Source organism: Sciurus carolinensis, chromosome 16 (assembly GCF_902686445.1).
Source record: "Sciurus carolinensis chromosome 16, mSciCar1.2, whole genome shotgun sequence".
Taxonomy (NCBI): domain Eukaryota; kingdom Metazoa; phylum Chordata; class Mammalia; order Rodentia; family Sciuridae; genus Sciurus; species Sciurus carolinensis.
The window spans coordinates 66,527,670-66,595,915 of record NC_062228.1 but is presented as its reverse complement, the minus strand read 5'-3'; the positions used below and the strand labels follow the sequence as shown (position 1 = coordinate 66,595,915).

The 68,246-nt window shown below is 53.4% G+C and overlaps 4 protein-coding genes and 1 pseudogene across 9 annotated transcripts; 3 read left to right on the top strand and 2 right to left on the bottom strand.

The window, feature by feature from the left end:
• Window positions 1-9,651: 9,651 nt before the first annotated feature.
• On the bottom strand, window positions 9,652-13,082 carry A1bg (alpha-1-B glycoprotein). Its single transcript, XM_047528368.1, has 8 exons — window positions 12,929-13,082; window positions 12,777-12,812; window positions 12,404-12,685; window positions 11,792-12,064; window positions 11,390-11,680; window positions 10,685-10,981; window positions 9,908-10,195; window positions 9,652-9,787 (listed from the first exon to the last, which is right to left on the bottom strand). The coding sequence occupies exons 1-8, from the start codon at window positions 12,960-12,962 to the stop codon at window positions 9,780-9,782; spliced, it is 1,509 nt and encodes a 502-aa protein (XP_047384324.1). The 5' UTR covers window positions 12,963-13,082; the 3' UTR covers window positions 9,652-9,779.
• Window positions 13,083-30,653: 17,571 nt separating this feature from the next.
• Rps5 (ribosomal protein S5) lies at window positions 30,654-35,732 on the top strand. The gene is made up of 6 exons (XM_047528402.1): window positions 30,654-30,789; window positions 31,580-31,688; window positions 34,300-34,509; window positions 34,669-34,797; window positions 35,437-35,535; window positions 35,612-35,732. The coding sequence occupies exons 2-6, from the start codon at window positions 31,581-31,583 to the stop codon at window positions 35,678-35,680; spliced, it is 615 nt and encodes a 204-aa protein (XP_047384358.1). The 5' UTR covers window positions 30,654-30,789; window position 31,580; the 3' UTR covers window positions 35,681-35,732.
• A 24-nt stretch (window positions 35,733-35,756) lies between these two features.
• Window positions 35,757-39,157, top strand: Rnf225 (ring finger protein 225). Of its 3 annotated transcripts, none has more exons than XM_047528397.1 (2): window positions 35,757-35,849; window positions 36,860-39,157. In XM_047528397.1, exon 2 carries the CDS (start codon window positions 36,986-36,988, stop codon window positions 37,967-37,969), a length of 984 nt encoding a protein of 327 aa, XP_047384353.1. In that variant the 5' UTR covers window positions 35,757-35,849; window positions 36,860-36,985; the 3' UTR covers window positions 37,970-39,157. The 3 variants fall into 3 exon arrangements, with proteins under 3 accessions (XP_047384353.1, XP_047384354.1, XP_047384351.1); XM_047528398.1 differs by lacking the exon at window positions 35,757-35,849 and adding an exon at window positions 35,891-36,516 and having other exon boundaries at window positions 36,975-39,157; XM_047528395.1 differs by lacking the exon at window positions 35,757-35,849 and adding an exon at window positions 35,891-36,516.
• A 3,750-nt stretch (window positions 39,158-42,907) lies between these two features.
• On the top strand, window positions 42,908-64,074 carry LOC124966740 (zinc finger protein 584-like). Of its 4 annotated transcripts, none has more exons than XM_047528380.1 (3): window positions 42,908-43,297; window positions 57,010-57,136; window positions 62,789-64,074. In XM_047528380.1, exons 2-3 carry the CDS (start codon window positions 57,103-57,105, stop codon window positions 63,823-63,825), a joined length of 1,071 nt encoding a protein of 356 aa, XP_047384336.1. In that variant the 5' UTR covers window positions 42,908-43,297; window positions 57,010-57,102; the 3' UTR covers window positions 63,826-64,074. The 4 variants fall into 4 exon arrangements, with proteins under 4 accessions (XP_047384336.1, XP_047384335.1, XP_047384333.1 ...); XM_047528379.1 differs by lacking the exon at window positions 42,908-43,297 and adding an exon at window positions 56,417-56,531 and having other exon boundaries at window positions 56,992-57,136; XM_047528377.1 differs by lacking the exon at window positions 42,908-43,297 and adding an exon at window positions 56,423-56,531.
• A 309-nt stretch (window positions 64,075-64,383) lies between these two features.
• Window positions 64,384-65,254, bottom strand: LOC124966753 (60S ribosomal protein L36-like; annotated as a pseudogene).
• Window positions 65,255-68,246: the final 2,992 nt, after the last annotated feature.

The following is a 68,246-nucleotide window of genomic DNA, read 5'->3' as shown; positions in this document are numbered from 1 at the left end:
TCCCTAGGAGGAGCAGCCTGGGCAATGTGCAGGTGGTCCCTAGGAGGAGCAGCCTGGGCAATGTGCAGGTGGTCCCTAGGAGGAGCATCCTGGGCAATGTGCAGGTGGTCCCTAGGAGGAGCAGCCTGGGCAATGTGCAGGTGGGCTCTGGGAGGAGCCTCCTTGGCAGTGTGCAGGTGGACTCTGGGAGGAGCATCCTGGGCAGTGTGCAGATGGACTCTGGAAGGTGCAGTCTGGGCACTGAGGAGGTGGGCTCTGTGAGGAGCATCCTGGGCAGTGTGGAGGTGAGCTCTGGGAGGAGCAGCCTGGGCAGAGTGGAGGTGGACTCTGGGAGGAGCATCCTTGGCATTGTGGAGGTGGACTCTGGGAGGAGCATCCTGGGCAGTGTGGAGGTGGTCCCTAGGAGGAGCAGCCTGGGCAATGTGCAGGTGGTCCCTAGGAGGAGCAGCCTGGGCAATGTGCAGGTGGGCTCTGGGAGGAGCCTCCTTGGCAGTGTGGAGGTGGGCTCTGGGAGGAGTATCCTGGGCAGTGTGCAGGTGGGCTCTGGGAGGAGCATCCTGGGCATTGTGCAGGTGGTCCCTAGGAGGAGCAGCCTGGGCAATGTGGAGGTGGTCCCTAGGAGGAGCAGCCTGGGCAATGTGCAGGTGGTCCCTAGGAGGAGCATCCTGGGCAATGTGCAGGTGGTCCCTAGGAGGAGTATCCTGGGCAATGTGCAGGTGGTCCCTAGGAGGAGCAGCCTGGGCAATGTGCAGGTGGGCTCTGGGAGGAGTATCCTGGGCAGTGTGGAGGTGGGCTCTGGGAGGAGTATCCTGGGCAGTGTGCAGGTGGTCCCTAGGAGGAGCAGCCTGGGCAATGTGCAGGTGGTCCCTAGGAGGAGCAGCCTGGGCAACGTGCAGGTGGGCTCTGGGAGGAGCCTCCTTGGCAGTGTGGAGGTGGGCTCTGGGAGGAGTATCCTGGGCAGTGTGCAGGTGGTCCCTAGGAGGAGCAGCCTGGGCAATGTGCAGGTGGTCCCTAGGAGGAGCAGCCTGGGCAATGTGCAGGTGGGCTCTGGGAGGAGCCTCCTTGGCAGTGTGGAGGTGGACTCTGGGAGGAGCATCCTGGGCATTGTGCAGGTGGTCCCTAGGAGGAGCAGCCTGGGCAATGTGCAGGTGGTCCCTAGGAGGAGCAGCCTGGGCAATGTGCAGGTGGGCTCTGGGAGGAGTATCCTGGGCAGTGTGGAGGTGGGCTCTGGGAGGAGTATCCTGGGCAGTGTGCAGGTGGTCCCTAGGAGGAGCAGCCTGGGCAATGTGCAGGTGGGCTCTGGGAGGAGTATCCTGGGCAGTGTGGAGGTGGGCTCTGGGAGGAGTATCCTGGGCAGTGTGCAGGTGGTCCCTAGGAGGAGCAGCCTGGGCAATGTGCAGGTGGGCTCTGGGAGGAGCCTCCTTGGCAGTGTGGAGGTGGGCTCTGGGAGGAGTATCCTGGGCAGTGTGGAGGTGGGCTCTGGGAGGAGCATCCTGGGCAGTGTGCAGGTGGTCCCTAGGAGGAGCAGCCTGGGCAATGTGCAGGTGGTCCCTAGGAGGAGCAGCCTGGGCAATGTGCAGGTGGTCCCTAGGAGGAGCATCCTGGGCAATGTGCAGGTGGTCCCTAGGAGGAGCAGCCTGGGCAATGTGCAGGTGGGCTCTGGGAGGAGCCTCCTTGGCAGTGTGGAGGTGGGCTCTGGGAGGAGTATCCTGGGCAATGTGCAGGTGGTCCCTAGGAGGAGCAGCCTGGGCAATGTGCAGGTGGGCTCTGGGAGGAGCCTCCTTGGCAGTGTGCAGGTGGACTCTGGGAGGAGCATCCTGGGCAGTGTGCAGATGGACTCTGGAAGGTGCAGTCTGGGCACTGAGGAGGTGGGCTCTGTGAGGAGCATCCTGGGCAGTGTGGAGGTGAGCTCTGGGAGGAGCAGCCTGGGCAGAGTGGAGGTGGACTCTGGGAGGAGCATCCTTGGCATTGTGGAGGTGAACTCTCAAAGGAGTAGTCTGGGCAGTGTACAAGTGAGCTCTAGGTTGAGCATCCTGGGCAGTGTGGAGGTGGGCTCTGGGAGGAGCCTCCTTGGCAGTGTGGAGGTGGGCTCTGGGAGGAGTATCCTGGGCAGTGTGGAGGTGGGCTCTGGGAGGAGCATCCTGGGCAGTGTGCAGGTGGTCCCTAGGAGGAGCAGCCTGGGCAATGTGCAGGTGGTCCCTAGGAGGAGCAGCCTGGGCAATGTGCAGGTGGTCCCTAGGAGGAGCATCCTGGGCAATGTGCAGGTGGTCCCTAGGAGGAGCAGCCTGGGCAATGTGCAGGTGGTCCCTAGGAGGAGCAGCCTGGGCAATGTGCAGGTGGTCCCTAGGAGGAGCATCCTGGGCAATGTGCAGGTGGTCCCTAGGAGGAGCAGCCTGGGCAATGTGCAGGTGGGCTCTGGGAGGAGCCTCCTTGGCAGTGTGCAGGTGGACTCTGGGAGGAGCATCCTGGGCAGTGTGCAGATGGACTCTGGAAGGTGCAGTCTGGGCACTGAGGAGGTGGGCTCTGTGAGGAGCATCCTGGGCAGTGTGGAGGTGAGCTCTGGGAGGAGCAGCCTGGGCAGAGTGGAGGTGGACTCTGGGAGGAGCATCCTTGGCATTGTGGAGGTGGACTCTGGGAGGAGCATCCTGGGCAGTGTGGAGGTGAACTCTCAAAGGAGTAGTCTGGGCAGTGTACAAGTGAGCTCTAGGTTGAGCATCCTGGGCAGTGTGGAGGTGGGCTCTGGGAGGAGCATACTGTGCAGTGTGCAGGTGACCTCTGGGAGGAGCATCCTGGGCAGAGTGGAGGTGGGCTCTCCCTTGAGCATGCTGGGGAGTATGGAGGTAGGCTCTGGGAGGCACATCCTGGGCAGTGTGGAGGTGAGCTCTCAGATGAGCAGCCTGGACAATGTGCAGGTGGGCTCTGGGAGGAGCAGCCTGGTCAGTGTGGAGGTGGACTCTGGGAGGAGCATCCTGGGCATTGTGCAGGTGGTCCCTAGGAGGAGCAGCCTGGGCAATGTGCAGGTGGTCCCTAGGAGGAGCAGCCTGGGCAATGTGCAGGTGGTCCCTAGGAGGAGCAGCCTGGGCAATGTGCAGGTGGTCCCTAGGAGGAGCAGCCTGGGCAATGTGCAGGTGGTCCCTAGGAGGAGCAGCCTGGGCAATGTGCAGGTGGGCTCTGGGAGGAGCCTCCTTGGCAGTGTGGAGGTGGACTCTGGGAGCAGCAGCCTGGGCAGTGTTGAGGTGGGCTCCGGGAGGAGCATCCTGGTCAGTGTGGAGGTGGACTCTGAGAGGAGCTTCCTGGGCAGTGTGGATGTGGACTCTGGGAGGAGCATCCTGGGCAGTGTGGAATTGGGTTCTGAGAGGAGCATCCTGGGCAGTGTGGAAGTGGGCTCTGGGAGGATCATCCTGGGCAGTGTGGAGGTGGACTCTGGGAGGAGCATCCTGGGCAGTGTGGAGGTGAGCTCTGAGAGGAGCATCCTGGGCAGTGTGGAGGTGAGCTCTGAGAGGAGCATCCTGGGCAGTGTGGAGGTGGACTCTGGGAGGAGCATCCTGGGCAGTGTGGAGGTGAACTCTCAGAGAAGTAGCCTGGGCAGTGTGCAAGTGAGCTCTAGGTTGAGCATCCTGTGCAGTATGCAGGTGACCTCTGGGAGGAGCAGCCTGGGCAGTGTGGAGGAGGGCTCTCCCTTGAGCATCCTGGGGAGTGTGGAGGTGGGCTCTGGGGGGAGCAGCCTATGAATGTGATGGTCCTGGCAGGTGCTAGGGAGGCGCTGGCACAAGACCCTCATCTGTGGTCTTGTAAGAGGCACTCCAGTCCTCCCAGCCTCCCCCGAGTCCCCCCTGCGGTGTGACCACTGCAGGTCCTCCTCTGAAGCAGAATCGGCAGTGAAGGTCACACAGCTGGTGCACTCTGCACAGACATGAGCCCTATAGCGCCAGCAGCACTTGAGCCACTGAGATGCACCCCACCTTGCAGATGGGGAGACTGAATCCAACGAGACAGGCCTGAGCCTGATTTCTGGCCACAAGTTGGCTGGACTGGAGCAGGGGCTACTGTGCCCTCTCCTGCCTCCCCTGGGAGGATGCTGTGACCTGGCCAGAAGAAGCCCCCCACGCCCTGCACCCCATGAAGGGCAGGTCTGTGCAGGACACCTTTCCCACTCGTCCTGCCTTCCAGCTGCCCCTCAGCCTGGTTCTTCCTTCACCGTGTCCTGAGAAGGGTGGGCCTTGGGCCTCCCAGGAGCTGGAGAGTCCAGGTGGGCACCTCACCCACTCACTCCCAGCAGCAGGCGTCCCCGGTCAGTGCTCATGTGCACCCACGACTCTCCAGGACACAGCAGGTGCTCTGTGAGGGTTGGAGCCCTTCCACACAGGGCTGGGGTCCTGCCTGGGAGCAGGCGTGGAGGCCCTGATGAACACAGACCCTTCCTCTCTCTTGCAGGTGGTTTTGTACTGAGGATTTAACCCAGAGGTGTTCACCACTGAGCTACATCCCCCAGGACAGGGTTTCAACACGTTGCTAAGACTGACCTGGAACTTGTGATCCTCCTGCCTCAGCCTCTGGGGTTACCGGGATAGCACCTGTGCCACCATGCCTGGGCTCTTGCTTCTTTCAGACTGGTTCCACCTGAGGGTTTTTCTTCTGACGCTTAAGCTAAAATCAGGGACTTGAAAGATGGAGCATTTGGTAGGGGAGGAAATGTCAGAATGCGTGATGCAGGTTGGCTGGTGCCACGCCCTGTGGTCATCCCGGGTGCCGAGTGCGACGCTTCCTATGGGAAGTGGGGCAGAGGGCGTGCTGTGGTGGGATGGTAACACTGTGCTTGGGTTGTTCAGGACAGCAGCTTGGAGCTGAGCCCAGGGCAGGTGGCACTCAGCGCAGCCTAGAGGAGCCGGCCCACAGACAGAGCCAGAGGAGCCTCCACCTCCGTGGGCAGCTCAGAGAGGCCAGCAGGACTCTCGGGGGATATCTGGACAGAGTCTGGCACCCAAGAGCCCCATGGGGATGTCCTTGCAGACCAGCCTGGCCATGAGCCTGGTGCCTGGGGAGGCAGTTCCAGGAGGCCAGGACTCACCTCCCAAGAGAAGGTTCCCTTGGAGAAGCCGGCTGCTCAGGGGAGAGGCCAGGCCGTGGTGAGCACAGGGGAGGGTTCCAGGCGCATCTGAAGGACTTCCCGGAAGACGCCCTACGCCTGCCGGGAGTGCGGCAAGGCCTTCAGCCGCCCCACCCACCTCGCCCAGCACCAGCGGGTGCCCACGTGCGGCCCTACGCGTGGGCCCCGTGCGGCAAGGCCTTCAGTCAGAGCACCCACACCGGGGAGAAGCCCTACCAGCGCCAGGCCTGCGGCAGAGCCTTCAGTGACTGCCCGGCTCTGGTCCGACCCCTGAGGGTCCACTCTGGAGAGAAGCCCTACCGGTGCAAGCTCTGCCCCAGGACCTTCGCGCAGAGCTCCTCCCTCGCGGAGCACCAGCGCGCCCACACGGGCGAGCGGCCCTACAAGTGCAGCGACTGCGGCAAGGCCTTCAGCCGCAGCTCGGCCCTCGCCGTGCACCTGAGGGCTCACGTCACCGTCCTGCCAGGACTAGAGTAGCCTCGGGTCGTGACCGAGCCTTCCTCAGATGGGCCTCCAGAAGTCCCGAGCAGGAACTGGCGGGTGATGACAAGCCCCCAGGTGCCGAGGGCAGACCGGGGCCCAGAGCAGGGTGAACAGTGATTCTGCCAGCTGGGGAAGCTTCCAGAAGGATCCTGCTTCCCTTCAGAACAGTCCCGGAGAGAAGGCAGCCGTGCTGTGGGTTTGGACTGGTTCTGGGCTGGGCAGTGAGGCAGGTGTCTGCCAGGGCTCAGGGTCACCGCGTGCTCTGGGCAGGGAGACCTGCCGGAGCACTGCGGCTGCAGCTGCAGCTACAGTCCTCGCTGGCTCCTGTCAGCCCAGTCCAGAGGGACGCCTGTGAGGGCCCTGTGCCTCCGCACCTCCCAGCCTCCGCCTCTGGCATGCCTGACTCCGAGCCTGGCTTGTGAGGTCCTCGCCTTGCGTCCTGTTCAACCCCTGCCTGCTCTCTCTGTCCCTCCCGCAGCCTCACCACCTGTTTGTTGTACCCAAGGCTGACAACCCTCCCACCGCACACGCGGCCTCCTTGCCTCCCACCTGGATGACAGCAGGGTTCCCTGCTGCTCCCTCCAGGGCCTGCTTCTGCTGCCGGATCCGATTGTCACTCGGGGCACAGCAGACCTTCCTGCACATTCACAGGGCCCCGCAGCCTCTGTCCTCAGGTGTCACGCAGGGCTGTCATCTGTGCAGTGCTGCGAATGGCTCCAGGTGCTGCCTGTGGGCCAAGAGGCCCCTGGCCCCCGGGCTGCCTGGGTTCCTAAAGAACTCGTATTTCTCCCACCTCTGTGCCTTCGTTGCCTGTAGCCAGAGCCTCTCTCTCCTCTGGGAGGTCCCTTGTGTTCCCGCCTCCTCAAGCAGACTCCCTCTCACCTCCTGCCTCGACCCGCACCACTGCGGAGCCTGGGTCTGCAGGGCCCTAGGGGCTCAGTGTCTCAGCGCACACGATGCAACAGGCCCTGAGCCGGCATGGGAGGTGCCTTCCCTGGCAGCCACAGCACTCCACCCTGTCCTGATTCACAGTGGCACACAGGCGCCCAGCAAGCCTGGCATGCAGTGTGTCTGCATGGCGCCTTCCCTGCCCGGGGCCCGAGCCCTGGTGCCACCCTTCCCCAGCGTGCTCAATGGCCTCCTGTCACGACTCTGCAGCCCTGCCCCTCTTCCAGGGGCCATGTGTGTGACAGGTCCAGGTTCTGTCCCTGGCCACCAGGGTGTCTTTGTACCTCTGCTCTGATGACCCCGTCCCGTGTGAGTCATGTGACCTGGTCTCTCACCGTCAGCATCAGCATCGCCCTCACGTGTTCCCTCTGGCACGAGTGCACAGGAGAGGTGCAGAGCAGGAAGGTGCGGCCCAGGGAGAGGGACCACGTGGGGTCTCCAGAGCCTGGCCCAGGCACAGCTGGCCACACAGTGTGGCAGAGAGAGCTGAGGACGGAGCCGCAGCGAAGTGGTCTCCAGGCTGCAGGGAACAGGACTGGCATGCGCCTGACGTGGGCTGCAGAGCACTGCCCCAGGGTGACTTCCTGGACCTCAGGGCTCCTTGGTAAAACAGGGACAGCACCGACCCCGCTGCTGGCTCTGTGGCACCCAGTTCCACTGCTCTGCCTGCCGTGTGCCTGGCTCCAGGCATCTCTGCCATTTTATCCTGACTGTCCCGTGGGCAGGCAGTGGAAGGAGGACTCTGATGAGGGACTGCCTGCGGTCAGTCCGCCAAGTGATCTGTACACAGTATCTCATTTAATCCTCACACTGCATGGAGAGCAGGATGGGCATGCCCGTGGTGCCGGAGGCTGGAGGGTGTGACTGATGGCCAGGCACTGAGGACTTCAGAACACCCAGATGCTTCAGCAGATATGGCTTCCTAACCCCGTGAATATAACGAAGCCACTGAATTGTGCGCTTTGGAAAGGTGAGCTGGCTGCAAAGGTGCACACCTGTAATCCCAGCTGCACAGGAGGCTGAGGCAGGAGGATTGCAGGTTCTAGGCCAGCCTCAGCAACCTGGACCCTATCTCAAAAAAGTGCTGGGGGTGCAGCTCAGTGGTAGAGGACTCCTGGGTTCAATCCCCAGCACCACACGAGAGAATTTTAAGAATGAGAAGGAACAAATTACAGGTTGAGCATCCCTAATCCGGAGATCTGAAATGCTCCAAAATCCAAACCTTTTTGACTGGCAACATGATGCCACAAATGGGAGCTTCCACTCCTGACTTCCTTCAGTAGGCTGCAGTCAACAGGCAGGTGCACTAAAAATACCACGCAGAATCACCTTCCGACTCTTACTCACGGTGTAATGTGAGACACCGTCTCTCAGGTCATATGTCTAATTACATATGCAAATGTATATCTCATCATATATGCAGGTAGTCCAAGACCTGAAATTCAGAAAGACACCTGTTCCCGTGCATTTTGGATAGTTGGTACCCAACCTGTACTAGCGTCAAGAACGAAGCAGGTTATAGCACTTCAGACCCCACAGATATTAAAAGCAACAAAGGAACACATCAGATACCTCCGTACACTTATATTGAACAACTTAGATGAAATGAACTGTTACCTTTAAAGTCAGAAACTACTAAAATCAACCAAAGAAGAAATATGAAGACAGAATGGTTCTATTAAATTAGATTTATAAAACATTCTGGAAAGTGAAACTCCAGGCCCAGGCGAATTAAATCAAATAGAAGAAAGGGAATGGTACAAGCAGAGAGAGAAGACAGACAATAGAAAACAAAGTCAAAGTTCTTTGAAAAGATTTTAAGAATTGAACTAGGGGCAGTGGTGCATGCCTGTAATTCCAGCAGCAGGGGAGGCTGAGGCAGGAGGATCACAAGTTCAAAACCAGCCTTGGCAATTTTTTGATACCCTGTCTCTAAGAAAAATAGGGTTTTTTGTTTGTTTACTTTGGGTTTTGTACTGGGGATTGAGTCAGGGGCACTCAGCCACATCCCCAGTCCTATTCTGTATTTTTATTTAGAGACAGGGTCTCACTGAGTGCTTAGCGCCTGGCTGTTGCTGAGGCTGGCTTTGAACTGGAGATCCTCCAGTCTCGGCCTCCTGAGTCACTGGGATTACAGGCTTGCTCCACTGCACCTGGCTGTAAAATAGTTTTCTTTCTTTCTTTCTTTTTTTTTTTTTTTTTCCAGTGCTGGGGATTGAACCCAGGGCCTCATGCTTATGAGGCAAGCACTCTACCCACTGAGCTATCTCCCTGTAAAATAGTTTTAAAAGGGCTGGGGATGTGGCTTAGTGGTTAAGCACTCCTGAGTTCAATCTCCAGTACCAAAAAAAGATTTTAAAAATTTATAAGGAAAAAATAACAGAATGAATCAGCTACCATTACCCTAGGTAAATGTATGATTACACAAATGGTATGCCTTTACTCCATGTACAGAGAAACAAGATGTCTCCCATTTGTTTACAATAAAAATAATAATAAATAAAAATTGATAAACCCCCAGGTAGAGACAATTCATATTGCATGCAAGATGTAATGTCATTTACAGACATCACAGAACAATTTATCATTACTTAATGATGCTTACACACCTACTGTGTGCCAGGATCTCAAGGGCCAGCTTCAGGCAGGGCCAGAAGCAGTGGTCCAGGGGGTGCCGGATGGGAGGGAGAGCAGAAGTCAGAGGAATCCAGCCACTTCCACAGTTCTGAGGGGGGTTCCCATGTGACCCGCCTGACACCATCCAGCACCACCACCCAGGGGAGACCCAGACTTGGAGAAGACCCCTGAATATGGCCTCTAAACTTCTTCCTGGTGTGGGAACGGCTGCTGTCAAGGCAGGGTTGAGGGGTCTGGAGACAAGCTACATGCCAGGTGGAACAGAGGTGCGGGGGGGGGGGGGGGGGCGGGGGGGGGGGCCGCTTGGTGGACCAGACAGAAGGAAGGGATCTTGGGAGGTGTGGACAGAAGAAAGGGATCTTGGGAGGTGTGGCGGGTCAGTCGTCCACCCTCAGGATGCAACCCAGGGCCATTCCACTTTCAGAACACAGAACTCAGTTCTGAAAGAACAGCTCCCTGAACCTGGTGACCAAAGACGCGCTTTACACAGACTTGAGATTTATTAACTTCTGGGAGAAACGAGGGAGAGGCCACTAGCCTCCCAGGTTGCCTGGCCTCCGGCTGCAGCAGGAAGGACGCCGACCCATGAGGGTCCAGAGCGGGATCAGCCTCCTAGGCGGGACCAGAGAAGTGGGGTGAGGACGCGGCCTGGGCCCTCCGCCCTGGAGGCCGCAGGACTGGCGGCCAGCCGCGCCCCTCCGGCGCTGCGCGGACCTCACGCCCTGTGCTCACCGGCCACCCGGAGCTCCACCGGGTCGCTGCGCTCCGACAGGAGGGCGCCGGGCACCCAGGAGCGGTAGCGGCAGCTGTAGTTGCCCGCGTGCTGGGGTCCCACGAACTCCAGCACCAGGTCGGCCGAGGCGCGCGGCGTCCAGAGGGTGGCCGAGGCCTCCTCCTCGCCCTCGCGTAGCAACTCGAAGGTGACGCCGGGCACGTGGCCCTCACAGTGCAGGGTGGCGTCGCGGCCCGCGGCCACCGGCCCGCGCCACAGGGCTCGGAGCTGCGGCCGGGGAGGCGGCCCTGCGCGCAGGGGCGGCGGTGAGGCCACAGCCGCCCCCAGACCCCGCTGAAGCGTCCTCTATGCCCGGCGAGTCAGCTTCCCCACCCCCTACCCCGCGCCCCGGTTGTCGCGCTGTCACGTCTGAATCTTGCCGCCGCGTCACCTCCGCCAGGACCACAGGACCCCAAGCCCGGCCTGCCCAGAGGTGTCGGGGGACCCCAGCGTGGTGGGAGGGAAGAAGCCATCCAGGAAATGCCGTTCCTCTGGGGGCCCGGGACGAGAGCGCGGGGCGGGCGGGCCCAGGTCCATCGACGTGACCGCGACAGACGTGCGTGTGGCACAGGGGACCAGAGGCGCGGGCTCCCAAGCAGGGGTTTGAATAGCATATCGGGCTCCGGCCCCCAAGCCCTGGTCAACAGCCCGACGGAATCGGGCCAGACTGGAGGCGCTGGGGGACCTCGGCGGAGAAAGGCGGAGCCACGCGCACGCCCTCCCCGCGCCGCACTCACCGTCCACGCGCAGCTCCAGGCGCGCACTGGGTGCGGAGCCTGCAAAGGGCTGCAGCGGGTCCACGTAGACGCAGCTGTAGTTGGCCGAGTCCGCGGCCGACACGTCCGGCAGCTCGAAGAGGGCCTCGGGTCCCGCGGGGCTCAGGAGGCCGCTCAGGCGTCGCCCGCCCGAATCCTCCCGCTGCAGCGCGAAGCGCAGCCCAGCCCGGGGCGCTCGGCACCGCAGCCGCACAAGCGAGCCCGGCGCGGGGCGCGAACCCTCCGGCTCCGCCTCCAGCACCGGTGCGGGCAGCGTCTCTGCGGAGGAGATGGCAGCTGACCTGGCCAAGGGCGGCTGGGCCTAGTGCGCGGCCCAGTCTTCGCCAGCTCCGGCCATAGACGTCCCGCCAACGCGCAGAACCGCCCGACTCTAAGCCCCCAGCGCTGCCCGTTTAGAATGCTGCTTAGAATCGTTTGTCCCCGAGTATGGGCGGGAAGGAGGCGGCCTGGGGGCTCCGCGCCCGCCGCCCGGCGGGACCCGGGGACAGGTGGCCCGTGCCACACCTGCCGCCTGACCCAGTCGTTCCAAGCGGGGCCTCAAGGTTGCTGCGCTCCTTGCAAGACCGGTGGGTGGACCCGCACTCCGCAGTCCCACCGATCCCACCCGTCCTCGGACTCCCGCGGGCCACGCGTCCGCTCCCGCGCCCTGCGGGGCGCCTGGCTCACCGTCGCTCCACACCAGCTCCGAGGGCGCGCTGTCCGCAGACCAGGCGGCCTCCTCAAGGTGCAGCCGGTAGCGGCAGGTGTAGGGACCGCTGTCTCCCGGGGCCACCGCGTCCAGATGGAAGAAGACGCGGTCCGGGCTGGTACTGCTCCTGGGCACCAGTAGCTCCTCTCCGCGCTGCCGCAGCTGGAAGTCGACGCCGCTCAGGGGCGCCACGCAGACGAGGGTCGCGCGGGCGCCAGGGCGCAAGACTCTGGGATACTCTCCCCTAAAATCCGGCGGCGGCGGCGTGGCTGCGAGGCACAGAGGTCGCTGGGGCGGCGCCAGGCTGCCCGGAGCCTGGGAAGCACCCTTCCTTGCCACACCCGCCCAAGCAGGGTTTGTGATGTGGGGTCAACACTCACTCTTCTCCTCGATGCTCACAGTGGCGCTGGGCTCAGAGGGGTCACCTGCGGGGTGGGTCCGGTAGCTGCAGCTGTATTTGCCAGCCCGGTGGACTTGGAAGGTGACTGCTTTGTCCTCCCCGGCCTCAGCCACCTTCAGAAACTCATCATCACCTTCCCGCCTCAGCAGGAACGTGACACCCCACAGCGCCCCCTGACACAGCAGGGTCGTGTTCAGGCCGGGTGTGATCCAGGGCACCGGCTCCGCAGAGAGCCACGGTGGGGGCAAGGACTCTGTGGAAGAGGCAGGGCGGGTGAGTGGTTCTGCGGACTTGGACACAGGCAGCTCAGCTGCACCTGGACCCCATACTCCAGATAATGAGGGACACAGGTAGGTGGTGCAGGGCAAGAGCAAGGGAAGAGCTAAGGCAGGGAAGAGCAAGCATGTAGGGAAGTGCAGTGGACCCTGAGCACTCTCTGGGGGCTCGGTCACTTGTTCTTCACAACCCTCTGGGAGCGTAGGACCATCCTCCCACTTGACTGATGGGGAGGCAGGCTCGGAGGCCAGGTGACCTGGAGGGAGACTCCCCATCCGCCCCCTGCCTCCTGGACCCCAGCCCCAGCCCTGCACACCTGTCCCAGTCACTTCCAGGAGGTTGCTCAGTTGGGTCCATCTGCCATTGCTCAGCCCTGAGCGGCAGCGGTAGAGACCCTGGTTGTCCCTTGTCACTGCTCCCAGCAGGAACTGGTGCTCGATGGCGGGCGTGTCCAGGTGCACCAGCACCTGGGTCACCCCGTCCCTAAGCAGCTGGAAGTCCCGGGTCTCCAGGCGGGCCTGGCACCGCAGCGTCACGTTGGCCCAGGGCTGCAGCAGCGAGTCCGGCTCTGCCCACAGACTGGGTTTGGTCTCATAGGCTGGGGCAGGGGGAGTGGGGTCAATGTGGTGCTGGGGGACAAGGGGTCCCCACGTCTGCGGCCCACCACCCAGGCCCAGCCCCGCACTCACCCACAGCCGCCTCGGCCGCTGGGTGCAGGGTGAGGCCTGTGGAGACAGCACCATGATGCTCCATTCACACAGCCCTGCCCCCAGGGACCCCAGACCCTGTCCCCAGGGGCCCCAGACCCCTGCCCCCAGGGACCCCAGACCCCAGCCCTTACCCCAGAGCAGCAGGAAGGCCACCAGCGCAGACATGGCCGTGCCCCCACACTCCACGGGCCGTGACAGTGGTTGTGTAACTGCAGGTGGCCTGGGGCACTGACCTCATCCTTGTTTGTCCTTCCCAGAAGGCAGAGACGGAGGCTTTGGGGTTGGGGACAAGGGTGAACCTCCCAGGCAGCCACAGGGGCTTGAGCAATAGTCCCATCAATGGATAACCAATGACTGTCATGTGCAGCACTGGGGTCTTTCCTGGGAGGGACTGTCCTCTCCTGCTCCATCACGCCACACCACACAGGGACACCAGAGGTGGGGCCCTGTGTTTGGATTGAGTAACCTGGGCTGCCTGGAGGCCTAGGAGCTGCGGCATCTGCATCAAGGGCCACCTGTACCCAGGACACTCAGTTCAGACTTGGGTTTCCAGCCTCTGCTGTGGACACTGCCTGAGGTCCCCAGTGACTGACCAACTGACCCATGGCCTCCAGCCAGCCCTCACCGTCCCTAGACGTCTGCTGAGCCTGGCCTTAGGTGGACAAGTGTAAAAGCTGACTCTGGAGGATCCTGATTGTAAGGGGTCCCACGGAAACCACGCCGGACACGGGAAATCACATAAGGGAGTTTATTAAGCAAAAAGAGTGTCTCCCTGCAGGGTAAGAGAGAACATGAGAGGAAAGGAAAGGGAAAGAAAGGGTGCGCACTACAGAGAGTGGAAAAGCCAGGATAGAGAAAGTGAGGAGGAGAGACAGAAGGATGAGAAAAGATGGCGGGTAGCTACAGTGAAGCAACTCAATTCTGCCGGGCTAATAGGATAATGGAGAAGGATACTTGCAAGCCGACTGACGAACCAATAGCTAGCTAGGATGTTCACAGACTGACAAGTGGTTGGGAAGCGAGGAAAATGGCTGCACCAGAAAGGTCAGGGGGAGCAGCTTTGTACATTACATCCCCCCGTTTCTGTTTTTATAAGAAAATCTTTTGCTCTCCTGTTCTTTCTGAAGCCTTCTCTCTCCTTCCTGCCTAAGTGACTGGGGCTGGTTTTGCAGGTGAGATGTAAAAAGTCCATTCTCCCAGGGACAGTCTTCAACTTGCAGACTTCCAGAGGCAGATGGTTTTCATGGACTTCATTTCCTCGATTTGACTGATCCCCTATTTCTATACTAACTGCCTGTCCCCAATTCTGGCTTCATTCGCCCCTCTAATTCTAGGAACTCCTTCACTTCACTGCTGTAGGGAAAGGGGGTGGATGACCAATCTGGCTTCTTCAAGCTGGAAGGGGGCAGCGTGGGGCAAGCAGTTTGGAGTTCCCTTTTTAGAAATCGGGTCAATTGAGGGGTCCAAGGTAGAGGTTTGGTTGGGGAAGAGCAGGTGGTACAGGCATCTGGGGAGGGGTGCTTCTATGAGAGAAGAACAAAAAGACATGAGTACTGAAATGAGATTGATACAATATAAAAGTCGCGGAATCTGGAACATGCCAATGAATATCTTAAAGATGACAGAAGCCAATAATTCCTCACCAGGGGGTGGAAGAACTGAGAAGTTGTTCCCATAACAAGGCCTAGCAAAGGCTGGAGGGGACAAGGCCTTTATTTGGGAACTTCAACATTGTCCAGGTTATCAGGAATGTAAACACAACATTTAGTAGAAATACTAGCAAACATAGATTAAGCCTACCTGTGACTGTAGGCCTTAAACTGACTAAAACTTCTGACTCTGGCAGTTTCTCTTGATAGTTATCAGGCACATCTGCCTAAGAATCTCTCTTTTGTAGCTTTTAGTCTTTATTCTAGTGGGCTAACACAAGTGTACATCTTAAGTTACATTTAAGTATTATTTCCTTTAAATTTCCAAGAATGGCTATATTTTGGTTTTAACTGCTTTGCTGGGTGTTTAAGATCAAGTTGGTCAAAGTGACCTGTTCCTGTCTGTTAAAGAGTCAGCTGAGTTCCCACAGGGGTCACTCATAGAGAACTTAAGAGCAGCTTCTTAGCTCCATTAGTGCCATTGCTTAGGCAGGGTCTCCTCGATGAGGTGGATTCCCTTGGAAGCATTAGGGGTGTCTCCCTTTTTCCATGACCCTCTTCTGTAGTAGGTGCATGGAGTGACTTTTCATTCTCTAGTGGCCTCAACAATCTCCTTGATCAGGAGGTTGTGTGACCCACCCAGAGTTGCAAAGCTCCTTAGAGAAGTCCTCTTGTTCCCTGGTTTCAGGCTAACTTTGAGGGCAAGACCCAAATATGGACTTTTCTTGACCTCTGTATTTAATCTCAATCTCTAAGTTTGATTTTAACCATCAAGCAAGCCAGTCTCACCAGTCATAAAGCAAGAGTGCTGGACTTTAACTTCAATATCTACAACTTTAGTTATTTACCCCCTTTTACAACAAACATCAAACTTCTGAACACAAACTTTAAATGAGTTAAAGTCTGGCTTACTTTGGAGCCATTCTAATGTGTAGCAGGGTTTTGAGGCAGAGCCTTATCTCAGGTAAGGTGGGGCTTTTTGCAAATCTTAGGTAAAATGTTCTAATCCTGAAGCTAATTTTTCCTCTTTTGCCATGACCAGCATGACCAAATTCTCAAGTTCAGTGAGGGGCAAAGGAGTATTAAGCTGAGATCAGATGGAGCTGTGTTCTCTGATGGAAATGCAGATCTAAAGAGTTATGTCAGCTATCTTTATATATGTATGTAAGCATTATTCTTTGTTTATTAACATAACTTTTTTCAGAGCTGCAAAGTGCAATGTTAGGAGCTCTGTGTAGCTCTTAAGGAAGTCCACTGTTCAAAGTTACTGTAAGGTGGGCAGGAACCAGAGAAGGGAGCTGATGAAACACTGGTTATCTAGCAAAAGAATTCCTTCCATGGGCTGGGGAGATAGCTCAGCTGGTAGAGTACTTGTCTTGCAAGCGCAAGGCCCTGAGTTCGATCCCCAGTACCAAAAAAAAAAAAAAAAAAAAAAAAAGAATTCCTTCCTGCCCAAGAACTGTGTGCCTGAGATCAATGTACTGCCACAGCAGTTAGGTATCTTGTGCCCCTGCACAGGACCACTCCCAGGCACCAGGCATGCCACAGTCATGAGGTCATCAGAGACCCCAATCTCAGTCACTATTGTCCCATTTTTGCTACTGTGCATTACACTCTTTCTTAAATGTTATTTTAAGAAGTTTACATATATTGACTCCTGAGTCTATATGAACATTAGTTAACACAATTTAACATTATATCAAACATGAATTAAAGAAAGGCTGAGAGAGCTTTTAAGTTTCCTTTTGTGTGGCAAAGTGGCAAAATGCTTTCATGTTTAAACTTAAGTAAATCAGGCTTTCAATAACTTTTAGAAATACATTTTACAAATTTTATATATACCCTATTGATGACAGGTCCTATATAGAACATTAAATGATGAGTTTAAAATTACCATTACAGACAAGTTTAATTTGGAGAATAGCAGCTTGATATATTTTCTGCTTTAAAGGCTTGTATACCTGGAAAATATGAACACATTTAATATACAAAGAATAATGTTTTTAAGTATGTTACTCCATGGAATAACTTTGTAAATTAATTAGATGTCTCTAACAAACACGTTTGAGTAATCCCATACATGTCAATTCTAATTCACTCATCTTATTGTAAAAAAAAAAAAAAAAAAAAAAAAAAGATATCAGACAAGTGTAAAAAAAAACAAGATGTCAGACAAGTGTAAACAGTATTTGCCATCTCTTTCCTGTTGAAGAAAAGTCCTAGAAAAATTGATGTTAGACATTTTATAAACATCAACATTTTATTAGTGTGACCACCTAGAGACTTGTGATTTAATTTTAAAGACATTTTACTTCTATTAGTTTACCCAATTTAAAGTGAACCTCTTTAAATCACGTGAATTAAAAATATTTGGATCCATTTTTTAAATTTTAAATTTTATGCACGCTTATATTTAACCCAAAAGTAAAGGCCTGGTAATATTTATCTCCATTGCAATGTAACAGGTGTTCAAAAATAACTCGAGAGTTGGATAAAAAGAACTGATCAAAAATCAGTAACCTAGGTATATAGGATCAAAATTGTGAGCTCAAAAATATAGCATTTAAGAAAAACAAAAGTCCTAGAAGAAAAATGATAATGGTCATTAATTATAGCATGAGAAAATGGGAAAGAGAAAGGCAGAGAGAAGAGGAAAAGGGAGAGATAAAGTGTGTTGCAGCCCAAGAAAATTTAAAATGGACACTTTTTTCCCTTGGGTTTGAGACTGGTCTCCCACTGCGCCTTCCTCCATTTACATTTCAACGTAAGCCTTGACTGAGATCTGAATCCGAAAGGGGCTAAAATGTTCTAACAGAAACTTGATGCTTAGGTCCTTTTAACCCTTTTTCCTGGTTAGTAATTAATTTAGGTTTGGATGCAGAAAATTGTCAAACAATTATCTCCCACTACTTGTGGGGAATGGGGCTGCTTATGTTACATGGGGAAGCAGGAGAAGACGGAGAAGCAGGGTCTGGAGGCGCTTGAGCCTGCAGGAAGAGCCAAGAAGCAAGAAAGAAGAGACTTGAAGATAAGGAATCCCTTTCCATCTGCCCGCTCGCTCACAGAAGCTGTGTGCCATTACACAAACGGATTTTGATGGCTTTAAGCCTGGGGTCGGGCGAAGGGTTCCCAGGGTTGAATCTGCCAGATTGGAGGACCCAGATTCCATGATGGAGGCTGATACAGCCGAGTCTGTGCCCCGGCGTCCCGAGGCCACAGAGTAGTCGACCGGAGACAAGAAGGCAGCACATAGATGGTGTCGTCACACAAACATCAATGTGTGTGCCAGGCAAAAGCTGAGAAGAGTTGAGGACCTGATATCAGGGTTTTCGAGTGCGAGTGTGCGAGCGTGAGATGAGCCTCAACCCTGAGAGAGAATCTCCACCATAAAATCAGGAATCCACCTGGCAGATAAGACTGACTATAGGGGCCAGCCGTAACTATAAAAGTTGTGGCTGGGGGTACCCCCACCCCTCAGCTGCCTGGAGGGTATAAACCGACCTAGGAGAACCCGCCTAGGGGACTCACCAACCTGAAGTCTGGGGATGAATGCAGAGCAGAGCACCCAGGCAGAATGGAAGGTGGGGCCGTGTCCAGGGGCACTGGGGCGTCGGTTGGGGTTCCACTTGCTTAAGAGACAGTGGAAGATCCCATCCGAGTCACGGCACCAATGTAAGGAATCCCACGGAAACCATGCTGGACACGGGAGTTTATTAAGCAAACAGAGTGTCTCCCTGCAGGGTAAGAGAGAAAATGAGAGGAAAAGAAAGGGAACGAAAAAGGGCGCAGGCTAGAGAGAGTGGAAAGCTAGGAGGACAGAGAAAGTGAGTAGGAAAGAGAGAAATGTGAGAAAAGATGGCGGGGTAGCTACCATGAAGCACTTGAATTCCGCTGGCTAACAGGGGACCAATAGCCGAGAAGGATACTTGCAAGCCAACTGATGAACCGATAGCTAGCCAGGATGTTCACAGACTGACAAGTGGTTGGGAGGGGGGACAAGGGCAGACCAGAAAGGTCAGGGGGCGCAGCTAGGGGGACTTACAGTCTTTCATTAGGCTGCAGCTCTCAGCATTCTGTCACTGCACCTCTGAATAGTGAGGCACAGGCAATTCCCACACGGGGGCTTTTGTTTTTGTTTTGAGACAGGGTCTTGCCAAGTTGCTGAGGCTGGCCTTGAACTTGTGATTCGTCCACACAGCCCCGCGACCTCTTGGGTGCTCTGGCCCGCGGTTACTACTGCTGTCCCTGCGATCAGATGCTAGCGCCCAGGTGGAAAAGGTCCCAGTGCAGGCGGAACCTGTGTGCAAAGGGTAGGTGCAATAAAGGCCGCAAACGTGCGAGGTTTCCAGCACAACGCCCTGCCCACCGGGCGAGCGCGGTGCCAGCGCTGCGGCCTCCCAGCTGTCGCCCACCACCCGGCAGCAGGGCGCCCTCGCCCGCCTGCCGCCCCTGGCGCTCCCGGAGGTTGGGGCGTCGCTGAAGGCGCGGCCGCCGGCAGCACAGCGTAAGGTGCGTAAGGTACCAGCATGCGTGCTCAGGTGCCGCACCAGGCTGCGGTGCGCGCGAAGCCTTGCCGTGGTCCCGGCAGATGCAGGGCTGCTCGCGAGTGCAGGCGCCGGTGTGAGCAGCTCTGAGCTGCCCAGTCTCGCGGCACTCAGGGCGGCGCAGGGCCGCTGGCCCGCCTGCGCGCTGGTGCTGTACCGGCGCGAACGGCCGGGCCTCGCTCCGCTGCACGCTTGGGGTCCGCGCAGCTGTGCACTCTGGCCGGGCCGTGCCGCAAGCGGGCGCGCAGCGGGTTCTCGCCCGTGCGCACGCGCGGTGCCCGCGAGGGGCGAGAACAGGCCCAAGGCCTCGGCGCACCGGACGGCTTCTCCCCGTCCAGCGCCAACGGCGACCTCAAGTACCCTCATCACCCAAGTCCCCGCGGGGCTCCCGAGCGGCAAGGGGCGGCGGACCATCCCGGAACCACGGTGGTGGCGCTCGGCAGAGTGTCTTTTGGTGGCGGTAGAGGCCAGAGCAGCACACGGAGGCCTTGCCGCCAGTGTGGCTGCGCTCATGCTGCAGAAGGCTGGAGGCGCGGGAGAAGGCCTTGCCGCCAGTGTGAATGCGCTCATGCTGCAGAAGGCTGCAGGCGCGGGAGAAGGCCTTGCCGCACTCTTAGCGGGCGCACAGCCGGGCGGGAGGGTCTGGGGTGCTGGCGCGAGGGCCTGAGGCCTGGCTGCACGCAGGACGCACTGGGGGGCCCTGCCGCCCGGCTGCTGCTCTTCCGCGATGAGGCGCTTACCACAACCGGCACGTGGGTGGGGCCCGCGCTGGGTCGCTCCACTGAGGGGACCCACGGGAGAGAAGCCAGTGGCGGGGTCCTCTGGTAGCTCTGGGTGCCTGCCCCCAGGTCGCAGGGTTGACAGTCTACGTGGACATCCCAAAGCTGTGCCGGAGAGCAGTTCCATTGCCAAACGAGACCACCACAGTGGTCATGCACAGGGGCCTCTCCCCCTGCTGGGCTCCAACACTGACCCGCTTGCGGTCCCTGAGGGGTGATCAGTTCTGGGTCCTGAGAGGAGGCAGGGCCACACAGCTCCTGCACCAGAGGTCCAGGACCCGAGTTGCCGTGGATCCTTGTGCTGGGGCTCACACCCAGGATGCAGCCCCAGGAGCCCTCTCCTGGGGAAGCGTCCTGCCTCCAGCCACCCCCTGGTCCCCCGGTGAGCCGGTCATCTCCACCAGCCCGAGGAAGCTCCCTGGGGATCAGCCTTGGGTGCTTCTTCCGGCACAGCCTCTGGGGCCTCCACACTGGGGCCAGCCCCCAAGGTAGATCCTGGTTGTGGGATCTGGGAAAGCAGCAGAGAAAGGTTGGCAGTTCCCAAGAGGAGAGTGGAGAACAGGGCCAGAATGAACACCTCACAAACACGTCCACTGGGCAGGGGGTCCAGGCTGAGAGCCACAGGAACTCTGCACCAGTACCTCCTGTCCCCCTCCAGGCATGTGCTGTCCCCAGTCACTACCCAGACCTCAGAGAACAGCTCTCCTGGCTCCCCCTGCTCCCCAGAATAAACCCTAGCTTGATACCTTGTCAGGCCCCCTCCTGGCCACCAGTCCCTGGAACAAGCCCGTTGCTCCAGATCCTCCTTGCTCCCTTGATGAGGCTTGGCCACTCAGCTGCTATGGGGTGCAACCTAAGCACAGACCCATCTCCACTGAGAAGTCCAAATCTGAGAGTCTTTATTAAGCCGGCCGGCTGACTGTCTCACACAATGCCCCAAAAAATGGCTATTGGGAGAACAGCCCCGACCACAGGGTTGTAGGGGTTCTTATACCAAAAATCACATTAATCATAAGTGTCTGTTACTATGATTTGAAATTACAAACCAACATCATGAGATCATCAACAGAGGGGGAAGTGGGTCAGAATGACCCTTACCTAGGTACAAACTAAAGAATGGTTACTAACATCTATTATGGGGTGCAACTTAAGAGCAGACCGATCACCACTGAGAAGTCCAAATTTGAGAGTCTTTGTTAAGCCGGCCGACTGACTGTCTCACACAATGCCCAAAAAAATGGCTATTGGGAGAACAGCCTCAATCAAGGGTTGTAGGGTCTTATACCAAAAATCACATTAATCATAAGTGTCTGTTGCTATGATTCAAAATTACAAACTGACATCATGAGATCATCAACAGAGAGGGAAGCGGGTCACCTAGGTACAAACTAAAAAATGGTTACTAATAACCACACAATTACTGCTACCTGGTACACTGGTTAGGAGCAATAGGAATCAAAAGAGCATTTCTACATAGGAGTTGTCATTCTGTATTGTTAAACATGTCACACCAAGTAACTGATGATGGGCACAGAGGTGGGGTGTTCCCATGGGAGAAGCTTATTTCCGACATAACACGGAGTCTCAGAGCAACATGGAGTCTGCTTAGTCATTTCCCCCAGAGTCTGGCCTGTAACATGCTCATGGCGCCAGGTCTGTCAGCCCGTCACACAGCTACCATCCTCCGCTCTTCCTGGAAGTGTGGCGTGGGGCTCACAAGCAGCGGAGTGCTTCACCAGGTGTACCAGATTGCAGAGCCCAACACTGGCCTTCCCTTTCCCACTCCAACCAGTAACTGGGGCCCCGTCAGGCCTGGCAGCTTCATCTAGAAAAGAGCCTCGCCCTTGAGGTACCTGGTCACATCGGGGGCCAGCACCCTCGGCACCCCGTAAGTGCAGACGCAGGGCTGGCGCTTGCCCTACTACGTTCAGCTTCCGCATGGCCCTGTGAGTTCTCCCTTACTGCAGTAACAAACTGGCACCAAGTTGGTGGCCCAAAGCCGTGCGGGTTATGTCACAGCGCGGGGGGCCAGGCCTCTGGAGGCTCTGCGGGATTCCCGGCTCGCCCTTTCCGTTTCTGGAGACCAGCAGTGAGACATCTTCAGCTCGCTCTGGCTCTGTGGTCGCTTCCCTTTGCAGGCTGTGGCCCTGTCCCTCTCAAATGAGGACCCCTGCAGTGACACTGGGCCCACCAGGGATGACCCAGGAGAGGCACCCACCTCCAAGGCCTGTTCTCACCACTCTGTTCCTCACAGTGTGGGGGTGCTGGGGCAGGAGGACATGCACAGCTCTGGGGGTCACTTTCCTGCCCGCTACAGTGGCCTTTTCTGAGCACCTCCTATTGTTTATTGGGAAGACAGTAGATGCCATCCGGGGGACACAATGCCAAGGCTCAGGTGCCCTCACCTGGGAGGTCTCCCAGCAACACAGTGTGGCACCGAAGGCCCACCTGGTGGGCAGGCCGATTGCTTATGGGGAGATCCAGCAAACAGCGAGGAGACAAGTGTGGACCTGTGGAGAGTCACAAGCAATGAAAGGGACAGACCAGAGCAAGCCCTGTGGCCTCGCGCTAGACTCAACATCGGTGTGAGCTCCCGGTTTCTAATGTGCACTGAGCCAAGCTGCAACACGTGTGAACACACACACATAAATACAGGTCTCCCGAGTCAGCAGCACTGCCCAAAAGTGACCCAGGGAGAAGAGGAGGTGGAGGGTGCATTGGAAATGAACTGCTCCACTGCGCTAGTCCTTTTGATTGTTTATTTCAACACAAGACCTCGCTAAGTTACCAGGCTAGTCTGAACCTGTGATCCTCCTGCTTCAGCCTCCTGAGTTGCTGTGACTGTTTTATTTTTTTGATACCAGGGTTTGAAGCCAGGGGCACTTAAACAACTGAGCCACATCCGCAGCCCTTTATTTTTTGGGGGGAGGCGGGTACCAGGAATTGAACTCAGAGGCACTCAACCACTGAATGAAATTCCCAGTCCTTTCTTATGTTTTACTTAGAGACAGGTCTCACTGAGTTGCTGAGGCTGGCTTTGAGCTTACAATCCTCCTGCCTCAGCCTCCTGAGCCGGTGGGATCACAGGTGTGGGCCACCACGCCAGGCTGCACATCACCGTGACTTCAGGCGTGCACCACCACACCCAACAAGGACTTGCATGCCTTATCAAGCAATCCCACCAACAACACTCACAGGAAGTCAGAGAGCCGGCCTATTCAAGAGCCTGCCCGAAAGAGGGAGAGCTTTCTGTAGGTTTTTGTTTCCAGAACAAAGAAGGGTCTGTCCAGCACAACCTTTGGGAGACCTGGATGGCTGGTGTCAAGGTGGAATGGAGGTGGAGGCCCCGGCCCACCGCTCCCACTCCCAGGGCCCCATGGTCCCCTGTGGGTGTGCTGGGATGGAACCCAGGCACGTCTGTGCTCCCTTGACGTGGAAGGCAGCTATTACTCTTCACATTTCCAGAAACCCAAGTCCACGTGGTGAGACTGCTACTCCACTTCTCCCACAGCCTGCTCTAGCTTTCTCTGGCAGTTCTACAAATTTTCTAAGAAGCAGTTGTCCGGGGCTCCCCGCAGCCTGAACAACTCGATGGAGAACCGAAGGGAATCGAGAGGATCTAGCCAGATCTCTCTACGTGTTGGGTCGCCTGGGAGTGACCAGACGCTGTTCCTCGCAGAACACACTGCGAGGTGCATCACTTGGACCTGCACTGATGGTCATGCCCGGGGCAATGTTCTGGGGTAAGAATCAGGCACACGGAGCAGGGGAAGACCAGGATGCAGAGCCGCACCGGTTCTTCAGGTCAGGAAGGGCTGCGGGGCAGCCTGGCCCTGTCCTGGCTTTGCTCTGTGGGAGGGGATGGCCCTAAGTTAAAGGTGACCTCACGTGTTTGGTAAGTAACTGGTCCTGGGAATCTGCCAAATAAACAAAGGTGACAATAAGGAGCAGACCCAGAAGTTTCTCAAACAGCCTTACTCTGGTCACTCATGGTGACCCTCCTGTCCCCTCCAGGCTGGATGAGAATGGTCTTAGGCCCAGGGTAGGTGGGGCCACCCCAAGCTGCAGCTCAGTCTCTAAGGTCTCTATGTACTGAGACACGGGCCCCGTCCGTACCCACCAGGGCACTAATCAGGGGCAAGTCCACAGAAACAGAGACCCTCTCCCCACGGTGGAGACTCCCACTCCGGTGCCTTGGCTTCTCCCCTGACAACCGACTTAGCTTGAGCTTGAGACCTAAGGAACAAGCTTGGAAGCCACGGGCTTCTCTGAGCATGAGGACAGCGAACAGTGGACTGTCCACATGGCCCTAAGAATGACCAGCCAGCATGCCAGCCTGTGGAAGGGCGTGAGGTACAACAGGCGCTCGGTTGAATGCACCTCTTTCCCAAACACTGTGAAGTCGTGTCTACGGGCACAGCTTCAGGCTTGCTGCTCTCTTTCTGCCCATCTGGATGTAATGACTGTGCAGCTCCCAAGAAGAGAACTGAAAAGCAACCAAGGCACAACAGGGGTCAAGCCGCCACGGAGATCATCTGCCCACCAGTGCTCAGCAGCCTCACAGCAGATGAACATGAATGTAACCTGCAAGAGAAACTGCCCAGGGCTGACGCAGCCAGCTCACGGGCCCTTGGGGAAGGCCACGTGTGGGCAGAGTCATCAAATAGTTGTAGAAGAGCAGAGACCCCCTTATAAAAACAAGAAGGTAGAGACTCTCTGATATAAAACAAACACATCTAGTTAAGACTGACCAAACCAAAATGAGTGTGAATGAAATCCTTGAGTTGTGCCAAGTTCAATCCCTAGTACCCCCCAAAAAAAGGGAGCCAGGTTTGTGGCTCAGTTGTTAGACACCCCTGGGTTCAAACCCTGGCACCAAAAGAAGAAGAAAGAAGAAAGAAGGAGGAGGAGGAGGGGAAGAAAGAAATGTCATACAGGAACAAAATACTGAAACATTCAACAAAGTGATGGGGCCTTGGAAAACATCATTAAGTGGACGAAGCAGTCAAAAAAGACCACACATTGTACAATTGCATTTATATGAAATATCCAGATAGCAAACTCACGGAGACAGAAAGTAGGTTAGAAGTTCCGGGGCCAGAGGGAGGATGCTGGGGAGCTGGGCATGGAGTCTTACTTTGGAGTGATGAAATGTTTGGGGATTACAGTGGTGACGGTCACACAGTACCGAGAATATCAAAATTTAAAAAGCCAACCTGAAATGTGCACTTTAAGATGGCTGATTTAACTTGGGCATGGTGGCACACACCTATAATCTCAGCTACTCAGGAGGCGGAGGTAGGAGAATCACAAGGGCTGGGATGTAGCTTAGTGGTAAAGTACCCCTGGGTTCAATCCCCAGTATCAAGCGGGGGGGAAAGGTGGACTTGTAATGTGATTCATATCTCAAGAAAGAAAGTAACTGCCCACCTGGCACAGTGTTCCTGCTTGCGTGTGCCTGGACGCCTGCCCGAGGGTGCAGACCTACCCTGCAACAACCCTGCCGTCTAATCCCTGCCCACAGGGACAGGACCACACACAACAGAGATGCGTTGTTTTTGTCTGGGGGGGCGGGTTTGGTACCGGGATTGAATGCAGGGGTACCTACCCACTGAACCACACCCCCACCCCATTTTATATTTTTATTTTGAGACAGGGCCTCACTTAGTTGCTCAGGCTGGCTTTGAACTTGCCATTCTCCTGCCTCAGCCTCCTGAGCCACTGGGATCACAGGCGTGCGCCACTGTGCTTGGCAGGGATATGGGGTTTTTTTGTTTGTTTTGTTTTTTGGTACTGGGGATTGAATGGATCACTGAGCCACAAGGGGTGAGTTTTTAAAGCAATATTTTCGTAATGAGAAAACAAGGTCTCCAAAAATTGCTAAGTAAAAATGAAACACTAAATCTCCCAACAGCCAAAAGACTGCACACCAGAGCAGCAACTCACATCAAAAGCTTAAGCGCTCGGTGACAGTGTTTTCTTCAGCCAGATGCCACTAATGCACCGACATCAAGATGAAACACTGCTGGAAACAAGGGGCAGCACGTCAGGGATGGGATTTCTGTTGTGTCACGCTGGAGGGCACTGCGGACGCCATTTACAGATGGGAAGCTGTACTCGGGAGGGAAGTCAGGCAGGAGCCAAGTCACAGTGCCTCACAGCTGGGTCCATCTGGTCACGGAGCCCTAAACAACCATGTTGCCTGCTGGCTCTCAGGACATCCACCAAGTTCTGCATCTACCTCCAAAGGTGTGGGCCTCTCCTTCCGGCACGCTGGTTCTGGAAAGCTGAGCAGAGCGGCCTACCGCACCTTCCTCCCTAGCCCTGGCAGCCCAAGCCCTGCCTCTGGGCACTGTAGGAGGCTGCTGTTTGTGGTGCTGGGATCAAATGCAGGGCTTCTCACATGCCAGCAATGTACCACATCCCCAGCTCTGGACACTGTAGGTTCTGTAGACTTCCCTGGTTGTCCTGGAGAAACCCTGACAGAGGTTTCTCTACGTGCTGGGGAAGCCACCAGGACCCTCTGCTGATGCAGTCTGGAGACACTGCCAGGCTGGGAACACGGGTCCCAGCCAGAGGAGAGGGCGCTCCCCAGCCATGGATGCTAGTGAGAGGGCTCTGCTCCCCGCAGCGAAGGCTGCGCTCCTCTCCAGGAGCACCGTGCAGGACGGCAGATGCTCACCTCTGTGTGTCTCGACCAGGTCGCAGCTCGGACCACCCTGGGGAAAGGCCGGACTTCCAGAGTCTAGTGACCCGGAAGCACCACAGCCAGCTTCTGCTCTCTCTGATGCAAGGCCAGGTTGCTGTGCCCCAGGTGTGAGGGACAGTGGCCCTGCTCCTGCCCCGGGACTTCTCGCAAATGCTGCCCCCTGAGAGGTCACGGTCTCTGTCTTCACCAGGCCAGAACAGAGCCCGGGTCAGCACCCAGCCTCACCTCCTGACCCCCAAGGTACCTGAGGCCTGAGGACTCTCTCGGGTCGGAGTGACACCTAGGACAGTCTGACTACCAGGATGGACAGCCTGGGACGTGAGGTCTACCAGGACTGGGCAGGTCCCATAGAAAGCTCTAGCAGGTTACACAGTGTCCCCAGAAAAGGCACATTCTTGCCCTAATCCCCAGAACTTCTAGGTTTGACTCTACTTGGCAAAAGGATCTTTGCAGATTCAATGAAGCACCTTGAAGATCCTGAATAGCCTGCACAGACCCTAATTCCAAAGACAAGTGTCCTGATGAGAGGGAGGTAGGGGGGTTTCAGATGCGGAGGAGGAGTGTGAAAATGGCCAGATGCCTCCTCGCTTCTCCAGCTGCAGACGGAGGCGCGCAGACCCTGTCTGGGGTCTCAGAGCATGTGGCACTGCCAACATCCCAGCTTCAGACCCTGGCCTCCAACACTGTGAGAATGAATTTGTTGTTGGAAGTCATCCAACTGTGGTAATCAGCCACACGAGACTCACAGACGCTGGTCCAGCACCCTGGACAGAGTGGACAGAGTGGCTGGGCTGTGCACCGGTGCTGCCCGATGCCTGGACAAACTGTCAGGAGGACGCCAGGTGTTCCCGGGAAGAGCAACATCCTGCACCTGGCAGAAACAGCCTTAAACTCACGGGAGGTGGGGACTGAAGGGTGTCAGTCATATGTACACGGTATTTCCAGAAAAGTCCTCGGGCGCCCTGCTCCCATGGTGAATATCTGCTCATTCATGTGCTTTAAAAAGAACCTGTGGCCAGGTGCAGTGCTGCATGCCTGTGATCCAGGGGGCTGAGGCAGGAGGACCACAAGTTCAAAGTCAGTCTCAGCAACTTATGGAGAACCTGTCTCAAAATAAAAAATAAAAGGGCTGGGGATGTCACTCAGTGATTAAGTACCCCTAGATTCAATCCCTGGTACAAAAAATAATAATAAAGAAAAAAATAGAAAACAAAAAACAAAAACCTGCCCTGTGGTAATCGGTAATTCCCAGGAGGGGAGAAAGTACCAGGGGCCATGAAAGCAAACCAGTGGCTTGGCCAAAATTCCTCAGGAATCATTTGTTTGTTTGTTCACAGTGCTGGGGATTGAGCCCAGGACTTCAAGCCTGCTAGGCAAGCATTCTATCACTGAGCCACACCCCCATTCCTAATTCAAGAATCTTGAAAGCTGTAGAAAAAGAAGAGGCAGAAAGCAAGGAATTTCAGCAAGAGTTGAAGGCATCTAGGTAAGTGGGTGAGGTAGTCAGAGGGTACTTGCCTGTCCTCCCCCACTGTCTTAACCTCAGTGCAGGGCTCATTTTGAAATTCTGACCTCTAAGCTGCAAGATAATGTGGGTTTTATTATGCCACTAAGTTTGTGGTAATTTCTTACAACAGCAAACAGGAAACTAATACAGTCTCCATGAGGCTAGAGGGTCTGACAGTTTTTAAAATCTCTGACCCATGTCCCTTTTGTGCAGAGTAAAGGCAAGCCTCAGGCCCAGAGCCTCTGCCTTCAACCTCACTGAGCACAATAACTACAGTAGTTCTATGTACGTAAGGCCCGTGTTTCCAGCACGTGAGGCTCCCTCCCCACCCCCAGTACTGGGGGTTGAACCCAGGGGCTCTCTATCAGTCCTTCTCGTTTTTAATTTTGAGACGAGGTCTAAGCTGCCCAGGCTGGCTGCAACTTGGCAGTCCTTCTGCCTCAGCCTGCTGAGTAGCAAGGATCGCAGGTGAGCTCCACTATGCCTGGCCAGCCTCCCGTATTCTTTACCAGCTAACCTTAAGTGTGGGATTAGACTGGATCCTGTTCTTCATCACCACCCACACGGGCACTCTCCCCGCTCACCAGATCCACAGGCATCCTGATGACACAGGGTCCCAATCTGTAGCTGAGCAGACTGAACCTAGAAGAGGCTGTCACCCAGCAGGTGGACTGGCCCAGGCACCTGCCCCTGGGAGCCCATGCTTGGACACGCTCCACAGGCAGCAGGAGGCCTAGGGCAGTGGGCAAGTTCAGCCTGTCTGCCTGGTGCTGTGGCAGGGCGAGACAGCAGACCTGCAAGAATTGAAGAGTCAATATACCTATTCATTCATTCATTCCGCGCCTTTATTCCAGCAGGCCTGGAGGCAAGGCAAGCCCTCCTGTAACTACAACCCATAATTACATGGTTACTGGGCAGGAAGCATTTCCTATGAAGAGAGAGAGGGCTGAGGGACAGAGTCGCTCTCTGGGTTCTGCCATGCCCAGGGGAGAGAACCACTTATTGTTCACAGAACAAATACATCATGGGCACTGTGTATGTTCAGGGGCCCCCAGAGATGTGGCAGACACAATGCAGGGGGATGGGGAAGACAGCCGAGGCAGGAGAGACCACACTTGGGGCAGTCATCTGGGACTCCCAGCCTCACCACCTTCTTTGTGACCTTGGACCACGTGTGATTTCACCTCTCTGGGCCTCTCTGACTGTAAAATTAGTATGTCCACCTCATAAGCTTGTTCTTAAGAGCAAGCAATCTGGTTCCTAGACTCCTAATGTCCATGTGGGATTAAGGAGCTGCCTACCCCAGAATGATTCCCAACTAGGAGGGGACAAGGGAATGAGGTGGCAGGCATGGCATCTCAGGTTGTCACCATGAGGTTATCAGGAAGAGTCTCACTCAGGTGACATGGAAGGAAAGGCTAAGCATGGCAAAGGTAGCCTTTCAGCATCTGGGGTATATTAGTGTCCTGTGCCTGCAGTAATAAATCGCCACAAACTTGGTGGCTTTAACAATTTATTGGACTGGGTTTGTGGCTCAGTGGTAGAGCACTTGCCTAGCACGTGGGAGGCGCTGGGTTCGATTCTCAGCACCCCATAAAAAACAAAATAAAGGTATTGTGTCCATGTACAACTAAAAAAATAAAAATAAAAAAAACCCCGGCAATTTATTGAGTTCTGAAGGTCAAAAGTCCATAATCAAGGTGTTGTAAGGGCACATCGTCTGTGGAGGACCCTTCCGTGCTTTTTCCAACTTCTGGTGGCTTCTGTTCCACGGCTCTGTGGTCACGTGACTGTCTCCCCCACGCTTTCTTCCCATGTGGTTTTGGGCACTAGCCCCTCTCTCTTCTTCTTAAGGACACTTGTCAGCCCCTCCCAGGCTGACCTGGGTAGCGAGCCTTCTGGGACCAGCTGGCAGAAGCGACAGAGCTGGGGCGACAGGGGCCTGAAGGGGAACCAGACGGGGAACGGTCCCGTAATTTCAGAAGTTTTTGGACTGCAAAGCCGAAGTCATGCTAATTGAAAACGGCAGCCCAGGAGGCGGGGACACAGACAGGGTTCCCAGCGATGAGCACCGAGATAAAGGGCTCCCCGAGGGACCCAGTCTGCCTGCCCTGCTCCAGATGCCCCGACCCGGAGATGGGTCGCACAGCTCCAGCATGTGGTCTGGCTCCCACCGCCGTGAACCCGGTCCTCCAGGACGCGAAACTACGGCAGCAGAGGCGGCGGTGGCGCGGGAAGCCCGGCAGCCGATCACCGGAGTGGTCACTGTCAGCGGCGGCGCATGCGCGCGGCGACGCGGACCCGGCGGAGAGCAGCGTCGGCCGCATCTCACTCCGCCAACGCGGGGGCGCGGCGCGTGTGTCCTCGGGAAGCAGTCGTGAGGACAGCAAAGAACGACAGGGTGCCGAGCCAACTGCCCGGCCTGAGGGATCGCAGCCCGGACTTCTGCCCTCATTAGATATGGCGGTGTTGGCCTCGGCTATCTCTGCGCTTGCGCACAGACCCCCGAGCCCGGGCAAGTGCTTCTTCTTGCACACCCGCCAGGCGCGCTGTGGGCCCGCTTTTGCGAGTGCGCGTGCGCGGCGGACGTGCGCGCTCCGTCTGAAGGGCAGGCTGCCTTTATCCCCGCACCGGATTGGTCCTTGACCGCGCTACGCTCTTGTGCGCGCGCGTTGCCTCCGCTGACCCGGAAGTTTTCTCTACACTTAAAAGCGTCGGCCGGCTCCACGCGGCCTCTTCCTGTCTGTGCCAGGGCGGCGCGTGGAGCACGCGGCGCGACCGAGGCTCCCCGGCTGTGCTCTCAGGTTAGCTGCAGAGGGTTCTGGGTTCCGAGGGGCAGCCTAGGGTCTCCCGGAGGACGCGGGCGCGCCCGGGGCCTACGTCTTCGGTGCTCGGCTCCCCCTCCTTCCGGAAAGTGGGTGCCTCGGAGACGCGCGGCCCGCGCCGCTCGGAGCCGCGGTGGGCCTGCACCGCCGCGGACCCTGGTTTTGGGTTTGCGGCTGCACATCGAGACCGGAAGTTTCCGTTTTCGTAGTTCTGTGATCACGCTTTTGCCCTGTCCCCGTTTTCTCCATAGCGTCCCTTAGTGTCCGCCTAGTATCGAGCCAGGATGGAAACTGGCCTCGGTTCTGCCGCAGGATCCGTACGGTGGTCCTGTCTGTCAGATGGCGTTAACACCTCACGGATGAGCAGACGGTTCAGAGCAGCTTGTGTTCTCTGAGTGAACGTGGCACGGCCTGTGTTTAGTTCCCGTCAGATACGACGTCAGGGTGCTTAGCGTTCCTGCTAAGCCACTGTAGCGTGTTCCTGCAGCACCTGTGCACAGGGTGGCTGCCTGGTCTCGGAACCAGTGCTCCCGAGTGAGATAGGTGCTTCTCAACAGTGCGTGGTTTTCTAGGGCCGGGAAAGCGGTCCCTCCTAGCGATTCACGTCACCCCTAGGATGAGGGTCAGCCTCAGGTGGGAGTAGGTGTGCCTAGATGTTCAGTGAATTTTGGCCCCTTCTAACTCCCGTAGGATGGGGTCAGCCTCAGGGTTGGAGCCTGTGCTCCAGGCGGGTGGACTCTGCTTATTTCCGTTCTCACCCTGTGCCCAGGATGACGGAGTGGGAGACAGCCACACCTGCAGTTGCAGAGACCCCCGACATCAAGCTCTTTGGGAAGTGGAGCACTGATGATGTGCAGATCAATGACATTTCCCTGCAGGTGAGGGGGACTTGATGGGTGGCCTTCCCTACCCGGGGTTGGGAAGTGTGGATTCTTCCACGAGGGAACATTCGAAATTTGAGAATTATTCCACCAAGTCAACATTTGAAGGTGCAGTAGTTCAAAAAGATCCCTGAATCGCTATGTCCACTCTTTCTTAAATCTCACCTACAAGTTACTACGATTTTATATTGATGATTCTTTCTTTAGAGGTATCACATATACTGTTGCATGGGGTTTGTTGTTTTTGTAGTAAAATGCACATGTGGTTCACCATTTTAGGTGTGGGGGTTATAAGTCAGTGGTGGAGTGCTAGCCTAATATGTGCAAGGCCCTGAGTTCGACCCCTAACACTTCTCATACAAAAATTTTTCCACCATTTTCAAGTGGAAGCATCTAGTTCTTTTCCTTGCGATCTGGTTATCTAGCATCATCTGTTAAATAGACTGTTCTTTAACCAGCTGAGTGGTCTTGGCACCCTTGTTGAAAATCAGTTGGCCATGGGTATATGGGTTTATTTTTGGATTCTGAATTATGCTATTGGTTTGTATATCGTATGTTTATAGCAGTACTATATTGTCCTGGTTGCTGTAGCTTTATAGCATTTCAGGAGGTGAGAGGACTGTTAGTGTGTACTTTGCCGAGCATGTCCCCAGCCCTCACATAGGTTCCTGTTTTAGGAATTTCATGGACCTTAGGGATTTGTAGTTTTGTGGGTTCTTCCTGTGTTTTAAAAAAAGAATTATTAGGGCTGGGAAGGTGGCTCAGTGGTAAAGCGCTTCCCTGGCATGTATGAGGCCCTGGATTCAAATCCCCCAGCACCCCAAAAAAAAAAAAGAATTATTAAAAGTCATGTTAATTAGTCAAGTACTTACATACTGTGCCTAAAGGATACAGGACTATTTTCTGGATGTCTTGTAGAGCTTTGCTTTGCCTCCATGGGTTTGCTTACAGTGCTGTATATTTTGTGGTGCTGGACATGGAACCTAGGGCTTCTTGCATGATAGGCAAGTGCTGTACCATATAACCCCGGGGACCCAAACTTCTTCATTAGGGACCAGATAGTATATTTTATGCCTCACAGGCACATTGGGTCTCAGTTACTTCTTCATTTAGTTTTTCTTTTTGTACGACACTTCAAAAATGTAAAAATTTTCACTGACCCTTGTAATCTGGACAAATGACATTTATGTTCTCACATGAAAGTGATAGAGTGGCCTTGGGCACATTTTGTAATGGAACTGTCAGCTGCAGTCCCCTTTACATATGCATAACTCCTCTGCTTCAGCCGTCCTTATGTATGCAAGGCTAATATTTTGACTATTATTTCCCTCTGACATTTTCTCTTGTAACAATGGTTCTGTCTAGGGTGACACTCAGCAATATCTGGATACTTTTTCTTGGTACCTGGGATTAAACCCAGGAACACTTGAACACTGAGCCACATCCCCAGCCTTATTTTGTATTTTATTTAGAGACAGTCTTGCTGAGTTGCTTAGCACCTCTCTTTTACTGAGGCTGGCTTTGAACTTGTGATCCTCCTGCCCCGGTCTCCTGAGCCACTGGGATTACAAGCGTACACCACGGCGCCTGGCCTGGATACGTTTTTAGTTGTCAGAACTCAAGTTGGGGTGGGGGCTGTAGCTCAATGGTGGAGCGCTTGCCTAGCACCTGTGACGCAAATAAAGGTATTGCGTCCATTTACAACTAAAAAAAAAAAAAATATTTTTAAACTGAAGGGAAGTGCTGGGGTTGTAGCTCAGTGGTGGAGCACTCACCTAGCACGTGTGAAGCCCTGGGTCCTATCCTCAGCACCACAGAAAAATAAAAGTATTGTGTCCACCTACAACTAAAAAATACATATGTGTATATTATATATATTTTAAATAAAGACTGAAGGGGTGCTGTATACAGTGGTGTTTGCCTGTAATCCCAGTGACTTGGCTGAGGCAGGAGGATTGCAATTTTGAGACCAGTCTCAGCAACTAGAAAGACTCTTGTCTAACATTTAAAATAAGGGGGGGGGGGGGCTGGGGAGATAGCTCAGTCAGTAGAGTGCTTGCCTTGTAATTCCCCAGCACCCTAAATAAATAAATAAATAAATAAACAAATAAATAAATAATAAATAAAAAATAAAAAAATAATAAAGGGGGATAGTGGAACACTTGCCCAGTATGCCTTTGGTTCAATCCCAGCACTGCCAAAACAAACAAAAAACCTGAATGGGTTGTTGCTAGTGTACTGGATGCTGCTTAACATCCTACAGCACAGTTGTCTGCTGAAAATGTCCATGTTGCAGTTCAAGGAGCACTGTTGTAAAAAACTGGAATCAGGCGGGGATAGAGCTCAGTTGGTAGAGTGCGTGCCTCGCATGCACGGGTTCAGTCTCCAGTGCCACCAAAAAAAAAAAAGGAATCACACGCTTCACTCCATTATGAATGAAGTGCTTTTTTAGTGATGGGAAAGTCGCCTGTAGGTTTTCCTTTTTGAGCCAAGCTGGACTCATCCCTGTCCCCTGGCAGGCAGACTGGGGTTACATATCGGGGTGCTGTGCTGAGTGGGTGTCAGTGTCCTACCCTGTTCTGACTGCTCTTCATCCCCTGCCGCTCAGGATTACATTGCGGTGAAGGAGAAGTATGCCAAGTACCTGCCCCACAGTGCAGGGCGCTACGCGGCCAAGCGCTTCCGCAAAGCGCAGTGCCCCATCGTGGAGCGACTCACCAACTCCATGATGATGCACGGCCGCAACAACGGCAAGAAGCTCATGACCGTGCGCATCGTCAAGCATGCCTTTGAGATCATCCACCTCCTCACTGGCGAGGTAGGACTCGGCAGGCGAGGCAGGCTGTGCCCATGGAATGTGCCACAGTGCCCTGGAATGCGTGCCATGCCGGTCACCGTGTGGTTGTCACCCTGTTAGGGTTGAGTCGGTAGGGAGCACCTGGGCTGGATGTGGGGCTTATGGCCCCCTGTCTGCTAGAACCCTCTGCAGGTCCTGGTGAATGCCATCATCAATAGTGGCCCCCGGGAGGACTCGACTCGCATCGGGCGAGCTGGCACTGTGAGGAGGCAGGCTGTGGACGTGTCCCCACTGCGCAGAGTGAATCAGGTGGGCAGAGCAGCCACAGGAGTGGGTGGAGTCCTGCCTGGGGCGGAGAGGGTTTTCCCCGTTGGCATGTTTTAGGTGGAGTCTCACTTCCTCCAGGAAACCTTCCTGGAATCACATCCTGGCTCTGGGAGCCCTCCGAAGTTGGTTTCATCTTGTGAATGTTGTGTACTTTCTAGGTGTAGTGTAACTCGTGTACACTACAGGTGTGCTGTGAGGTTTTCTTTCCCCCCCTCCCCTGGGACCATTTAAGAGTCGGTTGCAGTGATTCTGACAGTTCTTCCCCTAACGTTTGAGCCAGTGTCTTAAGAGCAAGGCTGATGGGTCCCATCATTCTGCTCCTGAGGAATTTAATAGCATTATGATCCCTGTCATTGATTCATCTGTCCCAACATGCCCTGTATCTTGACCTTGTCAAAGGTCAGGTCAAGAGCACATATCACACGTATGCTGGACTGAAGTCCTATCATCCAGCTGTGTGTGTCTCTGGGCACGCGTATTTTCCAGCCCTCTGTCCCTTACGTGTGGCAGGGTGCAGGTGTTGTGTCGCCCACCTGGTGACTTCTCTGAAAGGGTGCCTCATAGCTGGGACCTGTTGAGGCCACAATCCTGCAGGCTTAACTTGGCCCCTGTGCTCCCTAGGCCATCTGGCTGCTGTGCACGGGAGCCCGAGAGGCCGCCTTCCGGAACATCAAGACCATTGCCGAGTGCCTGGCAGATGAACTCATTAATGCCGCCAAGGTGGGTTGGAATGTGGGTTTCAGGTTGGGCAGGGGGCGCGCCCAACATCCAGAGCTAATCAGATGTCTCCTTACAGGGCTCCTCTAACTCCTACGCCATCAAGAAGAAGGACGAGCTGGAGCGTGTGGCCAAGTCCAACCGCTGATGTCTCTGCTGCTGACCAATAAACTGTCTTCCCTTGGGGGCAGCTCCACCCACCTGTTGCCTGTCTTTGGGGGGAAGGCCTGGTGTGATGGGGATGCTCACAGGCCTGGCAGCCCACTCCTGGGCTCACTGTCAGCCTGTGGAGACCTGGCTCACAGGGTACAGGCCAGGTAGCCTAGTGTTCCAGCGGGTATTGGGAAGGAGGGGGAGAGGATGTCCTTGACCTGCGAGGGCCGGGGAGGGTGCTGTGGATCTTCCTGCATCAGGCCCCCTAGAAGCTTCCCCAGGTGGAGGTAGAGAGGCCTGGCCTCTGGGCCGGTGGTCCCAACCCTGTGGCAGGCTAGCCCTGCTCTCGCCTCTTAGTGTGTATGCTGGCTTCACTCTTGGTTGTGGCCCATAGGTCGCCCTGTGCACAGCAGTGCTGCTTGTGCCCCGGCCTTCAGGGGGTGCTGAGAAGCTGGAGCCTTCCACGTGTAGGTGTGTCCCCAGCTGACCTCTGACTTGTGAACCTTGTACTGTACACTCCAGTTGCTGGGGTTACAGGTGTGCAAGGTAGAGGTTTTGGAAGAGGGTGGTCCCATTTCTGCCTGCCCTGTGCCACTGCCATCCAGCTGTCCCCAACATCCGCCCAAGTCAGGCTTGCTCTTCTGGCAGGCTTAGCCTTGGGGGTGGGGCAGCCAGCCAGACGGGTTCCACGGGTGCCTAGGACCTGTAGGGGTGGGCCAAGGTCAGGCACCCTCCCCTAGGGAGGGGCACTCGGATAGCCAGCAGCAAGCAGACCAGAGACTGGTCAGAGCAGGCGGGCACCCCCACCAGCCAGGAGAAGGAGGCATCAAGGTAGGGAGAGGGCTGGCTAGGGGCAGCCCTTGCTACGTTGGGAGCCTTTGACCCCTGTCTTCATTTTCCTCCTTGCCTTGCTGTGGGGTCCCTCCTGTGGCTCAGGATCCTTCACTGAAGTGAGCACATCCCTTTCGAGTTGACCCTGATGGGTCCTCCCTGGCGTCTTGGGTGCCCCAGCTAGGTTTGCTTCCCAGACCTGGGAGTCCCTCTTGGGGCCGGGTCTCCCCACACCCGGTCCTCCCAAGCTAACTTCCGTCTGCCTGGACGTCTCTAGCTCAGCTTCTTGGGGGCTGTCGAGGGTCCATGCCTGACACCGCCCATTTGCTTCCTTGCCCCCCAGGTTCCAGTTAACCTGAGGATCCGGCCCTGTTTGGGGTGACTCGCTCCAGAGCAGCCCCTTCCCCAGGACTCCTTGCCCATCCCTCCTGACGCCCTGCCTGACCACCTCCCCGCAGGTCGGGCCCGGATGCCGTGCCCGCGGCCTCCCTGGCTCCGCCGCCCGCGGACCCCTCAGGGCTCGGGTCCCAGCTCCCCGGGCGCGCCATCTGCGCCCCGCTGCCCCGACAGAGGCGAGGAGGACGACGCGGAGGAGGACGAGGGCGATGGCTGCCCCGCCTTGGGCCCCATCCTGCCGCCCACCTCGCCCATGGAGTGCCTCATCTGCGTGTCGCCCTTCGACGGCGTGTTCAAGCTGCCCAAGCGCCTGGACTGCGGCCACGTCTTCTGCCTCGAGTGCCTGGCGCGCCTGTCGCTGGCCACGGCGGGCGGCGGCGACGCGGTGGCCTGCCCGGTGTGCCGCGCGCCCACGCGCCTGGCGCCGCGCCGCGGGCTGCCCGCCTTGCCCACGCAGCCGGGCCTGCTGCCCCGCGACGCGCGCGCGCCGCCGCCGCGCCAGGGCTCCGTGCGCTTCGACCGCCGCCGCGGGCTGCTCTACCTGCGGCCGCCGCCGCCGTCCCCCGGGCCCCGCAAGAGCCGCGCCGCGCGCGCGCCGCCGCCGCCGCCGCCGCTGCGCCTCGGCCGCCCGCTGTCGCGCCGCCTGACGCTGAGCAGCCCGGCCTGGGCCTTCAACGCGGCCGTGGCGCTGGCCGTGCTGGTGGCCGCGGGCCTCGTGGTCTCGGGCGTCTACATCTTCTTCCTGATCCCGCACGCCGCCTCCGCCGGCCCCGCGCGGCCGCAGCTCGTGGCGCTTGCCCCGGCACCTGGCTTCTCCTGGTTCCCGCCGCGGCCCACGCCAGGGGCGCCCTGGACGCCGCGCCCGGCTGGCCCTGACCTGGACAGCGCCCCGCATGGGACTGCGGTGGGCGCGCTGCAGCACGAGGGCGGCCCTGAGGACCCAGCCCAGGCAGAGGGGACGCCGGACAGCCCACCAGACCGCACGTGGGGGACAGAGGGTGGCCCCGGCTGGACCCCGCGCGTGCGGGGCGGGAGACGGGTGTGGGGAGCGCGGTAAATGCCTCGGTGCCTCAGGGCTGCTCTCCAGGCTGGGGACCTCAGGCCGACCCCAGGCCCTTAGCAGGTGCACTGCAAGCACCCATGGTATTTCACCATGGGACAGACCCCCTCCGGCAGCAGCCACTGCCACCATTCCACAGGGATCCTCGGGAACACACCTGATCCCCGTGGGAGTTCACCTGGAGATGCCTGCGATTCCCAGGGTTGTCCAGCTGAGAGTGCCCTGGCCTGACATTTGCAAGGGTTTCTCTGGGAGTCATTTCTGAACCTCAGCCCTGAACTTGAAAGAGTGCTGCGGAAGAATCCCCAGCGGGACCAGGGTTGAAGGTTCTGATCCACTCCTCCTTAGGGTGCACTGCAGGCTGTGAGGGCCCCATCTTTGGAGAGAAAAATTGCTGTTGATCCCTCCTAGCCATGCCCCTCCACCGTCCCTTGCAGGGGACAACTACCCCCACACCAAGTGTGTGGGTTCTTTTGTTTGTTTTTCTCTCTACTGCCTGCAGGATGGGCATGGGAATACATTTATACTCTGGCTGGGACTTAGGCTCAGAGGGGCAGGGGTGACCCGACCAGGGATGGTTAGGACCCTGTCTATCTCTGTCTCTTTCTTGAGTACCAGGGATTGAACCCAGAGGCACTTAACCTCTGAGTCACATCCCCAGTCCTTTTTACTTTTGAAACAGGGTCTCAGCGAGTTGCTTAGGGCCTTGCTAAGTTGCTGAGGCTGGCTTTGAACTTACGATCCTTCTGAGCTCTTGGTATTACAGGTATTGCATACCCAGCAAGGCCCTATCTCTTGAAGACTGGCTGCTACCCTGTTTCTAAGTGCCAAACTGCTCAGGGAGACTTGACTTCTCCTCTGGATCATGGCTTCTGCAAACTTCCCAACATGCTGTGGGGCAGCTGTGGTCATCATGGCTTACAGAAGCCAAGGTCACCCTCCGAGTGACATGATTTGTGACTATGGGAGTCCTGGACTTACCTGGCTAGCCTGAGTGATTCTGGCCCCTCTCTATGCCTGCCAGAGTCCCTATTGCCCTGATTAATTTCCAGGGGCCAACTTCTTTTTTATTTGTTCTTCCCAGTTATACATGACAGTAGACTGTATTTTGACATAGCATGCGCACATGGAGTATAACTTCCCACTTTTGTTGCACATGATGTGGAGTTACACTGGTTGTATATTCATATCTGAACACAGGAAGTTGTGTCTGATTCATTCTACTGTCCTTCCCATTCCCATCCCGCCTCCCTTCCCCCACTCCTCCCTATTCAATCCAGTAAAATCACCCCCCCCCCCCCATCCTCCAGGGCACCTATTGTGAGCCAGCATCTGCATATCAGAGAGCGCATTTGGCCTTTGGTTTTGGGGATTGGTTATTTCACTTAGCAGGATAGTCTCCAGTTCCATCCATTTTGTATATGTACTACATTTTCTTTATCCATTCATCTGGGGAAGGGCACATAGGTTGGTTCCATAGTTTAGCTATTGTGAATTGAGCTGCTATAAACACTGATGTGGCCCCAGTCCCTATACTATGTTGATTTTAGGTCCTCTGGGTATATGCCAAGGAGCAGGATAACTGGGTCAAATATTGGTTGCATTCCAAGTTTTCTGAGGAATCTTCACACTGCTTTCCCAAGTGATTGCACCAATTTGCAGTCCTACCAGCAATGTACAAGGGAACCTTTGTCCCCACATTCTCACCAACATTTATTGTTACTTGTATTCTTGATAATTGACATTCTGACTAGAGTGAGATGAAGTCTCACTTTATTTGTATTTCTCTAATTGCTAGAGAAGATGAACATTTTTTCATGTTTGTTGATTGTTTTTCTTCTGTGGAGTGTCTGTTCATTTCCTTTGCCCATTTATTGATTGGGTTACTTGGGGTTTTTTGGTGTTCAAGTTTTTTGAATTCTTTATATATCCTGGAGATTAATGTGCTGAGGTGCAGGTGAAAAAGATTTTCTCCCATTCTGCAGGCTCCCTCTTCAGGTTCTTGATTGTTTCCTTTGCTGTGAAGGAGTTTTTGAGTTTGATACCAGGGGCCAGACTCTTCTCCAGGGCTCCATCAGCTCTGTGCAGCTCCCTCACTGTGCTCCAGTGGAAGCTGGCACCTTCCAGTCCACAGCAGCCTTCAGGGAACTCCCAGAAGCTGTCCTGTCTCAATGGAGGGGCAGCGAGTAGCAGCTACCTAGCACAGACTGACCTAGGCCTCTGAGACCCCCATTTAGGGGTGTCACCGGGGACAGGGAGGCCGAGTGTGCGAGGGGAGCCCCTGTCTGAATTGTTTACATGTGTGTTCCCAGCACTGGGAATGCGGTGTGTGAGTGGTTCCAGGGGAATGGTCCCTGGGAGCTGACGGCACCACAGACGGCTCAGAGGCAGCCTGGAAGGCATGTGGGTAGTGCATGTAAAGCTGCTGCTTCCAGGCGGAGGCCAGAGGAGGAGCATAAGGGAGTCCGAGGCGTGTCCTCCCAGGCCAGTTACGCTCCGTGTCCACTGTGAACACCACTCGTGGGAGCTGGGAGGCCACAGCCCTGCTCACAGGAAGGAATCCAGCCTGACAGGAGCAGGTTGGTGGTCTGTGTTCGCTTTCTCTGGCTGCTACAACAAACTATCCCCAACTGGATGCCTTAGAACTACACATTTATCATCTTACGGTTCTGCGGTCCACAAGTCCAAGGTCATCTCACTGGGCTAACATCGAGGTTCTCACAGTTCTAGTTCTTTCTGGAGAGTGCAAGAATCTACTTCCTTAGTTTTTCCAGCTTCTACAGCTGTCTTCCTTGGCTTGGCACAGTTCCTTCAAAGCCCTCAGCAATAACATCTGCAAACCCCTCTAACCTTTCTCTACCCCTCTTCATTTGTAAGGACAGACTACAGGAGTACACTGGGTCCATACAGATCATCGGAGATGATCTCCCATCCCCAGACTCCTAATTTAACCAATTTACAAGGTCCTTTTTACTAAGTAAGGTAGCAGGCTCACAGGTCCCAGGGATTACAACCTGGACATCTTTGGGGTTCTAAGAGATCTCTCTCTTCATCCACTCCCCTCCATCCTAACCTGGGGAAGTGAGGGTGGGCAGAAAGGGAACCTTAGCTGGCAGTGAAAAGAAGGCAGAGGATGTGCTGCCTGGGGGTGATCCTGGAGGGTTCCTGGAGGAGGGAACCTCTAAGCTGAGTCCTCGAGCACACTCTGGAGCTGGCATTGAGGTAGGTAGCACAGCCTGCAGAGAGGAAAATGGATCTGGGGAGGCCAGGTGGGGGCCAAGGGTGTGGGAAGGGCTGTCTCTCCCCTGTCCCAACTAGCTGCCTCTGAGGAACTACTGTGGACTCTGCCATTCCAGCGTGGGAGCCTGGGCCTTATCCTCTCCTCCCCTAAAAAGAGGCTGATGACAGAGCCCAGGGGTTGCTAAGCACCCATCTGTAGATTATTTGGTTCCTCCTTGCCCACTGCCCATAAAGGGGGTGCCCGAAACCTCCCAGCACAGGACCAGAAGGGTACCTCTCCACCTCTGCCCACGGGTCTCGGTCCATTTCCCTCTCCCCTGGGCTCTGGAGTTCCCTCTGCCCACCCCTGCCTGCTGGACACCACCATTGGTCCCATGGCCTTGTCACTTGACCCCAGGCTTGCCCCTCCTCCCAGGCTGTGGTGCCTTCATGCCCAGAGAGTGGAGGCAGCTTCAGAGTCTGGGGACGGTGCCCAAGAGGCCTGCATGGGCCAGGCCTCTGTTCTCTCCTCTATAATATGGGCAGCAGTAAGCCCTCTATATGAGGGAATTTGTTTATCCACAAGAGTTTGTTGGGCCACTTTTATGTACCAGGGTTAGGGAACTGGGGAACAAGGATGGACCAAACTCACACAGCAGATGAAGGGCTGAGCAGACCGACCCAGTCTTCCAGCCACCGTACTGCCTCCCCTGCCAAGCCTACTTCCCCAAACCTTTCCCAAGTCGCATCCCCAGCGCTCTTCCCCACCAGCCAGGAGGGAGGTCAGGGGCTCCACTCTGTGATCCGTAATGGTTAATTTGAATTGTGAGCTTGATTGGATTAAGGGATGAGGAGAATGAGTCTTCTGGGTGTGTCTAGGAATGACTGGCACGTGGGAAAGCAAACTGAAGTGGACACCCTCCCTAAGCGTGGGCAGCACCGTCCAATAGTTCGGAGGCTTGGATGGAAGCAGCAGCAGATGCAAGCTCCATTCTTTCTGAATGGCCTCTCGATTGCGGCTGCGGTCGCCTGGGGACATCAGGCTTGCTCTCCTTCGCTCTACAGAGCAGACTGCCAGTGATTCTCAGGGAGCTTCCAGAAGCCCTGTTGGTGGACCAGGGTAGCACTGTTGATGCTTCTTGTTCTGGGCTTCGCCTCTTGGGCTGCCCAGCTGCCCAGGCCACTGCTGGCCATCCAGCTTCTGGTCGTGTGCGCCAGCCTAACAACCCCCGTTGGGTCTGTTCCTCTAGAGAACCTGACTAATGGAGAATCCCGCCTCCTCTTCTCAGCAAGGGTCAGAGAGACGCTCCTGCCCGACCCGACTTGTCCGTGGCCATCAGGGCATCCTCTTGTGGGCAGTCCGAGGGGCCTCGCCGGACGCCTGGCCGACAGACGCCAGGGCAGGGGTCCGGCAGCACCTCGGCCCTGGCAGCCTGGCTTTCCTCCTCCCCCGCCCCGCAGCCTCAGTTCCTCCTCCGACTTACTTTCCGCCCACGTGCGAGCCACAGTCTTGCCTCCCCCCGCACCTGCCGCGGGTCCCTGCCGCAAAGCCGAGAGGCGGGCCGAGGCCGCCCACGGGCGGGAGAGGCGCGACTCTTGTCGCTATAGCAACGGGTCCCGCCTTCGCTGCGCGCGCATCAGCCGCGCCCCGAGCCTGTGGAGCGAGCGACCAATCAGAGGCGAGCGGTCGCGGGCGAGGCCCCGCCCTAGCCACGCCGGAGGTTTGCCGCCGGACGCGGGTGGGGTCGCCGGCGATGCCGACCGGTCAGGGGCCCGAGGCCAGCGTTGCTGTGGCCACCGCGTGGCGCGCGAGGGAGTCTCGGCAACGTGGGCCGCTGCTGGCCCGACGGAGGTTGAAGTAAGACTGCGCGCAAGGGCAGGGGGAGGACCGGGCGGAGGCCTGCGGCGCCGGGCTGCGGTGGACGCGTGAGCCCGAGCGAGGCATCCGGGCGGCCCGCGGCCCGCGGAGGAAGGCGTCTGGTGGTCCAGGCGCGGCGGTGCGGGTGGCGCTGTGGAGGGACTTAGAGACGGGACGTTGCGGGCGTCCGGCAGACGCCGAGTGCCGTGGAATGCAGTCCGTTTTGAGCGCAGGTGGATGAGGTACAGGTAAGAGTGAGGTGCCACCGCGGGAGGCCCTGCTGCCCGCTGAGTCTGCTCCTCTTCTGCTTTCAAGGGTCCACGCGACTACACTGGGTTCATAGGAATAATCCAGGATACAATCCCTGTTTTGAGGTCAGCCAATGAGCAACCTTAAACCCATCTTCAAATTAATTTTGCCACGTAAGATAATGTAGTCGCAGGTTCTGGAGATTACAGCAGAAACATCAGTATGCAGCCCACGACTGGAATACCAGACGATTCACGTGATGGATCCAGTCCAGCAAGCCTATCCCTCCAAGCCTCTGGCCTCCCCTCCACTTCACACCAGGGAAGCTCTGGTGTTTCTATGTCATTGACCTCAGGCCACCAGTGAGTCCAGTTTTCAGTTATGAAGCCATCTGCAACTTGAGCTAGAACATCAAGTTGGAAATTATAGTAAATCTCAACAATTGCAGCCCTGATATTAAGTTCCACCCTCCTTGACCTCAGAATCCACCTCATACGTTTCCCACAGATGCATTAATGGCAGTCTTAAATTTCTGCACATGAACTCACTTTTTCTTGAATCATAGTGTGGAAATCCCCCGTGGAGAAGCTGAGATATAACCTAGTTATGGGTCTGGCAGCTGTAGGTAGAGATCATGTGGATCTTGTTGAGAATGGGCATCTGCCCGAGGAGAGTCTGTCACAGGTTTTCAAGCAGAGCAGAGCTGGTTTCCTCACACTGAAGAGCAAACCACTGCTGACAAGAGAGACTCAGAGTACCTTGGGAGCTCATTTCCTCTGAGTCCACCCAGATATTCCCACTCTGAGTCTCAGTGTGCCATTTTTACCAACTATTGTCTTAATTTTCACACAAGGAACTTAAGACTTAGCAAGACTGTGTCAATTGATATAAATCAGGCCCCTGCCAAAATGAGAATTTTTGGGGGGACTGAACCCAGGGGTACTTTACCACTGGGCTACATCTCCAGCCCAGGTTGGCTTGGGAAGATGATGAGGATGCTCCTGAACAAGTGAAGAGTGACAGCCCACTCATCAGAACAGCCCTTCATGTGCAAGGCTTCCCAGCCAGCTGGGGCCTCATCTGACAACAGACTGTTCACAGCATGGCGGGGCTACAAGGAGCAACCTGCAGACCCTCCCCTGTGGCTTCAACCACAGGCAGCACCAGGAGTTCATGCCAGAATGCAGCCCCTAAAGGGCAGCAGCTGCTGAGCTCCCTCCTAAACACACTGCTCTCCTCACCCACCTGGGAACTCAAATGAGGAGATGCCACAGATACTTAGGAGGTGGAAAGACCCTCAAGGAAAAAACAAAACTTTTGCTGCTCAGAAAAAAATCCAGCGGGGGAAACAACCTGGGTGTGTAGGAGGGTGGGAAGCCTTCAGTCTCTCATCCAGAGTGGACACCATCAGAGGAGTGTGGAAGCCTTCAGTCTCCCATCCAGAGTGGACACCATCAGAGGAGTGTGGAAGCCTTCAGTCTCCCATCCAGAGTGGACACCATCAGAGGAGTGTGGAAGCCGTCTCCCATCCAGAGTGGACACCATCAGAGGAGTGTGGGAAGCCTTCAGACTCCCATCCAGAGTGGGCACCACCAGAGGAGTGTGGGAAGCCTTCAGTCTCCCATCCAGAGTGGGCACCATCAGAGGAATGTGGGAAGCCTTCAGTCTCCCATCCAGAGTGGGCACCATCAGAGGAGTGTGGGAAGCCTTCAGTCTCCCATCCAGAGTGGGCACCATCAGAGGAGTGTGGGAAGCCTTCAGTCTCCCATCCAGAGTGGGCACCACCAGAGGAGTGTGGGAAGCCTTCAGTCTCTCATCCAGAGTGGAGACCATCAGAGGAGTGTGGGAAGCCTTCAGTCTCCCATCCAGAGTGGGCACCATCAGAGGAGTGTGGGAAGCCTTCAGTCTCTCATCCAGAGTGGAGACCATCAGAGGAGTGTGGGAAGCCTTCAGTCTCCCATCCAGAGTGGGCACCACCAGAGGAGTGTGGGAAGCCTTCAGTCTCTCATCCAGAGTGGAGACCATCAGAGGAGTGTGGGAAGCCTTCAGTCTCCCATCCAGAGTGGGCACCATCAGAGGAGTGTGGGAAGCCTTCAGTCTCCCATCCAGAGTGGGCACCATCAGAGGAGTGTGGGAAGCCTTCAGTCTCTCATCCAGAGTGGAGACCATCAGAGGAGTGTGGGAAGCCTTCAGTCTCCCATCCAGAGTGGGCACCATCAGAGGAGTGTGGGAAGCCTTCAGTCTCTCATCCAGAGTGGACATAATCAGAAGGTACATACTGAAAAGTCATCTCAAGTGCAGGGAGGTGGAAAACATGCAGATCCATGTACAGACATGGACTTTACTCAGGGAAAGTCTCCAGTCCAGCATCTACCCTTCTTCAGTACTGAAAGTTCATACTGGGGAAAAGTGGGCTGGGGAGATAGCTCAGTTGGTATAGTGCTTGCCTTTCAAGTACAAGGCCCTGGGTTCAATCCCCAGTACCGCAAAATAAATAAATAAATAGATAGATAGATAAATAGATAAATAAGTAAATATCTAGATAGATAAATAGATAAACAAACAAACAAACAAACATACTGGGGAAAAGCATTGTAAGTGCAATAGATGAGGGAGATTCTTAGCCAAAACCCCACTTCATGCAGTACTAGAGCTCACCCACCAGTGTGCAGAACATGGGAAGGCATACAGCAGAATCTCCTGACTCAGTCAGCACCAGAGCATTCATGTGCAGGAAAGGCCATGAGGGCCATCACTATGGGAAAAGCCTTCATGGAGATATCCATCTTTGGCACAAGAAATTTCTCAATGTAAAAAGGCCCATATGTGCAGCACATCTGAGAGACTTTAGCTGCACCCCTAAGCTATTTAACACCAACAATTTCACACTGGAAAAAAGGACTCGAGTGTCATGAATGTAGGAAAGCCTTCCGTCACACCTCCACCTTGTTCAGCACCCAGACGTCACAACCCAAAAAGGACTCAATGCAGAAAATGAAAAACCTTTCCACAAAAGCACCAAACAAGTTCTTTGTGCGAGGTTTCATACTGTAGAAAGACATCCAAGGTGGGCAAGGCTTCAGCTGCGGCTCCAACCTTAGTGCACACCAGGAAATCTACACTACAGAGTATCATAAATTCGGCATCAACCTTAACAATTTCTTGAGACCCTGTCTCACAATAAAAATGAAAGCCTGGGTATGCTGCAGTCCTTAAGCACCCTGGGTTCCATCCCCGATGCCCCCACCCCTGCAAAAGAGAACTTTGCCTGCTGTGAGCACCAGGAAGTTCAGAGCAGTCCTCAGGAGGACAGTGCAGGTGGAAGCCTTGAGCCTTGCCGTGGTCTGTCCAACTTGTGCTGAAGAGCAGACGAGGGCTGCAGCTCTTGTGAGGCAGTCATGTCCTATTGCTGGGTGACAAATGACCACAGCTGCCAGAGCACCCCTTTCCTAGCTCATAGTTCTGAAGTCAGAAGTCTGGCACAGCTTGGCTCAGTTCTCAGCTAATACTGAAATTAGCCAGCTGGACTGAGCCACTTTTTCTGGGTACTGGGAAACTGAATTCAGTGGGGGTGATCAACCACTGAGCTACATCCCTGCCTTTTTATATTTTATTTAGAGACAGGGCCTAACTTGCTGAGACTGGCCTTGAACTTGCAATTCTCCTGCCTCAGCCTCCCGAGCTGCTGGGATCACAGGTGTGTGCCACTGCACCCGGCTCAATAAAGCCACTTTTAAAAACAAACCAGGGGCTTCCGGTGTTTACTTTGAAGGGCAAGGAAGTCATCACTCTATCCTCACAAGAAAAGAGGTAAACTGGGAAGCAGCAACTCTTCTTAGGCCCACCAGGGGTAAAACGGGTAAAAGAGAATCACGGCTTACCAGAAGCAGCAGCCTTTCAGACTTGGGAAAGTGCAGCAGTTATGTCCTGCTGGATGCAGGGTACAATTCAGAGGCAGAGGGGTCAGGTCTCGGGGGTAAGGCTGACTGAGATGGCATCTGGTTCTGGTGTAACCCTGGGTAAAACCTCACTTCTGTTCATTTCCTAATATAAAAACAGGGAAACTGTTCTCATCCAGGGTGGGTAGGAGTATCAACACCCAGCTGTTGAATGAGGACTCAGCATCACCGCTAAGGTCCTCTGCGGCTACGTGGACAGGTCTCTCCTCTGGTTCCACCCCACTGTCCTCACAGCTAATTTTCAGAACACCTCCCAAACGCCAGCAGCTTCCCATGCAGGAGAGATTCCAAGTTCCAGGCACACATCTGCACAGTAACCCAAACTCCACTCTCCTTTACCACCCATCTTAATCTGCTTGGCTGCCATAACAAAACTCCACAGGCTAGGTGGTTTAAACAACAAAAACACTGTCTTACAGTTCTGGAGGCTGGTAGGCCATGATCAACCACTCTGGCTCCTGGCAAGGGCTCTCTTCTTGGCTTGCGTATGGTGCCTCCTTGCTGTGTGATCACTGGGTGGATGGAGGGTGAGATCTGTGCCATCTCCTCTCACAAGGACGCTAATCCCACTGGATTACAGCTCCACCTATGACTTCATTTAACCTTAGTTACTTACTTACTCCACATACAGCCACTGGTGGGTTAGGACTTAAACATGAACTTGCTGGAGCAGCCCAGTTCAGTCCTTAGTCCTGTCCTTCAAGCAGCCAGCCCAAAGAGATGTCCTGTAGCGTAGGGTCACCTTCTCCCCTCTTCAGTAAGACTCTATGGAGGGGTTTTCAAGATGGTGGACTAGAGGGTGGCTGCATTTCATGTTGCTCCAGGACTCAGGATTCAAGGAGAGGAGATATTGAGAGACTTGGGACAAACTCAAAGCCGCCCAGTGAGTCTCTCCCATTGGGGAGGCCTCCTGGATGGGGCGGTAGTCCCGGAATGCAGGGAACTTTGTGAAGTAGAGTTGCCCAATGAGACACCCCTCCCCCCACTGGAGCAGTGAACTCAGACAACTGGGAGCACTGTAGAGGAGGCCGCTCAGCACAGCGCTTGGACTCGGAGCAACCCACTGGGGCTCTGGGTGGCTGCCCAGAGGAGGAGGTGTGTGGCAAGCTGTTTGGACTCAGAGTGACCGCTGCTGAACACCGGGGGGCTGGCCGGAGGAGGAGGAGAAGGGGTGCTGCGGGTCGCTTGGACTCGAAGTGACTGCACCAGGGATACGGGTGGCTGCCCAGAGGAGGAGGCACGCAGTGAGCTGTTTGGACTCAGAGCGACTGCTCCTGAACACTGGGGGGGGGCTGCCCAGAGGAGGAGGAGGAGCGCGACAGGTTGCTTGGTCTCGGAGCAGCCGCATCAGAGCTCCAGGCGGCTGCCCGGAGGAGGAGGCATGCGGCAGGTCACTTGGACTCAGAGCAACCGCTCCTGAACACCCAGGGGGCTGCCCAGAGGAGGAGGAGGAGCGCAGCGGGTCACTTGGACTCGGAGTAACTGCACCAGGGCTTACAGGTGGTTGTCGGGAGGAGGAGGTGCGCAGTGAGTTGCTTGGACTCCTAGTGACTGCACTGGAACACTGGGTGGCTGCCCGGAGGAAGAGGTATGCAGCGGGTCGCTGGGACTCGGAGCGACTGTATGGGGCTCCAGGTGGCTGCTCAGAGGACGGGCCGCATAGCCAGGTGATTAGGTGCAGAGCAGGGTCCCAGGACCTAGGCAGCTTCTTGGTAGAAGAGCCACACAGAGACAAGCTGAGGGGTGGAGCGAAGTTTCCAGGACTGCGGGCAGATTGTCTGAGGAGAGGCAGCCTAAGGAGACTCATCTGCACAGGGCAAGGTGGTAGTTGTGGATTGAGGGGAACCTCTAGGAGGGGAACTGACCAGCGAGACCTCCCACCAGGTGTCTTCCCTGCTGGATGAGATTTTCCCACAAGGATGGTAAAACCAGAGACACAGGCCCAAACAGGCCTTGCCTCAGCCTGCAGCCTAGTTCCCCTTTGGATGACCATTGGTCAACAAGTGGAGGCACCTCTGCCCACTAGCAGGGAATATATCCCACCTGAAGGCCACCACCCCTAGAGAGGCAGCTTCCTTGTGGAGCACCGCATTATCAACTTCCTCCAAGACTTCAGGATAGTGAAGGACAAGAGGGGATATACTAGAAATTTTCAGGGACATTATAAGTCAATAGAGGAAATCTGCAATATCTCAGCAGTCCACTGATACCTGAACAATATGAGAAAACAAGGGAAGAAAATGCCCCAAACAAATCTAGATGTTACATCAATAAAATCCAACGACAGCATGGCAGAAGAAATGACAAAAAGGGAGTTCAGAATGTACACAATTAAAATGATCAGGGAAGCAAACGATGAGATGAAAGAGCAAATGCAGGCATTGAATGATGAGATGAAAGAGCAAATGCAGGCACTGAATGATTACACCAATCGACAGTTAAAAGAGCAAATACAGGAAGCAAAAGATCATTTCAATAAAGAGAGATATTGAAAAAAAAACAAACAGAAATCCTTGAAATGAAGGAAACAATAAATCAAATTAAAAACTCCATAGAAAGCATAACCAATAGGATAGAACACCTGGAAGACAGAACCTCAGATATAGAAGACTAAATATTTAACCTGGAAAACAAAGTTGACCAAACAGAGAAGATGGTAAGAAATCATGAACAGAATCTCCAAGAACTATGGGATATCCTGAAAAGGCCAAATTTGAGAATTATTGGGATTGAGGAAGGCTTAGAGAAACAAACCAAAGGAATGAACAATCTATTCAATGAAATAATATCAGAAAATTTCCCGAATCTGAAGAATGAAATGGAAAATCAAGTTCAAGAGGCTTATAGGACTCCAAATACACAAAATTACAACAGACCCACACCAAGGCACATTATAATGAAAATACTGAACATACAAAATAAAGACAGAATTTTAAAGGCTGTGAGAGAAAAGAGCCAAATTAAATTCAGGGGGAAACCAATATGGATATCAGCAGATTTTTCAATCCAGACCCTAAAAGCTAGAAGGGCCTGGAACAACATTTTTCAAGCCCTGAAAGAAAATGGATGCCAACCAAGAATCTTATACCCAGCAAAACTTACCTTCAAATTTGACGATGAAATAAAATCCTTCCACGATAAACAAAAGCTAAAAGAATTTACAAAAAGAAAGCCAGCATTACAGAACATTCTCGGCAAAATATTTCATGAGGAAGAAATAAAAAACAAAGAAGCAAATCAGCAAAGGGAGGAATTATCCTAAAGGAACTGTCAAATAAAGGAGGAACCAAGTTGTGTCAAAAAAAAAAAAAAAATGAACCAGGGCTGGGGAGATAGCTCAGTCAGTAGAGTGCTTGCCTTGTAAGCACAAGGCCTTGGGTTCAATCCCCCCCCCCCCAAAAAAAAGAACCAAATGACCAGGAATACAAATCATATCTCAATAATAACCCTGAATGTTAATGGCCTGAACTGATCAATCAAAAGACATAGACTGGCAGAATGGATTAAAAAGAAAGATCCAACAATATGTTGCCTGCAAGGGACTCATCTCATAGAAAGATATTCCCATAGACTAAAGATGAAAGGATGGGGAAAAATATACCATGCACATGGACTCAGCAAAAAAGCTGGGGTATCCATCCTCATTTCAGATAATGTGGACTTCAAGCCAAAGTTAGTCAGAAGGGATAAAGAAGGACATTTCATACTGCTTAAGGGAAGCATAAATCAGCAAGACATAACAATCATAAACATCTATGCCCCAAACAGTGTGGCTCATCCATGTATGTCAAACAAATCCTCAATTTCAGAAACCAAATAGACCATAACACAATAATACTAGGTGATTTTAACACACCTCCCTCACCACTGGACAGATCTTCCAAACAAAAATTGAACAAAGAAACCATAGATCTCAATAACACAATAATTTAGACTTAACGGACATTTATAGAATATACCATCCAACCAAGAGCGAATACACTTTCTTCTCAGCAGCACATGGATCCTTCTCTAAAATAGACCGTATATTATGCCACAAAGCTAATGTTAGCAAATACAAGAAGATAGAGACACTACGTTGTATTCTATCAGATCATAATGGATTGAAATTAGAAATAAAAGAAAGAGTAAAAAACAGAAACTACTCCAACACCTGGAGATTAAACAATGTGCTATTATATGATGAATGGATAACAGAAGATATTAGGAAGGAAATTAAAAAATTCTTAGAGGTAAATGAGAACAAAGAAACATCATATCAAAATCTCTGAGACACTATGAAAGCAGTAGAGGAAAATTTATTTCATGGAGCGCATTCAATAAAAGAAGTAAAACTCAACAAATAAACGACCTAACACTACAGCTCAAAGCCCTAGAAAAAGAAGAACAGACCTACACCAAAAGTAGTAGAAGACAGGAAATAGTTAAACTCAGAACTGAAATCAACAAAATTGAAACAAAAGAAACAATACAAAAAATTGACAAAACAAATAGTTGGTTCTTTGAAAAAATAAACAAAATTGATAAACCTTTAGCCACACTAACAAAGAGAAGATGAGAGAAAACCCAAATCACTAACATTCGGAATGAACAAGGAAATATCACAACAGACACGACTGAACTACAAAACATAATTAGAAGCTATTTTGAAAATCTATACTCCAACAAAATAGAAAATTTCAAAGACATCAACAGGTTTCTAGAGACATATGAATTGCCTAAACTGAACGAGGAGGACGTACACAATTTAAGTAGACCAATTTCAAGTAATGAAATAGAAGAAGTCATCAAAAGCCTACCAACAAAGAAAAGTCCAGGACCAGATGGGTTCTCAGCCGAATTCTACAAAACCTTTAAAGAAGAGCTCATTCCAATACTTCTCAAAGTATTCCATGAAATAGAAGATGAGGGAACCCTCCCAAACTCATTCTATGAAGCCAATATTACTGATACCTAAACCAGACAGAGATACATTGAGGAAAGAAAATTTCAGACCAATATCCTTAATGAACATCGATGCAAAAATTCTCAACAAAATTTTAGCAAATCGCATACAAAAACATATTAAAAAGATAGTGCACCATGATCAAGTGGGTTTCATCCCAGGGATGCAAGGTTGGTTCAACATCAGGAAATCAATAAATGTAATTCACCATATCAACAGACTTAAAGTCAAGAATCACATGATTATTTCAATAGATGCAGAAAAAGCATTTGATAAAATACAGCACCCCCTCATGCTCAAAACACTAGAAAAAATAGGGATAGTGGGAACATTCCTTAACATTGTAAAGGCCATCTATGCTAAGCCCATGGCCAGTATCATTCTAAATGGTGAAAAACTGAAAGCATTCCCTCTAAAAACTGGAACAAGGCAGGGATGCCCTCTTTCACCACTTCTATTCAATATCATCCTTGAAACTCTAGCCAGAGCAATTAGACAGACCAAAGAAATTAAAGGGATACGAATAGGAAAAGAAGAACTCAAACTATCCCTATTTGCTGATGATATGATTGTATACTTAGAGGAACCAGGAAATTCCACCAGAAATCTTTTAGATCTCATAAGTGAATTCAGTAAAGTAGCGGGATATAAGATCAATGCACATAAATCTAATGCATTTTTATACATAAGTGATGAATCTTCAGAAAGAGAAATTAGGAAAACTACCCCATTCATAATAGCCTCGAAAAAAATAAAATACTTGGGAATCAATCTCACAAAAGAGGTGAAAGACCTCTACAATGAGAACTACAGAACACTAAAGAAAGAAATTAAAGAAAACCTTAGAAGATGGAAAGATCTCCCATGTTCTTGGATAGGAAGAATTAATATTGTCAAAATGGCCATACTACCTAAAGTGCTATACAGATTCAATGCAATTCCAATTAAAATCCCAATGATGTACCTTACAGAAATAGAGCAAGCAATTATGAAATTCATCTGGAACAATAAAAAACCCAGAATAGCTAAAGTAATCCTCAGCAGAAAGAGTGAAGCAGGGGTCGCAATACCAGATCTTCAACTCTACTACAAAGCAATAGTAACAAAAACGGCATGGTATTGGTACCAAAATAGAAAGGTGGATCAATGGTACAGAATAGAGGACACGGACACAAACCCAAATAAATACAATTTCCTCATACCAGACAAAGGGGCCAAAAATATGCAATGGAGAAAAGATAACCTCTTCAACAAATGGTGCTGGGAGAATTGGAAATCCATATGCAACAGAGTGAAACTAAACCCATATCTCTCACCGTGCACGAAACTCAACTCAAAATGGACTAAGGACCTCGGAATCAGACCAGAGACCTTGCATCTTATAGAAGAAAAAGTAGGTCCAGAGCTTCAACATGTCGGCTTAAGACCAGACTTCCTCAACAGGACTCCCATAGCACAAGAAATAAAAGCAAGAATCAATAACTGGGATAGATTCAAACTAAAAAGCTTTCTCTCAGCAAAGGAAACTATCAGCAATGCGAAGAAAGAGCCTTACAGAGTGGGAGAAAATCTTTGCCAATCATACTTCAGATAGAGCACTAATCTCCAGAATCTATAAAGAACTCAAAAAACTCTACACCAAGAATGCAAATAACCCAATCGACAAATGGGCTAAGGAAATGAATAGACACTTCACAGAAGAAGATCCACAAGCAATCAACAAACATATGGAAAAATGTTCAACATCTCTAGTAATTAGAGAAATGCAAATCAAAACCACCCTAAGATTCCATCTCACCCCAATTAGAATGGCAATTATCAAGAATACAAGCAACAACAGGTGTTGGCGAGGATGTGGGGAGAAAGGTACACTCATACATTGCTGGTGGGGCTGCAAATTAGTGCAGCCACTCTGGAAAGCAGTGTGGAGATTCCTCAGAAAACTTGGAATGGAACCACCATTTGACCCAGCTCTCCCACTCCTTGGCCTATACCCAAAGGATTTAAAATCAGCATATTACAGAGATACAGCCACATCAATGTTCATAGCTGCTCAGTTCACAATAGCCAGATTGTGGAACCAACCTAGATGTCCTTCAATTGATGAATGGATAAAGAAACTGTGGTGTGTATATATATATATGTATACATATATATATATATACATATATATACACACACACACACACACACACACACACAATGGAATATTACTCAGCCATAAAGAATGATAAAATCATGGCATTTGCAGGCAAATGGATGAAATTGGAGAATATCATGCTAAGTGAGATAAGCCAATCTCAAAAAACCAAAGGACGAATGATCTCTCTGATAAGCGGATGATGACACATAATGGGGGGTGGGAGGGGTTAGTTTAGGGTTAGAGTTAGGGTTGGGGGGGCAAGAATGGAGGAAGGAAGGACTGTATAGAGGGATAAGAGGGGTGGGAGGGGTGAGGGGCAGGGAAAAATAACAGAATGAATCAAACAACATTTCCCTATGTAAATTTATGATTACACAAATGGTATGCCTTTACTCCATGTACAGACAGAGAAACAACATGTATCCCATTTGTTTACAATAAAAAAAAAAACAGACTCTATGGGCTCAAGGCAAGCCCTGAGCCTGAAATGTGACGTGGCATTCAGACATGAGAGGTGCCAGGCACGAGGCGACCCCAGGAGACGCCTCCCCACCACTTGTAATCTCCACTGCTGAACCTCTTGTGCTGCTTTAAGTCTACCTAGCCTGTCAGTGAGTACCTTGTGACTGCAGTCCAACTGGGTAAACTCACAAAGCGTAAAGGTGACAGTCCTGTGGGTGTGAACAAGCTGGTAGAGTGCAGTCCAGGTGGGACAACATGCCCATGCCTTCCGAGGTACGGACCACGAGCTGGTCTCACCTGCGCCCACCTCCACTGGAGACAAGCGGGTGTCACTGAGGAACAGGGCTGCAGGGTTATCAGAGGGTGTGTGATCAGCTCAGGACACGTCGAGGGGAGGTGAAGGCTGCACAGCCAAGCTCTAAGGAAAAGAAAGGGCGCAATCGGGGACTAGACCCAGGGAGCCGTCAAGAGGACAGACAAACCAACCGTGGGTCAGGGACTCGCCCACGGACCAAGCACAGGCGTGAGCAACGCTTCCTGAGAAGCTGTCACCAGGGCCAGGTCTCCTGGCCGGTCCGCCACGGCTGACTGTGTGTTCCCACTACCAGGAACGGAAGTGGAATGCAGAAGCGTCCAGACCTCGGGGACGACAGATTTGTCAGAGTCCTGCCCAGCAGAGGCCAACACAGCCGGACAGACGCCGGGCGGTGAGAATAAGTGTGCACCAAGGACACTGAGCTTCACAAAGGGGAGGTCCCGGGAGAACACCAGGAAGAGCTCCGTGGGCCAGCGCTGACCACGCCGGCACGGTCGGGCCTGCGGTTTCGCTCTAGGGACTGGGCTGAACGACGCGCTGCGAGGACCCAGGCTCCTGCCCGCATCGTGGCCGCCACGCCCGCAGGGCAGAAGGCGCGGGGATGCTCGCCGAGCTGCCAGGAAGAGCGGCGGCAGCGCCTTCACCCGGCGCCATGACCACGGCCAGGCCAGCAGACGAGAAGAGGAGAACCGCCGAGGGCACCAGCCCGGGCGCCTCGAGTCTGCACCCTCCACATTAGGGCGAGGCGCCGGGGCCGCCTGCCTGCGACGAGCCCGGGTGTGGGGAGGCCGCCGCCTTCCGCCGCGCCAGCTGCCCAGGACCCGAGGCTGGCCCCGGCTGCAGGGCGCTCCGGGCCTCGGGCTCCCGTTCCGAACAGCGACGCTACGCCGAGGGGGCGACCCGGCCACGGCCCGCGGCGCGGCCTCCAGGACCCGGGACCAGGTTCGGGGGCGCGTCGCCGCGGCAGGCACGAAGGCGGAGATTCCCCGACCCTTGCGCCCGCCCAGGTTTCCGAGGCTCCGGAGCCTCCGGGTCACGGCCGCCGCGCCGGGCACGCCGCCCCGGCACCCACTCCTGGCCGTCAGCGGCCCGTCGCTACGGACGCGCGGCGCGGTGGCTTCTGGGAAATGTAGTTCGCGCGCCCCTCCGCACTGGCCGCGCCTCCTCTGTCGCCTTGGCAACGCCCGAGCGCCGCGCTTGGGGAGCCGAGTGACGTGGGCGGGGCGGGACTTCCGGCATGGCGGGCTGGACTGGCTCTGCCGGGGCGAGCGGGTCCGAGCGCCGCGAGTGACCGCCCGGGCCCGCGGGTCGGTTCGCTGTTGCGCGGGCGCGGGAGGCGGGCCTTTGGTGGGCAGGTAAAGGGAGGTCTCCGCTGGGTGCACTGGTTCCGATGGCCGACGGGGCGCAGGTGAGCGGAGAGGCGCGGGGCGCAGGGACAGGTGTGTGGGCGGCCGCGGGCGGCTGCAGACGGCAGGCCGGCGGTGAGGGCCCCAGCGCGGGCAGGACTGTGCAGAGGCTGCTGTGCAGAGGCCGCGTGCGAGGCCAGCCAGTGGGCCGCGCCCTGGCCGGCGGCGGGCAGGTGGCGGCACCTGCGCGGGAAGCGCTCGAGCCGGGCGCACCTGAGGGCTTCGGCGGGCGCCCGTCGGGCCCGCGCCGGGGCAGCTGTGGGTAGGATGCGGTGCTCAGAGCATCCGCGACCCGGGCCCGCGTCCTCGGAGGTGGGGGGCTCGGCAGAGGGGAGGGTTAGGGTACGTATGTGGCGGGGAAGAGTCGGGCGCACAGGGAAGGATAAAGCAAGAGTGATCTAGATGCCGGGCAGGGGCCTGGATGCGTCCGTCTGTCCGCCACTGATTGACCCCAAGTCTCAGTTGAACGCATCCTTGTAGGACCTGGTGGTGTTTGAGGATGTGGCTGTGCATTTCTCCTGGGAGGAGTGGGGTCTCCTTGATGTGACTCAGAGAAGCCTGTACCGTGATGTGATGCTGGAGAACTTTGCACTCATTACCTCCCTGGGTAAGTCTCTCCTTCGCCCCCAGCACAGATACCTCTGCCCTTTCCCCCTGGAGTTCTGTCCGTACCAGAGCTGGACCACAGGGGCTGCTTTCTTCCCAGCACCCCTCACCCTAACCCTGTTTTAAGTGTTGTGGGTGCAGAGCCTGGGCTGTTACCTCCTCTCTCTGAGCAGCCATGTTGGCAACCTGCGAACACCTGTCCTCCAGGGCCTGGTGGAGCAGGGTTTGGGGTGTCAACTGTTTCACTGTTTGAGCCCCAAATCCCACACAGCTCTGACTCTCTGGCCCTTTTACCGCTGAGGACATGGCCCTCTTTGCTCCAGGTGTGCTTTCATTTTCCAAAAGACACTTTACAGGGCCCTCCCTGGACCAGGCTGGAGCATGAATTTGAATCAGATCATTCTGGGGAATATTGCCATCATAAGTCTTCTAGGTCAGTGAATATGGGGTGTCTTCCCATTTATACAGTTTTTTAGTTTTTTTCAACATCTTAAATTTTCAGTGTACAGAACTTGACTTTTGGGGGGTTACTGGGGACTGACCTCAGGAGCATTCAACCCCTGAGCCACATCCCCAGCCTTTTTTTTTTTTTTTTTTTTGGTTTTGAGACAGGGTCTCGCTGAGTTCCTTAGGGCTTTGCTGAGTTACTGAGGCTGGCCTCAAATTTTCTGTGCTCCTGCCTCAGCCTGCTGAGCTGCTGGGCTTATAGGCATGCACCAATACACCCAGCAAATCACAAGGGTAATTTCACCTTCAGTGAAGGAGGTGGCAATGTTCCCTCCTTTTCTGTTTTCTGGAAGAGTTTATGAATTACTGGTACAGTGCTAGTATTCAACAGTGCTAGTATTCACCTTTGAAACCCTCTAGATCTGACCTTTTATGTGTATTGACAAAATTTCTTTTTTAAACCACAAAATCTTGTTGTTACAAGTTTTTGTATTTTCTGTTCTTCAATCATTTTGGATAGTTTGTGTCTATTTTGGAATCTGTCCATTTCATCTAATTTATCTAATTTGTTGGCATATAGTTGTTTATTTCTTTTTAAAATTTTCTTTAGTTGTAGATGGATCCAATGCCTTTATTTTATTTATGTATTTTTATGTGGTGCTGAGGATCAAACCCAATGCCTCACATGTGCTAGGCAAGCACTCCACCACTGAGCTACAGTCCCAGCCCTAGTATTTCAAGCCATTTTATTTTTGTAAGGTTGTTAATGATGTCCCCCTTTTATTCCTGTAGGGTCCTGTCCCTCTGCTTTCTTTTGGTGTCCTGACAGTAAACCCAGAGAACCTTGACCATTCTGTGACCCAGCCAGCTGCGGGTTTTGCTTAGCAGGTTTGAGCACAAGCTTAACTGGTGTGTAAGGTGTTTCCCAAAACACTGAAAGAGAACAAGGCCTGGCCCTCGGCCAGATTTCTAAGCCCTCCTACAAAGCTGCACACACTCACTCTCTTGCTCTCCACCCAGTGTATACTTCTGTAGCTTAAGTTCCCTGATGAATACTTTGGACTGATCACCCTGAGTTAATGATTCTTTGAATTCCCAACCAACCCAGTCTGGGGACAGTTTGAGATACTCCCTTGCATGAACTCACCTGCCAACTCTTTTGGGGTGAATCTAGCCTTAGGTTTGGTCGCATGAAACAATTCTATTTGTAGCAAATTAAGTTCTCTCGGTAGGTCTGGGTACAAGTTTGTCATTTTGTTGATCTTTTTATAGAACTTAATTTTGGTTTTGTCAGTTTTATGTTTCTAATCTCTATTTTGTTTATTTCTGTTCTGATCTTCATTATTTCCCTTCTGTTAGCTTTGGGTTTAGTTGCTTTTTTCTTTTTGTTCTTTGAGCTGTTGAGTCATGTTATTGTTTGAGATCTTTAATTATTTATTTATTTATTATTATTGATGATAATGATGATGATGATGATGGTACCAGGAATTGAACCCAGGGGCACTTAGCCATTGAGCCACATCCATAGCCCCATTTTTAAATTTTTTTTTTAATTTTGGGACAGGGCCTTGCTAAGTTACTGAGGCTGGCCTAGAACTTGCAATCCTCCTACCTCAGCCTCACGAGTCTCTGCGATTCTCAACATGCACCACTGTGCCCTGTGGTTCTTATGTCTGTAATACCTACATTTCCTTCCTTGTTGCCATGACAACTTGGCTTCTGTGTCATGTAGTGGGTAGGAGGATGGATCAGCCATGGCTCAGACTGGCTTCTTCTGTCACCTCCAGGACTTGCACCTTCAGAATCCCATGTGTTTATACAGCTGTGTGGTAATATGGATCCCTTGGTGCCCGGAAGGGTGGACATCCCTTCAGTTAGCACAGCAGAGGCTGAAAGGGGTCCTAATTTTGGTGAGTGCAGCCGGGGATGCCTGGGTTTCGTTGGTGGACTCGTGGCCTGCTGGGCACCTGAACCTCATTCCCCCCTTCCTTCTCCCTTCTGGACACTTGCCTTCTCCTACCATGACTCTCAGGCTTTAGATAACTTCACCTGCGCAAAGCTGTCCATTAGTGACCTCTCTGCATGTGACTTGAGATATGTATATATTGTTAAGAACACCTGCTGCTGTTTTTTTTATTAATTTTTTTTATTTTTACAGACTGCATTTGATTAATTTTACACAAATGGGGTGCAACTTTTCGTTTCTATGGTTGTACAAAATGTAGATTCACACCATTCATGTAATCACACATCTACATAGGGTAATACCGTCTGTCTCGTTCTACTATCTTTCCTTCCCCCACCCCTCCCACCACATTTTCCTCTATGCCATCCAAAGTTCCTTCATTCTTCTCTTCCCCCCGCCACACCCCCTGGTTATATATTGTCGTGCACTTATCAGAGAAAACATTCAGCCTTTGGTTTTTGGGGCTTGGCCTATTTCACTTAGCACGATATTTTCCAACTTCATCCATTTACCAGGAAATGCCATCATTTATTCTTCTTTATGGCTAAGTAATATTCCATTGTGTATGTATACCACAGTTTTTTTATCCATTCATCAATTGAAGGGCATCTAGGTTGGTTCCACAATCTAGCTATTGTGAATTGAGCTGCTATGAACATTAATGTCGCTGCATCACTGTAGTTTGCTGATTTTATACCTTTGGGTATAAACCAAGGAGTGGGATAGCTGGTTCAAATGGTGGTTCCATTCCAAGTTTTCTGAGGAATCTCCACACTGCTTTCCAGAGTGGCTGCACCAGTTTGCAACTCCACAATGTATGAGTGTGCCTTTTCCCCCACATCCACGCCAACACTTATTATTGCTTATGTTCTTGATAACAGCCATTCTAATTGGAGTTAGATGAAATCTTAGGGTGGTTTTAATTTGCATTTCTCTAATTACTAGGGATGATGAGCACTTTTTCATATATTTGTTGATCACCTGTATGTCTTCTTCTGTGAAGTGTCTGCCCAGTTCCTTAGCCCATTTATTGATTGGGTTCTTTGTATTTTAGGTGTAAAGTTTTTTAAGTTCTTTATAAACTTTGGAGATGAGTGCTCTGTCTGAAGTGTGTGTGGAAAAGATTTTCTCCCACTCTGTAGGCTCTCTTTTCACATTATTTATTGTTTCCTGTGCTGAGAAAAAACTTTTTAGTTTGAATCTATCCCATTTATTGATTCTTGATTTTATTTCTTGCGCTATGGGGGTCTTGTTAAGGAAGTCTGGTCCTAAGCCAACGTGATGGAGATTCGGGCCTACTTTTTTTCTATTTGGTGAAGGGTCTCGGGCCTAATTCCTAGATCCTCAATCCATTTTGAGTTGAGTTTTTTACAGGGTGAGAGATAGGGTTTTAATTTCATTTTACTGCATATGGATTTCCAGTTTCCCCAGCACCATTTGTTGAAGAGGCTATCTTTTCTCCATTGTAAGTTTTTGGTACCTTTGTCTAGTATGAGGTTACTGTACTTATGTGGGTATGTCTCTGTGTCTTCTATCCTGTACCATTGGTCTACCTGTCTGTTTTGGTGCCAGTACCATGCTGTTTTTGTTACTGTTGCCCTAGAGTAGAGTTTAAGGTCTGGTATTGTGATACCTCCTGCATCACTCTTCCTGCCCAGGATTGCTTTGACTATTCTGGGTCTTTTGTTCTTCCAGATGAATTTCATGACTGCTTTCTCTATTTCTATGAGAAATGTCATTGGGATTTTAATTGGAATTGCATTAAATCTGTATAGTGCCTTTGGAAATATGGCCATTTTGATAATATTAATTCTGCCTATCTAAGAACCTGGGAGATCTTTCCATCTTCTAAGGTCTTCTTCAATTTCTTTCTTTAATGTTCTATAGTTTTCATTGTAGAGATCTTTCACCTCTTTGGTTAGACCAATTCCCAATTTTTTTTGTTTGTTTGTTTTGTTTTGAGACTATTGTGAATGGAGTGTTTTGCTCATTTCCCTTTCAGATGTTTTATCGCTTATGAATAAAATGCTTTATATTTATGTGTGTTGATTATATATCCTGCTATATTCCTGAATTCATTTATGAGGTCTAGAAGTTTTGTGGTGGAGTTTTATGGATTCTCTAAATATAGAATCATGTCATCAGCAAATAGTGAGAGTTTAAGTTCCTCTTTTCCTATTCATATCCCTTTAATTTCTTTGGTCTGTCTAATTGCTCTGGCTAGTATTTCAAGGATGATGCTGAATAGAAGTGGTGAAAGAGGGCATCCGTGCCTTGTTCCAGTTTTTAAAGGGAATGTTTTCAGTTTTTCTCCATTAAGAATGATGTTGGCATGGGCTTAACATAGATAGCCTTTACAATGTTGAGGTTTGTTCCTACTATCCCTATTTTTTCTAGTGTTTTGAGCATGAAGGGGTGTTGTATTTTGTCAAATGCTTTCTCTGCATCAATTGAAATAATCATATGATTTTTAAGGTTAAGTCTTACATTTATTGATTTCTGGATGTTGAACCAACCTTGCATTCCTGGGATGAACCCCACTATCTTCTTAATATGTTTTTGTATGCAATTTGCCAGGATTTTGTTAAGGATCTTTGCATCTATATTCATCAGAGATATTGGTCTAAAATTTTCTTTCCTTGATGTGTCTTTGCCTGGTTTGGGTATGAGCGTGATATTAGCTTCTTAGAATGAGTTTGGTAGGGTTCCCTCCTTTTCTATTTCCTGGAATACTTTGAGAAGTATTGGAATGAGTTCTTCTTTGAAGGTCTTGAAGAACTCGGCTGAGAATCCATCTGGTCCTGGGCTTTTCTTGGTTGGTAGGCTTTTGATGGCTTCTTCTATTTCATTGCTTGAAATTGATCTGTTTCAATGGGGTATGTCCTCCTGCCAGCTGCTGTTTTGTGGTCAATTTTGCTGGGACAGACACCTGCCCCTTCACAGTGCTCAGCTATCACCAGCATCTGAGTTCCTGCTGACGACCTTTGGAGACGGTGTCTTGGTGACCCAGCTCTCCTCCCTGCACTGCATCCCATTTTGTGTCCTCACCTCCATCCAGGTCTTCCTGATTCTGCGGTCAGTAGAGCCAGTTCTGCTGGTCCAGCCTGTCCTCCTCTAGACCTTCCCAGCGACCTCACAGCATTCTGTGGAGTCCCTTCTGGGAATGCGTGACATGCACTGGTGATGGAGGCGCCTCCTCCCTCAGCCCAGCTCCAGCAACTGGCTTTTCCTTTATTTCAGGTTGTCTGTGCAGCGTGGAGGATGAGGAAGCGCCTCCCAAGCAGGCGAAGAGCTGCCGAGCTCACCGGTCAGAGAAGCCTTCTGTGCGTGGAAAGGGTGTGAAGGGTGGTGCAGCCATCACGGGCCTCCCCCAGCAGCAAGCCACCCCTAGGAGGCTGTGCAGGAGCACTGCACACAGGTCAGTCTTCCCACCCGGCTCCAGCGGTGGACAGCAGCAGGGCGTCCACGCCGCTCAGAAACCCTTCAAGTGCAGCAGCTGCGGGAGAAGCTTCCTGAAGGCCTTTGCTCTCCTTGACCACCTGATAACTCACTCTGAAGAGAAGCCTTTCAGGTACCCAACAGGCAGAGCTGCCTTTGAGGAGAAATCAGCTCATGCTAATCACCGAAAAGTTCACACTGGAGAAACATCCCATGTGTGTGGTGAGTGTGGGAAGGCCTTCAGTTACCCTTCTAAACTGAGGAAGCACCAGAAGGTTCACACAGGCATAAGACCTTTCAAATGCAGTGAATGTGGTAAAACGTTCAACCGCAAAGACGCGCTTGCTCTGCACCAGAGGACTCACACTGGAGAGAGGCCGCACAAATGCAGCAGATGTGGGAAGGCCTTCAGCGTTCTCTCCACCCTCATCCGGCACCAGAAAGTCCACGTTGGAGAAAGGCCCTATGAGTGCAGGGAGTGTGGGAAGTTCTTCAAATACAGCAGCAGCTTCATTCTTCATCAGCGAGTTCACACTGGAGAAAGGCCTTTTGAGTGCAAGCAGTGTGGGAAGACTTACGTGACCCGGTCTGGCCTGTATCAGCACTGGAAGGTCCACACTGGAGAGCGGCCCTATGAGTGCAGCCTGTGCGGGAAGGCCTTCACCACCAGGTCCTACCGCAACCGACACCAGCAGTTCCACACGGAGGAGCGCTCTTATGAATGCACACAATGCGGAAAGGCCTTCAAGCACAGTTCTACCCTCCTGCAGCATGCGAAGATCCATGCTGGAAAACGGCCTTCAGAAGTCAGGGCCTGTGGGAAAGCCTTCAGTCTCTAGGACCTTGCCCGGCACAAGAAGAAGATTCCAGAAAGGAGGTCAAGATGGCCTTTATGCTGCATGTGGTGCGCACCTGTAATCCCATCCTCCCCAGGGAGGATGAAACAGGAGGATCACAAGTTCAAGGCCAGCCTCAGCAACTTAGCAAGACGCTGTCTCAAAATAAAAAATATGAAAGGGCGTGGGATGCGGCTCAGCAGTTATATGCTCCTGGGTTCAAACCCTAGTATGGGAAAAAAAAAAAGGGCCTTTATGAGTGTGCTGCCTGAGGGAAGCCGTCATCCCAGCAGTACCCCGGGGAGATGGCCCGCGCATACCAGCTGCGCGGGAAGCTCTCGGACTACGGTGCACGCGCTGACCTCTCCCGGGCTGTCGACATGGTTATCATGCCAGTTTCCCGAGTCCTCCAGGAAAAGACTTAGTCTGTTCGGCTCAGCCTGAAGAAGGAAGTGTCTGGTCGCGGGCCTCTGTCTAGGACGGCAAAAGGCCTCGTATTCCTAGGCATTGGTCCACATCCTCCAGCTTTGTGTGGATGAAGGAGCCATTTCCAGAGTCAGCTCGGAAGTCAGATCTCAAATCTAGAATAGGCAGGTGAGTTCCAGAGGACACCGAGGGGTCTGTGGGATAGAGTGAGTACAGAAATAGTGAAGTGAGGAGCCGGGTGTACAGCTCAGCTGGTAGAGTGCTTGTCTCGAAAGCACGAGGCCCTGGGTTCCATCCCCAGCACCTCAAAAAGAAAAAAAAAAAGAGTAAAGTGATCTGAGTGGGCTCAAGTCCACGGCACGTCCCCGGGGCTCCAGCAGCCTTGTTTCCTGGGAGGAGGGTTCCAGAGCTCTCAGGACTTTCAGACCTGCCTTCTGTAGCCAGGAACGCAGTCAGGCGTTTTGATTCTCAGCCCCCTTGCACAGCTGTCCTAGGGCTGAGAGGAAGACCCGGTCCTCCCGGGAGGCGGCTTTGCGCTGCCGCTCGTGCTGCGGTGTCTCCAGACATTGTGGCCTGCGTCATGGTGCGGCTTTGGTGGCAGGGTTTCCCTACAGGCTCAGAAGAGCGGTGGTAGGATCAATGTGTGGATCCAGATCTTCTAGATTCCCTGTCATGACTTTCTGGGACGGTTTATTGAGGAAACGGGGCTCGTCCTTCTTGGCAGCTGCCTTCCTCATGGTGGCCAGGACGTTGCTCAGCTCCTCTCGCTTCCTCTTGGCGCGGATGTGTCCTGACCCTTGTCTTGAGGAACTTCAGAGCCCTTTGTCCTTGGAGACCTTGAGCAGCTCCATGGCATGACGCTCACGGGGAAAGCCACACACCCCCCTGATCATGTCCCACAGGAACCTGATGTGCTTGCAGTGGCGCTGTGCCTCGGCCTGCTCGTGCTCTCAGTCATCTTGTGGCCCTTGTTGAGGTCCACGGCCACGGGGTAGCACAGAGCCATGGCTGCAGCTTGGCAACCTCTGGGGCCTTTTGATTCAAAAAAATCTGGAAACTGTTTCCCCAAAAGGTAAATAAAGTGTCAGTTCAGCCAAACTTGTGTGTTTGTAGCTCCGCTTGGTTGGAAGGGGAGCGAGTGGAAGCGTCCAGGACCATGAGCTGCACACACCATACTCCACACCACACTGGCTACAGAGCTGGCCCGTCTGGTTCTGGCTTCCTGCCTTACCACGTAATTTCTTCTGCCATCCATGAGGCCCTTACCAGGGGTCAGATGTGGCCACCTGATCTTGGACTTTCACCCTCAAAACGGAGCTAAATTAACCTCTTCCTTGAAAAGTACTGAGCACAGTGTTTAGGAGGCTGAGGCAGGAGGAGCACAGGTTTGAGGCCAGCCCGGGCACTTTGGTGGGACCCTGTCTCAGAAAGGGCTGAGGATGCAGCTTAGAGGCAGAGTGCTTGCCTAGCATGCGTGAGGCCCTAGGTTCCATCCATAGTCCTGCCCATTAAAATATCAAAAAGTACCTAGATGTAGATCTTCTGTTGCAGCAACTGAAGAGACCGAGGCAGCGTGACGGTCCCCCAGCCCCGGGGTGGCTGCAGTTACAGGCATGCAGGGCTCAGCGTGAGAGGCACTCGCCCTGGAAGCCTGGCCTGTCGTCCTCCCTGCAGGGTCACCACATGAGTCACCCTCTCCTGCCAAGGGTGGTCCACAGCAGAGCCCCTTGGCGTCAGCGTGGTCTCCTCCACACCACAGATGAAGCTCACGTTCTCCCAGCATGAAGGCTGACCCTGTGTCCATCCCACCTTACTAATCTGAACTGCCCTTCTCCATCCCAAGAAGCCCCCACAGCACAGCGCCTGCACGGGACAGCGGGCTACCCCGTGTGGGCCCTCCCGGCCTGAACTTACGCTGCAGTGAGCTCATCTCATGGCGACCCGTCGGGCTTGGACTCAACCCCTCACCCCAGCTTGCAGGGCCAGTACGACCCAGTTCCTGACCTCCAGCCCTGCCTTGCTCCCCGTCTCGTTGCCCGAGTGCGCAGGTCACTTCCTGATTCCCTCCTTAGAGAGGCCTCCCAGCCGTCAGTGTGAAGTGATGTTCACTGCTCTCCGTCACCTCCCTTTAGGTTCTTCAGAACCGTAGCTTCTGTGATTTCCCTGTTCTTTGGTCTACATGCTAATTCTGTTTTTCACATCAGATTGGAATGAATATTCTACTCCAGTCAGCAGGCAAGGGCCTGGCACATAGTTGGGCCTTAGGGACATTTGTCGAGTGTATGGTTATTCTGCCAGATCTGAGCAGCGCCCAGCCCAGTGCTCCACCATTAGCTGGGCCCTGCAGAGGGAGAGAGAAGGGCACCATATGGGAAGGAAGCAGGGGATGCTGTCTCTGAGCACAGGCCTGAGTCTTCTTACCTCTTCTCACACTGTGCATTATAGCTGCGTGCTGGGTCTGAGCTGGCCCCACAGAGAAGCAGCACATGGGAAATACATTTTCAATGGGTTTATCAGGACAGAGTCCCATCCTGAGTTGAGGTACATCCATACAGCCAACTTACAGGTTTTAGTGAACTGAGTTCATATTGAAACGTTTCTGGAAATAGTTTTCCACGTTTGTAAAATCAAAATTCACATAAAAATATAAATATTTCCCTGGTGTGGTGGTGCACAGCTGTAATCCCAGTGGCTTGCGAGACTTGAGACAGGAGGATCACAAGTTCAAAGCCAGCCTCCTAATGCAGCGGCGCTAAGCATCTCAGAGAGACGGTCTCTAAATAAAGTACAAGACGGGGCTGGGGATGTGGCTTAGTGGTCGAGTGCCCTTGAGCTCAATCCACATAGTTGGCTCTTTCAAAAGCAGGAGATCAGGGAAACCCATACTAACTCCACGCCTTAAAAAGGAACAGACCATAGGGGCTGGGGAGATGGCTCCGCTGGTAGAGTGCTTGCCTCGCAAGCACAAGGACCAGAGTTCGATCCCCAGTACCGCAAAAAAAAAAAAAAAAAAAAAAAAAAAAAAAAACAGACCAGGTGGCGGGCCGAGCCCCCGGGCCCCGGGCACCTGGGTGGTCAACTTCTGCTTGCACCCCGGTGTCTGCCACTTTGCTCATCCTGTGATCACCGAGAATACGGTGAACGGAGGCATCAGCCATTCGGACAGAAATGAACCCAGGTGATGGCCTCCTAGAGGACGGTAGGTGGGCGGTGCGCCCTGTCAAGAAGCATTGCTTACAGAGCACATAAGCCTCAAATTGAATATTATTCGGTGTAGAAAACTGGACCTGACTTCTGTTTCTGTCTCCCCAGAACGCTGGAGGAGCAAGGTTTCTGCCCGTTTCCCTGAGGCAGTGTGGCAGCACGTTCAGGCTCTCACCACAAACCTTGACCTCATTTTAGAGGCCCTGAAGGACAGCACACAAGGAGGAGTTGTGGATGAGAAAATGAGGAGAAAGACAGAACCAGAAAATGGCACTCCCGCCCTGGCCCAAAAGTGTGCCCCAGACAGACTTCTCTCAGCTACCGATGGTCGGGAGTCGGTGCCAGACCAAGCCTTTGGCTCACATGGAGTCTGCCCCAATTTTCCAAGAGTTGAAGTCCACAGAACCCAAAGAAAAACACCAAAGCAAATCACCTTCGGACAGTGTCTGAAGGTCTGTCTACCAACTTGCCTGAGGTGGACTCAGGACCTGGGGTAGAGGTGAAAAAGGGCATCACCCAGTGAAAAGAAAGGAGTCCGCACCTGCTGAGGCCGCAGATGGGCTGTCTTCCAGGAGAGCCAGAGAGCTGGATTTCTTATTGGCGAGGAGATGGCACGAACAGAAGGATGAAAAGCACGATTACCGATTGGCCAGATAATGATCCGGCCTATGAAATTGATGACCAAGATTTGAACAAGATTTTGATTGTTGACTTAGACGCCCCCACACACGAGAAAACACCGCGGAGGAGATCCAACAGGCAGCCACCCGACTCGGGTGGACATGACGTCAGAA

Excerpts from the sequence above, each read along its gene's own strand:
- Rps5 (XM_047528402.1), top strand. The coding sequence starts at position 31,581 with ATGACGGAGTGGGAGACAGCCACACCTGCAGTTGCAGAGACCCCCGAC. Across the intron at positions 31,689-34,299 it reads TCAATGACATTTCCCTGCAG|GATTACATTGCGGTGAAGGA; the intron begins GTGAGGGGGACT and ends CCTGCCGCTCAG. Across the intron at positions 34,510-34,668 it reads TCCACCTCCTCACTGGCGAG|AACCCTCTGCAGGTCCTGGT; the intron begins GTAGGACTCGGC and ends CCTGTCTGCTAG.
- A1bg (XM_047528368.1), bottom strand. The coding sequence starts at position 12,962 with ATGTCTGCGCTGGTGGCCTTCCTGCTGCTCTGGG. Across the intron at positions 10,982-11,389 it reads GGAGCTGGTGTGGAGCGACG|AGACGCTGCCCGCACCGGTG; the intron begins GTGAGCCAGGCG and ends TCTCCTCCGCAG. Across the intron at positions 10,196-10,684 it reads CCTGGAGCTGCGCGTGGACG|GGCCGCCTCCCCGGCCGCAG; the intron begins GTGAGTGCGGCG and ends CCCTGCGCGCAG.
- Rnf225 (XM_047528397.1), top strand. The coding sequence starts at position 36,986 with ATGCCGTGCCCGCGGCCTCCCTGGCTCCGCCGCCCGCGGACCCCTCAG.
- LOC124966740 (XM_047528377.1), top strand. Across the intron at positions 57,137-62,788 it reads TGCACTCATTACCTCCCTGG|GTTGTCTGTGCAGCGTGGAG; the intron begins GTAAGTCTCTCC and ends CCTTTATTTCAG.